Source organism: Ceratotherium simum, chromosome 33, assembly GCF_057802395.1.
Source record: "Ceratotherium simum simum isolate JZ-2026a chromosome 33, ASM5780239v1, whole genome shotgun sequence".
NCBI classification, from domain to species: domain Eukaryota; kingdom Metazoa; phylum Chordata; class Mammalia; order Perissodactyla; family Rhinocerotidae; genus Ceratotherium; species Ceratotherium simum.
Window position 1 is genome coordinate 953289 of NC_141932.1, and position 72089 is coordinate 1025377.

General features: G+C 43.1%; 2 protein-coding genes across 6 annotated transcripts; both read right to left on the bottom strand.

Moving 5' to 3' along the window:
- Positions 1 to 3827: 3827 nt before the first annotated feature.
- On the bottom strand, positions 3828 to 52836 carry LOC101393485 (uncharacterized). Of its 4 annotated transcripts, XM_087420919.1 has the most exons (4): positions 19450 to 19710; positions 16709 to 16835; positions 8119 to 8314; positions 3828 to 7299 (listed from the first exon to the last, which is right to left on the bottom strand). In XM_087420919.1, the coding sequence occupies exons 1-4, from the start codon at positions 19480 to 19482 to the stop codon at positions 5487 to 5489; spliced, it is 2169 nt and encodes a 722-aa protein (XP_087277045.1). In that variant the 5' UTR covers positions 19483 to 19710; the 3' UTR covers positions 3828 to 5486. The 4 variants fall into 4 exon arrangements, with proteins under 4 accessions (XP_087277045.1, XP_014649869.2, XP_087277043.1 ...); XM_014794383.2 differs by lacking the exon at positions 19450 to 19710 and adding an exon at positions 52717 to 52836 and having other exon boundaries at positions 3828 to 8314; XM_087420917.1 differs by having other exon boundaries at positions 3828 to 8314; positions 19450 to 19711.
- Positions 35185 to 56376, bottom strand: LOC101393242 (uncharacterized). 2 transcript variants are annotated; one of them, XM_087420922.1, is made up of 4 exons: positions 56228 to 56376; positions 52717 to 52843; positions 39731 to 39809; positions 38047 to 38341 (listed from the first exon to the last, which is right to left on the bottom strand). In XM_087420922.1, exons 1-4 carry the CDS (start codon positions 56258 to 56260, stop codon positions 38245 to 38247), a joined length of 336 nt encoding a protein of 111 aa, XP_087277048.1. In that variant the 5' UTR covers positions 56261 to 56376; the 3' UTR covers positions 38047 to 38244. The 2 variants fall into 2 exon arrangements, with proteins under 2 accessions (XP_087277047.1, XP_087277048.1); XM_087420921.1 differs by lacking the exon at positions 39731 to 39809 and having other exon boundaries at positions 35185 to 38184.
- Positions 56377 to 72089: the final 15713 nt, after the last annotated feature.

The window sequence follows — 72089 nt, forward strand, 5'->3', positions numbered from 1 at the left end:
AGTTTCCTTACCCACACTGACACCACGGTGTCACTCACTGTCAGAACCTTCGCAAAGAAGTGAGCACTCACTGACTTGCTCTAACTTTGTCTTTCTCATTTATTTCATTTGTTTCCATGTCTGTCCCTCTATTCATTATCCGTTGCCCCTGTAACAAATCACTGCAAACTCAGAGGCTTCAAACAGTGCAAATATATCATTGCAGTTTCTGTAGACAACCCATAGCAGGATCTTGGTTTTCAACTCACTGCGAAAATCACTTTGAATTGGTCTTTGAATTAGTCTTTTGCCATTCAAAGGAATTATTAATATAGTTGGAGTAATACTTACCATATTTGTTACTAATTTCCACTTTGTTCCAATTTTTGCCTTCTACTCTTTCTGGTTTTTTTTTGTGTTTTTAAATCAGCATTTTATATGATTCCATTTTTTCTCCTTCTTAGCATATCAGTTATACTACTTTTTTTTACTTTTTTAAGTTGTTGCCATAGAGTTTCCAATCAACAATGACAACCCATCCAAGTCCGCTTTCAAATAACACTATAGCATTTCCCAGGTAGTGTGTGGACCTTATACTAACAAAATTACCCCAATTCTTTCCTCCAGTCACTTGTATCATTGATGCCATTCATTTTACTTACAGAAAAGCATAATAAGCATATATATACACACACACATAGATAGGCATACATAATACATTGTTGGTATTACTATTTTGAACAAACTGCTCTCTGTTTGTCATTTAAGAATAAGAAAAATTATACTGGGGCCTGCCCCGTGGCTTGGCGGTTAAGTGTGCGTGCTGCGCTACTCGCGGCCCAGGTTCGGATCCCGGGCGCGCACTGATGCACCACTTCTCCGGCCACGCTGAGGCCGTGTCCCACATAACAGCAACTAGAAGGATGTGCAACTATGACATACAACTATCTACTGGGGGGCTTTGGGGAAAAAAAGGAGGAGGATTGGCAATGGATGTTAGCTCAGAGCCGGTCTTCCTCAGCAAAAAGAGGATTAGCACGGATGTTAGCTGAGGGCTGATCTTCCTCACACAAAAAAAAGAAAAATAATACTTTTTATTTTACCTTCATTCATTCCTTCTTCGACGCTCTTCCTTTCTTTATGTTGATCTCTGAGTTTCTGACCTACATCATTTTCCTTGTCTGGAAGGAAGTGCTTTTAACACTTCTTGCAAGGCAGGTGCTGTGGTCTCAATGTTTGTGTCCCCCCAAGATTTATATGTTGAAATCCTAACCCTTGAAGATGATAGTATTAGGGGGTGGGGTGGTTGGGAGGGGCTTAGGTCACGAGGTTGGAGCCCTGATGAACAGGATCAATGTCTTTATGAAAGAGGCTGGGGAGAGATCCCTAGCTCCTTCCACCACATGAGGACACAGCAAGAAGGGCTGTGAACCAGGAAGAGGGTCCTCACCAGAGAACTCATCCAGGCTGGCACCTTAACCTTGGACTTCCCAGCCTCCAGAACTGTGAGAAATAAACACTTATTTTTTATAAACTACCCAGTCTGTGGTATTTTGTTATAGCAACCGGAATGGACTAAGGCGGCAGGTTGACTGGCAACAAATCCTCTCACTTTTTGTTTGTCTGACAGAGGCTTCCTCTCCCCTGCACTAATGAAGGGTAATTTCATCAGGTACAGAATTCTAGGAAGGTGATGGTTTTCTCTCAACACTTTAAATATTTCATCCCTCTCTTGTTGCTTGCAGTTTCTGAGGAGAAGTTGGGTGTAATTCTTATCTTGTTCCCCTACAGGTAAGGTATTTGTCCCCTCTGGCTTCTTTCAGGATTACTTCCTCACTTTGATTTTCTGTAATTTGAAAATGACAAGCTACATGGAGCTTCTGGCATTCATCCTGCTGAGTGTTCTCTGCGCTTTCTGCCTCTGTGGTCCGCTGTCGGACATTCATTACTCCCTCGACAACACACCGCGGACAACCGAACCGCGGACTTGAGTCCCGACGGTCACGTGCGCCGCAAGGGGGCGCCCAAGTGGCGGGCCCGGCGGCTCCGAGCGTCCCCGGGCGGTGGGGCGGAGGGCGGGGCGCTGCCGCGGGCGGGAGCTGGGCCGGGACCGCGCCGCGTCCCTCGGGGCCGCCGGGCAGGAGCGCCGGGAGCGCTGGGCGCGGCGTCGCCTTAGAGGGAGAAGCGGGCCCGGTGCGGAGGCTCCTTCCTGAACCCCCTCCGCGAGGTGCGACCCCCCCGGGGGTCTCCCCCGGGCCGCCCGCCCCGGCACCGTGGGTCTGCGCTGCCCCGTGGGCCCCCAGCACCCCACCCTGCGCCCGACCTGGCACGCCCCCTCCCCCCGTCCCCTCCAGATGCGACCTCGGACCCCACGAGGCTCTGGTGACTGGAAGCACGTGGGGCCGCGGAGGACAAGACCTCCCCAGGGGCCCCGGGAAGCGGGAGCAGGGAGACCCCAGCGGGACCCGCCCGCGTGGGGCGCCCGGAGGCCCCTCGACCTGCCGCCCCCCACCCGGGAAGGCAGGAGTCCTCCCGGAGCTGTGGTGTCTGGAAAAGCAGCCCACAGCGGTGGGAAACGCACGGAAGGGGAACCCCGGTTGGAGACCAACAGGCAGTGAGCACCGAGGGAACCAGGAAAAGGGCGGGACGGAGAGCGTCCAGAGGGTGAGAAGCCCCTTACAAGGTCCCGGGTGGGGTCGGAGGAGGCAACTGAGAACCGAAGGTGTCTGCTCTGATACCTTGTCACTAAGGTCAGGCCACTCAGGGTCTCCAAGACCCCCCAGGATGTTCAGGGAGGTCCCTCCCCTCCAGCCCGTCAGGATTCTAATGTCTCCCGCCTGTGAGGCCTCCTCAACCTCCCACCTTCCCACAGCCCCCCAGCTGCCTGCCTGGCCTTGTCAAGTCTCCTGCACATGCCAAGTTTGGTTTTTCACCGAACACCTGGGGATCCAAGTGGAATTTTTCTGCTCCTTCTCTGTGCCCATCTCACTTCCATGGTGGGAGAAATTACAACGTGGAAATTGGCAAACACTATAAACCAGGGCTAGATTTACTATATTACTGAATGCCTGGAGTTAACTGATGGAGGTTATGGTAATAATGCAGACGAAACTTAACCGTGTATGGTATTCCTCACCATGACATTATGTGTGACACAAAAAGCTTGAGGAAAAACAATGAGGAAATAGCGTTCTAGTATTTAGAGACAATGACTGCATACAGAAAAATGTCACGCCATTTAAAATTCCAACATATGTCTGTGTTGTTTCAGTGTCTTATTTGAAAATGAAAAAGGAAATAGCCATAACTCATATGGAATAAAATAGGCAAATGGAATGAACAGAAATTATACAAAAGATAAACAATTGGCAAGTAAATACACGAAAAATGCTAAAAATCAAGAATCCTTTGGGCAATGCAATTAAAAGGCCACTGAGGGGCTGGCCCCATAGCTTAGCAGTTAAGTGTGCGCACTCCACTACTGGTGGCCTGGGTTCGGATCCCGGGCATGCACCGACGCACCCCTTGTCCGACCATGCTGAGGTGGCGTCCCACATAGAACTAGAAGGATGTGCAACTATGACGTACATCTACTGTGGCTTTGGAGAGAAAAATGGGAAAAAAAAAGGAGGAGGATTGGCAATAGATGTTAGCTCAGGGCTGGTCTTCCTCACACACACACAAAAAAAGACACTGAGATAGCACTAGACACTGGTGGGAGTTCAAAACCAAGCAATCATGTTAGATCAGGGTCTGGCAGTTTCTTCAAGAGTTAAACAAGCCATTTGCACTCTAAGTTATTGACAAAACATAATAGAAACATACATCGTATAAAGAACTGACACAAATGTTTGCAACCGCTTTATTTTCAATAGTCAAAATACAGAAATAACCTCAATGACCACAAAAAGATGAAGAGTGGTATATCCATAGATAAGAGTATTACTCAGAAAGAGATGAGCTACTCATATATCACTGATGAGTCTCAAATTATGAAACACAGAGGCAATCAGATAAAAACAGTAAACAGTTTATGACTCCAGTCATACAAATTCAAGAAAATGTAAAGGTATCTATTGTAAGGAAAGTAACTGAAATGTTAGCTGGAAAGGTAGGAATGGTGAGAAGAGATTATGATAAGATGTGAGGAAAATATACAGAGATAAGATCATTATCAGGGCTATGAGGATGGTTTCAGAAGTTCACACCTATGTCAAAACTTATCAAACTGTACACTTTAAATATATGCAGTTTAGTACAATTATACCTTAACAACGCTTTAAAAATTGGCTCAAGAGAAAAAAATCTGTATACCCCACTTTTCGGAAAATAGGTTTGACAACCCTGTACTGACTCCACCAACTGTCTCCTCGTGCCCTCTGGTGATCAGCCATCTCTCAGTGACAACAAATATGGTGAGGGATGAAGGACATTTCTACCTGAGTCTACAGGAATGTTGCCTGGGTCAGAAGAGCCAGGTCCGTGGACTATAAATCCCCATTTTCTTTTTCCTGCCTGTGTAGTAATGACCTTGAAGTAAACAGCATTGTGAGGTTATAGAAATCCACAAAATCTTTTATTTTTGATGACTTCAGCTACACAAGACAAACATGCCTGGAGGTCCTGAGATTTGTGTACAACCTGATCCTCACAGTTGCTGTCACAGAACCATTTCTGGATGCACTTCTAGAAAAGGCACATTCCATCTAGTTGGCTGCAGTCTCCTCCACTCCCTGGTAAGCCAATCTCTCTGTACCAATTATGGTTTTCCCTGGACCAAATGGTCTTACAACCAGTGACCCTCACCCAATGAACTGTGGACAACAGCACACATGGCTCTTCATAGATCTGGGGAAGATATCCCCTACGCAGTGCTGACATCCCGTGAGACCCCCTATGTACAAGAGGTAACTGCTCTCAGATGCACTTGAGGTTCTCACAGCAGCTCTCTACTCAGGGTCATCACTGAGATTCCTGAAACACGACAAAAGAATGTACAGCAGGCAGGCTGAGTTCATGATTTGGAAGCTGGAAAAATTCATCACAAGGATCATGTGAGACCACATGTCTCTGAAAAAGGCAGTCATTCTCTGCAAGCTGGCAGCCCAACTCATATTTTCTGGTCCAACACTGATTCAGGTCCACATCCAGTAGTCAAGGCAGACAGAAAGCTGACCCCCAAGGGCTCATGTTACTCCTAACTTGCTATAATACTTGGGAGAACAGAGGTCAGCTTCCTTGAGCACATGGGGGTGGTGACCGATGCACACCTGCCAGGTGGTAGAGGGGAAATGGCTTTGGCCACAGAAACTAGGAGTGACATCAATCTAGAAAGAGCTTCGGACAGCTTAGAAACGTCCACATATTTACAGAACCTTCCCACATAACTAAGAGGAAATCTCCTCACTGTTCACTCAGATGTATGAGAATCAGTTCAGACAAATGGCTCCTCACAGCTTCCTCTGGTGTCATTCCACTGAACAGGAAACTGCACATTCCCTGCATATCTAAGGCCTTTCTCTAGCATGAACTCTCTGATGTTGTGAGAGGGTAGATTTTCGCATAAAAAATTTCCCACATTCACTGCACTCATAAGGCCTTTCTCCAGTGTGTCCTCTCCGGTGTTGACTGAATTGGGAACTATCCCTAAAGGATTTTCCACATTCACTGCACTCATAAGGCCTTTCTCCAGTGTGAACTCTCTGATGATAACGGAGTTTGGAGCTAGAGATAAAAGATTTCCCACATTCACTGCACTCATAAGGCCTATCTCCCGTGTGAACTCTCTGATGGTAACGGAGGGTGGAACTAGAGGTAAAAGATTTTCCACACTCACTGCACTCATAAGGCCTTTTTCCTGCATGAACTCTCAGATGATAAGAGAGGGTGGCACTACTGGTAAAAGATTTCCCACACTCACTGCACACATAAGGCCTTTCTCCTGTGTGAACTCTCTGGTGTCGAATCAGTATTGAGCTATTAGTAAAAGATTTTCCACATTCACCGCACTGATAAGGCCTTTCTCCTGAGTGAACTCTCTGATGATAACCAAGCCCAGACACAGAGGTAAAAGATTTCCCACATTCACTGCACTCATAAGACCTTTCTCTATTATGAATTTTCAGGTGTATTGAGAGGGAAGATTTTTGGCTAAAGGATTTCCCACATTCATTACACTCATAAGGCCTTTCTCCAGTGTGAGCTCTCTGGTGTTTATTGAATTGTGATCTATCCTTAAAAGTTTTGCCACATTCACTACACTCATAAGGCCTTTCTCCAGTGTGAACTCTGTGATGATAACGGAGGCCTGAGCTAGAGGTGAAAGATTTCCCACATTCACTGCACTCATAAGGCCTATCTCCTGTGTGTACTCTCTGATGATAACGAAGGGTGGAGCTAGAAGTAAAAGATTTCCCACATTCACTGCATTTGTAAGGCCTTTTTCCCGCATGAGCTCTCTGATGATAACAGAGGGTAGAGCTACAGGTAAAAGATTTCCCACATTCACTGCACACATAAGGCTTTTCTCCTGTGTGAACTCTCTGGTGTTGAATGAGCGTCCACCTATTGTTAAAAGATTTTCCACAATCACTACACTTATAAGGCCTTTCTCCTGTGTGAACTCTCTGGTGTAAAGTGAGGTTATTTCTTCGGATAAAAGATTTCCCACATTCGCTACACTCATAAGGCCTTTCTCCAGAATGAACTCTCTGATGATAATGGAGGTCAGACTTAGAGATAAAAGATTTCCCACATTCATTGCACTCATAAGGCCTCTCTCCTGTGTGGGCTCTCTGATGATAATGGAGGGCAGAGCTAGTGGTAAAAGATTTCCCACATTCACTGCACTCATAAGGCCTTTCTCCCAGGTGACCTCGCTCATGATACTGCAGGGTGGAACTACAGGTAAAAGATTTCCCACATTTACTGCACACATAAGGCTTTTCTCCAGTGTGAATTCTCCGGTGTCGAATGAGTGTCCACCTATCGTTAAAAGATTTCCCACATTCACTGCACTCATAAGGCCTTTCTCCTGTGTGCACTCTGTGGTGATAACGAAGGCTGGAGCTAAAGGTAAAAGATTTTCCACATTCAGTGCACCCATAAGGCCTTTCTCCTGAGTGAACTCTCAGATGTATAATGAGGTTATTTCTTCGGGTAAAGGACTTCCCACATTCATTACACTCAAAAGGCCTTTCTCCAGTGTGAACTCTGTGATGATAACGGAGCGCAGTACGAGTGATAAAAGATTTCCCACATTCACTGCACTTGTGAGGCCTTTCTCCAGAATGAACTCTCTGATGATAACGGAGGTCAGACCTAGAAATAAAAGATTTCCCACAATCACTGCACTCATAAGGCCTATCTCCTGTGTGAGATCTCCGATGATAACTGAGGGCAGAGCTAGAGGTAAAGGATTTCGCACAGTCACTACATTTATAAGGCCTCTCTCCAATTTGAACTCTCCTGTGTTGAATGCACACCGAGCTATGGCTAAAACATTTTGTGCATTCACTGCACACATAACTCTTTTCCCCATTTTGCCATCTTTGGGGATGAATGAGGACAGATTGGTGGCTTAAGGATTTCCCACATTTGCTGCACTCATATGGCCTTGTCCCAGTATGAATTCTTCGATGTTGATTGAGGGTTGAACTTTGCCTAAAAGATTTGCCACATTCTCCACACACATGAAGCCTTTCTCCAGTGTGGACTCTCTGGTGCACAACAAATGAGGATTTGTACCTGAATGTTTTCCCACATTCATGGCATGTAAAACACTGTCTTTTAGCGTGGACACCCTGGTCCTGAACAAGTGTGCGTTTGGGGCTGAAGGCTTTCTTGCATTCTCCCCAGGTGTAATGACTTTTTCTGCCTGGTAAAGTGGCTCCACACTGTGTGATTTTGCTTGGCTTCTCCCTGGTATGAGTGGCTTGTTGCTGCTGATGTCCCAAGCTGCCCAGGAAGTCCTTCCCAACCTCCCCCCAAGGAAAGGGCTTCCCTGACACGTGGAATCTGCAGCTCTTCACAAACAAGGCCTTGTCTACACTGCTTCTGAGGGGTTTCTCTCCCATGTGCTGCTCCTGGTGCTGCTGAAAGTTTGCACTGAAATAAAACCGTTTTGTACAAGCCCCACACCTCAACAGTTTCAGGCTGTGTTGTGTTCCGTGCTGCTGAGCCCAGTGGAAAATCTCTCTCAAGACTGGACCACACATCTCCCAGGGGTGGGTCTTCTGGGAAGATGGAGCTCCCTTGGGAGTCCTGGCAGGTGAAACTTCTACAGAAATGCTCTGCTCACAAGGAGCCTCCACATCTTCTGCTCCACAGCAGCAACCTGAATGCAAAGAAACCTTGGTGAAGTACATGTTGACTACAGGGAGGGGCAACCCCATCACAAATGTGCATCTGTCTCATCTCACAATGAATCTATGGGATGCTTCTCAAGACAAGGGAGTTGGAATCCAGCTGAAGGGGCAGTTGGCTGCTCTACATTACTGGGCCCTTAAGGTCACAGATTGCTGGAGACCTCACCAGGGGAAGGATAGAAAGACACAGAGTGACATAAGGAAGAGAAGCAGAGTCTACACATTGTTCTCTGCCCACAACTTCCTGCAGGACTTTTTCTGTTGCTGATGTGAGGCTCAGTAGAAGATGTGTCCAAGCCCAGGAAAATCCAATCACAACAAATTAGCAGCTGCTCAAGGTCAATGTAAGGATATGTTTACACTTCACAGCCCAACATGTGAGGGCCAATGGTGGAGAGCACTGCAGAAGGAGTGTTAAGTGTTTACAGACATGGACCACAGGTGCCTGCCTTGCAGAAGACACTAGCAGCTTTCACACTAAGGTAACTAATAGTTATTGCCATGGGAAACCTGCCAGAGAAAAACTTGCTGAGTTGTGCCCCCTCACGAAAGAAGGAGCTATTGCTTCATCCCAGGACCAGGACTGCCACCTCTCTCAACTGTACACGCTGCAGACACCAGAGCCCCAAGTGCTCCATAGATGCTCATACTCCATAACCTGACTCCATGGCTATCACTCGAGCACCTGTACCTCAGGCACCAGAGCCATGGCTGCTGTGGGCAAGCCAGCTCCTCAGACCCCAGAGACACTGTCTCTCTGTGTTCACCCATGCTCTGGTCACACACTCCATTACTGCTCAGGGTGTGACTGCATCTTACACAGTGAAATCAATGCCACTGCAAGCTACTCAGAATCTGGGACCCTAGAACTGCTATTGCTCCACGTCTGTTCACACCCTAGAATCCAGATCCCTACCTGCACCACAGGTGCCTGCGCATCAGACACCAATATCACCACCATCAGGAAGGCACCCAAAAGCCAGACTTGCCATCAAGAGGGACCCCTCAGTCAAAAACTTTCTCATGGGAGAAAGAGATCATGAGTTCCCTAGCAGCATTCTCCACTGCTGTTGACACCCACAGCCCTAACTGTTGGGGACCCCTGCAATCTTCGCTGATGCTGACCTCAGGTGACAGAGCTATGCAGACATTAAGCTGCTGAGACGTTTTGTAGTAGCAACCACCACACCCCAACAAGATGGTAAACTTGCACCCTCACACAGGTGAAGAGCTCCTGCACCAAAACCTTTCCATAAAGTCTGGAAGAAGTGACTGCTTCATGAAATGTACAGACATCAACAAAAGGCTACAAGAAACACAGAAATCCAGAAAACATGACACCCCAAAGGAACACAATAACTTACCACTCACTTAAAAAATGCAAACCTATGAAGTGTCAAAGAATTCAAAATAACTGTTTTAAGGAAGCTCAGCAAGCTACAGGAAAACAGACATAGACAATTCAACAATATAAGGAAAACAATATGCAAACAAAATGAAACTTTCAACACAAAGACAGGAAATATAAAAAAGAACCAAACAGAAATGATGGTGCTGAAGACTATAATGAATGAAAAAATGCAATAGAGAGCATCAATAGCCAACTTGATCAATCAGAAGAATGAATCAGAAACTGAAGGTAGGTCTTTTGAAATCATCCAGTGAAAGAAGAAAAAAGACCAAAGAACTAGAATGAAGAGGGCCGGCCCCGTGGCTTAGCGGTTAAGTGCGCGCACTCCGATGCTGGCGGCCAGGGTTCAGATTCCGGGCGCGCACCGACGCACCGCTTCTCCGGCCATGCTGAGGCCGCGTCCCACGTACAGCAACTAGAATGATGTGCAACTATGACATACAACTATCTACTGGGGCTTTGAGGGAAATAAATAAATAAAAAAAAAAAAGAATGAAGAAAGCCTACATGAATTACAGGATATCATGAAACAAAACAATATTTGCATTATGGCAGCCCATAGGAGAAGAGAGAGAGAAAGGGGCCTAAATCTTATTGAAAGAAATAATGGCTGTAAACTTCCAAAAGAAGTGGACATCCAAGTACATGAGGCTTATAAGTCTCCTTACAGATTCAATCCAAAAAAGACTTCACCAAGACATATAATAAAACTTAAGTGATGACAAACAAAATTCTGAGAACTGCAAGAGAAAAGAAACTCAATGTATATAAGGGAACCCTCATAAGGATATGAGCAATTTTCTTTGCTGAAATACTGCATACCAGGAGAGAGTGGGATTATGTTCTAAATGCTGAAAGAAAAAAACTGCAAACCCATAATACTTTACCAGCAAAGCTGCCCTTCAGACATGGAGAAGAGAAAAAGACTCTTCCAGACAAACAGAAGCTGAGGAAGTTCATCACCACCTAACCTACCCTACAAGAAATGCTAAGGGGAGTTTCTCAAGGTGAAATGAAAGTACACTAATTAGTAACATGAAAATACAAAACACAGTGCTAAAGTATACAGTCACACTCAGAATATTCTAATGCTGTAATAGTGTGTTAATCACTCAACTGTAGTATAAAGGATAAAAAATAAATAGTATAAAAAATAACTATACCCACAATTGTTTGTTAATGGTTACACAATATCAAAAGATGTAAGTTGTGACATGAAAAACAAAATTTGTGTGTGAGGGAGTTAAACAGTAGAGTTTTTGTATGTCGTCAAACTTAAGTTATTATCAGTTTAAAATAGAATGCTATAACTATAAGATGTTTTATAGAAGCCTGACAGTAACCACAAAGCAAAAGCCTATAGCAGATACACAAAAGAGAAAGAGAAAGGAATGAAAGCATACCACCATGGGAAATCATAAAGGAAGACAGCAAGAGAGGAAGAAAGGAACCAAGGAACTACAAAACAGCCAGACAATATTTAACAAAATGGCAATAGTAGGTCCTAGTAAAACTGTCCAATCAAAAAACATACAGTGGCTAAACAGAAAAGAAAACAAGATCCAACTACATACTACCTACAATAGAGTAACTTGAGATTTCATGACACACACGGGCTGAAAGTGAAGAGATTGAAAGAGATATTCAAGGCAAATGGAAACCAGAGAGCAGGGGTAGCTATACTTATGAGATAAAATAGACTTTACGCAGCCGGCCTGGTGGCGTAGTAGTTAAGTTCGTGTGCTCCACTTCAGCGCCCCGGGGTTCACAGAATCAGATCCTGCGCGCAGACTTATGCACCACTTAGCAAGCCATGCTATGGCTGGCATCCCACATATAAAAATAGAAGGAGATGGGCACACCTGTTAGCTCAGGGCCAATCTTCCTCAGGAAAAAAGGATTGGCAACGGATGTTAGCTCAGGGCTAATCTTCCTCAATAACAAGAAAATAGACTTTAGGGGCCGGCCTGGTGGTGCAGCGGTTAAGTGCGCATGCTCAGCTGCGGCAGCCTGGGGTTCGCAGGTTCGGATGCCAGGTGCGCACCAACGCACCGCTTGTTAAGCCATGCTGTGGCGGCATCCCATACAAAGTAGAGGAAGATGGGCAGGGATGTTAGCCCAGGACTAGTTCTCCTCACAAAAAAAAAAAAAAAAAAAATAGACTTTATGTCAGAAACTGTCATAAGAGACAAGGAAGGTCATTATATAATGACAAAAGAGTCGATTCATCAAGAGGATGTAACAACTGTATATATATATGCACCACACATCAGAGCATCTAAATTAAGTATTAAGCAAATACAAACAGATCTGAAGGCAGAAAAGACAGCAATGGAATATTCAGAGGGAACTTCAATATCGCGCTTTCAATGATGGGTGGATATCCCGACAGAAAATTAATAAGGATATATAAATTGAATGACACTTTAGTTCAAATAGATCTAACAGACATATACAGAACATTCTACCCTACTACAGCAGAATACACATTCTTCTTAAGTCCATACAGAATATTCTCTAGGGCAGATCATATGTAATGTCAAACAAGTCTTAAGAAATTCTGAAGACAGAAATACTATCAAGTTTGTTTTCCTAACACAATAGATAAAACTGGAAATCAGTAAGAGGATGAAAGCTGAAAAATTCACAAATATCTGGATATTAAACAACACACTCTTAACCAATCAATTGGTCAAAGGAAAAATCAAAAGGAAACTCAAAAAACGTCTTGAGACAAACGAGAATAAAAACAAAACATATGGAATGGGAAAAAGCAGTTCTAAGAGCAAAGTTTAGAGTGATAAATGCCAGCATTAATAAAAAAGAAAGATCTCAAATAAACAACCTAACTTTACACTTCAATTAGAAAAAGAGAAAACTAAGACCAAAGTTAGCAGAACAAAGAACAAACCAAAGATCAAAGCAGAAATAAAAAAACTACAAAAACAATGGAAAGATGAACAATACTAAGAGCTAGTTTTTTGAGAAGACAAGCAAAACTGACAAACCTTTAGCCACACTAACTTAGAATAGAGAAAACTCAAATAAGTGACCTCAGAAATAAAAGAGGAATTACAACCGACAGTACAAGAACAGAAACGATCATAAGACTACTGTGGACTGCTATATGCCAACAAATTACATAACCTAGAAGAAATAGATAATTCCTAGAAACATACAACCTACCAACACTGAATCACAAAGAAACAGAAAATCTGAATAGAAAAATAACACAGAAGGAAATTGAATCAGTAATCAAAAATCTCCCAACAAAGAAAAGGCCACAAACAGATAGATTCACTGATGAATTCTATCAACGTTTTAAGAAAGATTAACATCAATTTTTCTCAAACTCTTCCAAAAATTTGAAGATGAAAGAACATTTCCAAGGTCATTTTAGGAGGCCAGCATTAACCTGATACCAAAGCCAGACAAGGAAACTACCAAAGATTACAGGCCAACATCCCTGATGATCACAGATGTGAAAAAACTCAACAAAATACTAGGAAATCAAATTCAACAGCACATGAAAAGAATCATAAACTGTGGGACTAAGTGGGACTTATCCATCCTTGGGATGCAAGGATGTTCATCAAAAGCAAATCAATAAATGTGCTACACCACATTAACAGAATGAGGCAAAATATCATATGATCATCTCAACAGATGCAGAAAAAGTATTTGACAAAATCCAGAATCTTTTCATGATAAAATCTCTCAAAAAATTAGGTATAGAAGGAATGTACCTCAATGTCAAAAAGTCTATATAAGATAAGCCCACAGCTACCAGCAGATTCAACAGTGAAAAGGTAAAAGCTCTCCTCTAAGATAAGGAACAAGACAAGGATACACACCCTCACCACTGCTATTTAAAATAGTACTTAGAGGGCCGGCCCTGTGGCTTGGTGGTTAAGTGTGCGCGCTGCGATGCTGGCGGCCCGGGTTCGGATCCCGGGTGCGCATCGAGGCACCACTTCTCCGTTCATCCTGAGGCCGAGTCCCACATGCAGCAACTAGAAGGATGTGCAGCTACGACACACAACTATCCACTGGGGCTTTGGGGGGAAAAAATAAAATAAATAAAATCTTTAAAATAGTACTTAGAAGTCCAAGCCAGAGCAATAAGGCAAGAAAAACAACTGAAAGGTATCCAAATCAGAAAAAAGAAAGTAAAACTGTTTTTGCAAATCACATGATCTTATATAAAGAAAACCATAAACACTCCACTAAAAAACTGTCAGAATGAATAAATGAACTCTGTAAATTTGTAGAACAAAATAAATGTACAAAAATCAGTTGTGTCTATATGCTAACAATAAAAGACTTCAATGAGAAATTAAGAAATCAATCTCATTTACAACAGCATTAAAGACAATAAAATACTTCGGAGTAAATTTAACCAAGGAAGTAAAAGATCTGTATGCTAAAGAAAATACTTCGGAGTAAATTTAACCAAGGAAGTAAAAGATCTGTATGCTAAAGACTATAAGACACTGATGAGAGAAACTGAAGACACAAATAAATGGAAGGATATTCCATGTTCTTGGATTGGAATAATTATGAATGTTAAAATATCTCTGCTACCCAAAGCAACCTACAGGTTCAATATAATCTTTACCAAAATTCCAAAGACATTTTTACCAGAAATAGAAAAAGCATCCTAAAATTCGACCATAAATGACCTCGAATAGCCAAAGCAATCTTGATCAAGAAGATGAGAGTTAGAGGAATCACACTTCGTGATTCTAAACTATAGTACAAAAGACCTGTAATCAAAACAGTATGGTACCGAAATAAAAAGACACACAGACCTATGAAAAGGAACAAAGAGCCCAGAAATAAGCCCATGCGTATATGACAACTACTCTTTGACAAGGGTGCCAAGAATACACAATGGGGAAAGGAAAGTCTGGATATGCACATTTAAAAAAAATGAAACCAGGACCCTACCTTACACCACTCACAAAAAATAACTCGAAATGGATTAAAGACTTAAATCTAAGATGTGAAAATGTAAAACTCTTTGGGAAAAAACAGAGAAAAAGCTCCCTGATACTGATTTTGGCAAGGATTTTTTCAATATGACACCAAAAGAACAGGCAGCAAAGGCAAAAATAAACAAGTCAGGCTACGTCAAACTAAAAAGCTTCTGAATAGCAACGGAAGTGATCAACACGATGAAAAGGGAGAAAATATTTGCAAATATTGTATCTCATAAGGGGTTAATATCTAAAATATACAAAGTACTCATAGAGCTCAATAGCAAAAGAACAATCCAATTAAAAAATGGGCAAAGGACCTGAACAGACACTGTATGAAAGAAGACCTACAGATGGCCAGCAGGTATATGAAAAAATACTCTTCCTCACTAATCATCAGGAAAATACAAATCAAAACCACAGTAAGATATCACCTCACACCTGATAAAATGGCTACCATCAAAAAGAGCAGAGATAAATGTTGGTGAGGGTGAGATGTAAGTAAGGGAACCGTCGTTCACTGTGGTTGGAACGTAAAAAAGAACCGAAATCATAGAAACACAGAGTAGAATGCCAGAAGCTAGGGCTGGGGGGAAATGGGGGAGATGTCGGTCAAAAGGTACAAACATTCAGTTTTAAGATGAATAAGTTCTGAATGTAACGTACAGCTTGGTGACTATAAACAAACACACAGAGACAGAGATTGGATTGGTGGTTACCAGAGGGGAAGGGGGAGGGAGGAGGGCGAAGGGGATAGTTCAGCACACGTGTGTGGTGATGGGTTGTAATTAGTATTTGAGTGGTGAGCATGACATAATCTATGCAAAAACAGAAGTATAACAACGTATGCCTGAAATTTATACAATGTTATAAACCAATGTTACTGGAATAAACAAAAAATTAAAAAAAAATGTACAGCATGGTAACTATAGTTAATAATACTGTATTGTATGCTTGAAATTTACTGAGTAGATCTTAAGCATTCTTAGCAAAAACATAATAATGATAATAAGGTACATTTAAGAGGTGATGGATGTTTAATTAACTTCATTGTAGCAATTATTTCACAATGTATACAGACATCAAACCATCACGTTGTACATTTTAACATACAGGCAGCCTCCATACCCCCGGGTTCCACACCTCTGGTTTTTCTACCAAGGACGGATCAAATATATTTGAAAAAAGAAAATTCCAGAAAGTTCCAAAAAGCTAACCGTGATTTGCCACACACTGAAAACTACCCTGAATCCACATGAATAAAGCGATGTGTGGGCAGCTAGTGACACAGCACTTACACCGTATTAGGTATTAAAAGTAAGCTAGGGAAAAAAAAAAAAAAGTAAGCTAGAGATGATTGACAGTACACTGGAGGATGTGCACAGACTATATACAAAAACTATGCCATTTTACTGAAAGGACTTGAGCATCCTCAGATTTTGGTATCCATGGGGGGGTCCTGGAACCAGTCAATCCTACTGTGGATACCAATGGCCGTGTATACAATTTTATATCCAGACAAGACTGGAAAAAAAAGAAAAGAACACATCTAAACACTATAAACCATGCAGGAGAGCAGTGAAAAGCAGCCCATGGTTCAGGTTAGTAGTGACCACGACAATGCCTATGTGCCTGGCACAAGCAAGCATGAGGAAATGTCAGGGAAAACAAGAGAGAAAACCTGGGATACAGAAGTGATATGGATGTGGACACAGTGACCTGGAGAGAGGACAAGCACGGTGGAATCCATTAAGCTCCTGGAATCCTTTCTAAGAAGGTCCACACAGCAGGTATTGGGGCTGCAGGAGAGAGAAGAGGGCAGTGCAAACACCCTAGCCCTAGCAACACAGCAACGACCCAGAAAACTGAGGAAGCAAGCAGCGTCCATGGTCTTCATGAAGAAGGATTGAGCAGGAGTGTGTAGTGGGGAACACAGCCTAGTCCAGGTCACTGTGAGGCTGTGAGAGTCTTACCTAGTGAGGATATGAGTGCAAAGTTCTCCAGCATCACATCCAGGTACAGGCGTCTCTGAGCCTCATCAAGGAGCCTCCATTCCTCCCAGGAGAAGTACACAGCAACGTCCTCAAAGGTCACACAGTCCTGTTATGATTGGGACAGATGAAATCATCAACATTCTCTCTCTCTGAGATCCCATAATCCATCTCCCCACACATCTACTCCACACTCATCCTCCTCCAGAGCTCCCCACCTCAGAAGAATTCCGGCCTAGGTGTCACTGATCCCCACCTTATCCCCAGGGTCCCTTTATTCACTGTGTTCAGCCCTCAGAAACATCAGACAGCAGGGCACAGAGACGACATCCAAGCTCTGGTCCTAGCCTGTAGGGTCCCACCCATCCTGTAAATCAATTCCCCTGGAGTCTCCAGATTTGGACTCCAGGACACAGCCAAACTTGGGCCCGTGCTTCACCCTTCAGTCTCCAACACCATGGCCCTAGGGCCATCAGCTCACATGTCCTCTCCACGTACACATCATTCTGTAGATTGTACCTCTCTCAATTCTTCAGTGCCCACAGTTGCACTGTCACAGCTCTGTATTTAAGGAAATCCCCAAATGCTGCTTTGAAGGCATCCTCTATACCTCTGATCCTTGCTTCAATATTAGCCACCCAGAAGCACGTGTGAACTACAGATGCCCATGACCTACTTCCACTTCTGTGCTGCACTTCCTGTCTCCTCAGAGACCACAACCCTCCTCTCTCCACTCAACCTTACTTAAAACTCCAGCCCTGATGGTCTCTGTGCCAGGCACAGTGACTCTCACAAATGACCACATTCGCCTCACACCTCATCCACCATCAACACTGAACACCCCAGACCCCACTGAAGCTCACCACAAAATTCTGGTGAAGCAGTACATTAGTGAATGAGCAGGAGCCCTGGCCTCAGTGTGATCTTGTCTCAGTTACTCCTCTGTCTCCATAGCCATCTCATGTCCACTCATCCCACGGAAGCCTTAGTCACCTGCCAAACCATGCTCTCTCCCACACGGTCACCATGACCACTTCTCCCCTTCACCTGGGTTTGTGTGCAGCTCTGTACCTCATTAGGTGCAGACCAAGAAAACCACTTTTCATTGTGTATCCCCCTCTTTCTGACCAGCTAATAGCATTGTCATGACAACCTGCATTCCTCCACCTAAATGGGATGCACAGCTCCTTCCTGGTCCACACAATAGACAACACTTTTTGATGTCTCCATCCTGAACCCCTCCTCAGATTTCCAGACCTGTGTGTCCAGCTGCCCACTTTACGCCTCCAGTCACTGTTCTCTGAAACATCTCAGACTCCCCACAGGGCCAAAAAAACCCTTCTTATATTCCCAAGGAAAATGAATCTGTCATGAACTGCCACATCCCAGTTGGATCTTCCATCCCTACAACTACTAAGACCAGTGACATGCAGTCATCCTTGGCTCTTTTCCTCCTCTCCCTCACCTATAACATCCAGAAGTCTACCTGACCCTTCTTAAAAAAACAGTTCAACTTTTTGCCCACTTCTATGGCCACCACTCTGCTCCATCAACACTCATCTAAGTTATAGTTGCCTCCTCCTGGGCTCCCTGTGTCCTCCTTTAACCTCATAGTCTAGACTCCACTGTGCAGCCAGATGGAGCCTGTTAAACCTGGATAAGACCAACTCCTTCCTCTTATCCAAACCTCCCATTACCTCCCAAACAAATGCCAACTTCCCAGGCAGTCACATTACTGGCCTTTTTCTTGACCCCCTGCTCCTTGTTCTTAACAGAAAGAATGGAGACTGAATGTCCCCTGTCTCCAGCTCAGTTACATCTCCAAGCATTTGCACACACTGGGGTCTGTTCCAGGGATAACCTTTCACACGTGTTTACACCGTTTGCCAGAAATGGAAACAGCTCCATGTCACCCTTGGCCTCACTCAGGACCCTGCCTGGGCTTAAGGGTATCCCCAGGGTGCCAACACCCAAAAGCAAGGAAAATAGCAAGAGAAGAGGCTCAAGTCACCGAAATCCCTGACACAGGTGGTGTCAGGTCCACTGAGCGTCTGAGACACCCTCTCCTTTCCTGTGTAGGTTCCCTAAGTGATTTTTCTAGTATCAGAACCTGTGGCAAGAGGCAGACAACCATGGCTGGGCTAAATGTGCACAGGCCTCCCCTGTATCCCCGCCCAGCCCTGGAACTTGGTCACCTCGGGTTCACTTACTAATCTCCGTGCCTCAGTCCTCACAGCTGCCACTCACCAGCTCTGTGACCTTGGACGAGGACTCAGCTCCCTGTGCCTCACTGTCCTCATCACCCCCATTCCACTCTGTTCTCTCTCTGAGCAGCTTTTAGAAAACTTTTTAAACCCTAACGCACAGTGTCCCTCTTCTGTTCACAACCCTCCATGGCTTCCAGGGCCCTCGGATTGAAGGAACAGCCCCTAAGCCTCCAGTCCAAGCGACACTCCTCCTCACACTCTTCACTCCACACAGAACACGGACCCCGGGTCCCCGACTCCTCCCGGCTCAGTCGCCCTGACGCCTCTCCCCCGCGGGCCCTCCCCTGGGACCCTCTCCCACACCCGCCACCCCGGCTCTCAGAAACAGGCCCCACGAGCGCCTCCCCGTCCCGGACACCGGGGCATGGGCTGCAGGCCCGTGAGCGGCGCCCGCACTCGGGGCTCTAGGGCTGGGCTGGGCTGAGGGCGGGGAGGGCGCGGAGCACAAGCACTGACCTGAGCCGGCTCCCTCCGCGCGGCCGCCGCCATGGGACTCTGGGGGCGGAGCGGGGCCGGGAGCGGCGGGAGAGGAGGGGACCCGGGCACGGCGGTCCCTGTCCCGGCCCTGGCGTGGGTCCCCCGGGCGGCGTCGCGGAGCCTCAGACCCACCCTCTGCTGCGCGTACAGCGCTTCCTTCTCGGTCCCGTCACCTCAGCCCCCGACCCAGCACTCAGCAGCCTCTGTTCGGGCGAATAGGCCCAGCAGCAGACAAAATGGTCGCCCCGGGAGGACGCCGGAAGTCCCGCCCCTGACTCATTGAATTCGCACGGAAATACTTTCACCCTGATCTTTCATTGGGTCAACTCTGCGCACGTTCTTTCGGGTAATGTAGTTCCCGGAGCTCTAGTGCCACAAGGAAGGCGGCCGTCCGAGGGATGCTTAAAAGTGGTGTTCCTGGCTAGAGGGGCCTTTGCTCCTTGTGAAATGCAGCGAAAAGACGTACTTTCATTCTCCGTGAAGCTTAGCCCGCTCCCAGAGCATAAAATTGTTAGAGATGCTCTCAAATCTACTGCTCTAAATGTCCATATCCTTCCATAGTCACTCAGACATAAAATGATTCCACGCATAGCTGGAGACATTATGTTATTCCTCTTCCAGTGCATCCAGCCTGGGGCATTAGCCAGTTTGTGAGTTTCACTATGGTTGGCTAGGAACAAGAGAGACCCTGAGGGCTATGAAGGGAAGGAAGAAGAGGGATGTTAGGCTGCCCTGAAACAGGTGGACAAGGAGGACCTCTGCCTCTGGTTCCCACAGAAAACTTCTGCCTTGCTTGTATAGTGATTGTGTTCTACCTATAGAGGAACAGTTTTGCCAACATAATATTTCTTACTCCATACCCTAAGACATACTCAATTCCATTTAGCAAACTGACTTCTATCTCAAACGGAGACCAACTTAGCTAATGCTGTTTTGGCTTGGGTCAGTGGTTGCAACTTGCAGTCGCAGTACGTCTGCAAAAGGAACATCTGAACCTCGAGATAAAAGGGACATCTGAACCCCATGATCTCTTCTCCTTGCTGATAAATGATGATCATTTTCCAGTGATTGCAGGTACAGTTCTGCATGGGGAATTGAGATTATCTCAGAAAAACTGTTTTGAAATGCAAATTTCAGAAAATTAGTAGTAATGTTTATGCAGTTTTATCACACAAAATTGGGGTTCTCTTGCCCGATGTGCATAAACAGCCAATTAATTACAGCATCAGCTTTTTGGGAGAAATCAGCTTTATTCTGTGAGCTCGATCTGCAGGGAGATGGGGCATGTGCCCTCAGTTCTGTCTCCTCAATTCAGGATTTGGGGTGAAATTTGAGAAGTTAGGGGGCCAGACAGGCTGGCATGCAGAAATGCTAGCGGGACAGGTTTTGACTGGTGGGATTCAAGCACTTATGGTAAGGTTTTAAACATTTATGACAGGGTTCTAAACATTTATGATGAGCTTCTGAACTTTTATGATAGGGTTCTAAACATTTTTGATGAGGTAGGGAAGGAATTTTAACACCGGATCTTCCTGAATGAGGGATCCCTCGCTTCTGATAAGAGTCCGACTTTCAAGTTCCAGTCCTGTCCTGGTCCTCGGGTTCCGTGGGGAGGAGGATCTTTGGTTCCTCAGTCATTTCAGGTCAAAATTTCTTCTTCTGCACATGCTCTGACTATGTGATTCTGCACATTATCTGAAAGACAATTCTTTTTTTTTTTTTTTTTTTTACTTCTTGTATTTATTTATTTTTTTAAAGATTTTATTTATTTATTTTTCCCCCCAAAGCCCTAGTAGATAGTTGTATGTCACAGTTGCACATCCATCTAGTTGCTGTATGTGGGACGCGGCCTCAGCGTGGCCGGAGAAGCAGTGTGTCGGTGCATGCCCGGGATGCCAACCCGGGCCACCAACAGCGGAGCGCGCGCACTTAACCGCTAAGCCACGGGGCTGGCCCTTTATTTTTTTTTTTTTTATTGATGTTTTAATGGTTTCTAACATTGTGAAATTTGGGGTTGTACATTTTTGTTTGTCCATCACCACATATATGACTCCCTTCACCCCTTGTGCCCACCCCCCACCCCCACTGCCCTGGTAACCACAGTCCAGTTTTCTCTGTCCATGTGTTGGTTTATATTCCACATATGAGTGAGATCATACAGTGTTTGTCTTTCTCTTTCTGGCTTATTTCACTTAACATAATATGCTCCAGGCCCATCCATGTTGTTGCAAATGGGACGATTTTGTCTTTTTTTATGGCTGAGTAGTATTCCATTGTATATATATACCACATTTTCTTAATCCAATTGTCAGTCGAGGGACACTTAGGTTGCTTCCACTTCTTGGCTATGGTGAATAATGCTGCAATGAACATAGGGGTGCATAAGCCTCTTTGGATTGTTTATTTCAGGTGCGTTGGATAGATTCCCAGTAGTGGGATGGCTGGATCATAGGGCATCTCTATTTTTAATTCTTTGAGGAATCTCCATACCGTTTTCCATAGAGGCTGCACCAATTTGCATTCCCACCAGCTGTGTATGAGGGTTCCTGTTTCTCCACATCCTCTCCAACATTTGTTGTTTTTTGTCTTGGTGATTATAGCCATTCTGAAAGACAATTCTTAATCACTCTGTTGGTAAGAGGTGGGGTCAGTTGAACTGGTCCTGGAGGGCCCATGGTTACAAGTTGTTCAAAGATAGGTCAGAAATAGCTCTGGGGAAATATCAGGGGATGCTGAAGAAAGTTAAGACCTTAGAGAATTTTTACCAGGATGATTATTTTTGAAAACATTAATCAATACCAGCTTGGAGGGAAGAGTTGAAGTGGACATTTATAGTAGCCAGATTAGTAAAAATGAACAAGAAACTGAGGTGTCCTGTTTATTCACAGCTCTACAAATGTTCATTGAGCAAATACTCAGTTGCAGGTGATACCGGCTCAACACAAGGTTCACATAAGGGAAGCCACATTGTAGAACAGAAACCATATTGTAACTTTGAATGACCTCTGACTAGCTAACCCACCTAGGTATGGACCCTACAGGAGATCTAACTGCTCTGTAGATTTTACAACCCCTGCTTGTGCATGTACCTCCTAGCTGTGATAAGATAATAACTTCATTCTTCTGAGTTTCTTAGGAATGTGATGACTGCCAGACAGAGAGTCTATCTGGTGTGGCCACTCCCTGTCAGTAACGCAAGAGGATCAACATTCCTAACCCTCTCACCTGTAACACACTGGCCTATATAACTGCTTCAAGATTCTGTGCCCCCCTTAAGATGGTTCATTTGGACATTAGTCGGCCATCTTCCCTCTTGCTAGCAAGCTGTAATAAAATGCCCTTTCTCTGCCACCATGTTGCCTCTTGACAATTGGCTTTTGTCTCACAGCGAGCAGATCGTGCCCTTTGTCCAGTAACACAGGCATTTATGTAGGTGGGTAGAAACATTAAGAAACTAGAGAGACCAAGACCCTGGTATTCACACAGCTTAAATTCTTCCAAGAACACAGGCACATAATAAGAAAGAAAATTACTAAATTATATAGCAAGTTAGAATGTGGTAATACAACTCTGCACCCAATTCCAAGGTGTAGAGTTTTTCCCTCCACACCAGCATTCTCCGACACCAGCGAGGCATCCTACAATTTACCTCAATTCTGAAACAACCTAGAGATAACATCAGATCCCATGGGTTAAGGGATCTGCCCCCCACTTCAGATGCCAATTGCAAGTCCAGGTTGTTACCTGTGCTTCTGTAACCTCAGGGCCAGGAACAGAATTTGCCACCTCAAAATATGCCTCTTTGGCATAAGGGCTATATTGAGCTGATGATTATTAAAAAACAGCTGATGTAGGAAAAGCTCTGAAAACCTAGTAGAAGTTACCCATTTGTAAGGGAAATTTACATTTATAAGAAAAATCTCCATTTGTAAGGGTGCCTCCTTCTTTGTGCCAGGAAGGGGAGGATGACTCTAAATCTCTAGAAACTCTTTTGACTTAAATTTGCATAACAACTTTACCCTTATTACTGTGCTTTTCCTGGTTACCTCCCATAACTGATTTCATCTTAAACTGATTTCATCTTAACAACAGGATGTTAAAGCTATTTTTCAAGGGCCACAAGCCAGTCAGGAGCATGTACAGAAGAGAACATTCTGATCTGCCAATCAAAACTCATTCTGCAGTGCTTCTGCGCACCAGCCTGCCCTCCCTGATCCCTTAAACCTTACCCCAGGGCCGGCCCCGTGGCTTAGCGGTTAAGTGCCCGCGCTCCACTGCTGGCGGCCCGGGTTCGGATCCCAGGCGTGCACGGACACACCGCTTCTCTGGCCTCGCTTCTCTGGCCATGCTGAGGCCACATCCCACATACAGCAACTGGAAGGATGTGCAGCTATGACATGCAGCTATCTACTGGGGCTTTGGGGGAAAATAAATAAATAAATAAAATCTTAAAAAAAAAAAAAAAAAAAAAAACCTTACCCCATACCCTGTATCAGGGAGACAGAGTTGAGAACCTGTCCTTCTGTCTCCTTACTGATTGACTGCTTCTTTTCTCAAAGACCTGTGTGCCACGGTATCAGCTTCTGTGGGCATCGGGTGGCGAGCCCTTGCTCAGTAACACTTTGGACCAACAGGCTATAATTCAGAGGTTCCCACAACCCCCTCCTTGGGCTGTATTAATTGGGTAGAGTGGCTCACAGAACTCATAGAAACCTTTTACTTACCACAGTACCAGTTGATTATAAAAGGATATAACTCAGGAACATCCAGATGGAAGAGATGTGGTGACAAAGACCCTATATATATATTTTTTTTATTATAAATCACAATATCACAGGTAGAAACCATGAAATGAAGGGAAGACGAGTGTGCCCAGAAGTGAGGAGATGAGATGTAGTATTACACATTGTAGTAAAGCAGTCCTGCTTGATAAGCAGGCAATTGAGCCATAGAGGTATATTTGGAATAAGTTTGGGGCAGAAGAAGCAGACGACTAGCTGGCTTTGACACGTGGAGCCCTCATAGGGTTCAAGAGTAGTGAGGGCCTGGGACACAAGCACAGTTGGCCATTGATCTGCTTTGCTCACTGCAGAGACACTCAGAGAATGTGGGTGAGAAAACCTGGATCCTTTCGTTGGAGCCAGCACATCTCCACCTTGGTGGACTTGGGCCTGGAACCAAGCAGCCAGGACTTCATAGAACGCTGGTTTTCATAGTCTGATCCTTCGACCTTTCACTATCAGTGTTACCTGGGGAGTCATTGGAAATGCACATTCTCAGTCCTGAACTCAGACCTATCGAATCAGGCACTTGAGGGCAGGCCCTAGAATCTGTGTCTTAAAAGCTTCCAGGTGATTTTGATGTACGTTGAAGAACATTCCATCTTTCTATTGTGATTCCTGTGTACAGGGTACCTGCGATTAAGTGGTGTGAAAATTAATAAACAGAAATCTCATTTAAAATGCAGTCATGAAACCAGAAGGGAGACTCTCATGTTCTACACCCATAGCAAAACCCAGTAGGAAGAAGAAAGACTTCCTCTTCTTGCCCAGCAACAGCTCAGCCAAAAGAAACTGTCACAACTCAGCCAATGAAAAGCCACTACATTTTGAACTCTCAATTCCTCCAGTGAGCTCTTTTCTTACAAGAGCCCTACCAACTTCCTCTTTGCCTCTATAAAAGAGTTTGTTTTTATTTTTTTCTCTTTTTTGTTTTCTGGTGAGGAAGATTAGCCCTGAGCTAACATCTCTTGCCAATCCTCCTCTTTTTGCTGAGGAAGATTGGCCCTGGGCTAACATCTCTGCCCATCTTCCTCTACTTGATATGCGGGACGCCTGCCATAACATGGCTTGATAAGAGGTGCGTAGGCCCACACTGGGGATCCAAACCTGTGCATCCCTGGACACTGAAGCAGAGCGTGCAAACTTAACTACTATGCCACCGGGCTGGCCCATAAAAGTTTGGGATTTTTTGTTTATTTATTTATTTATTTTTGTGAGGAAGATTGGCCCTGGGCTAACATCTGTGCCCATCTTCCTCCACTTTATATGGGACGCTGCCACAGCATGGCTTGAGAAGTGGTGCGTCAGTGCAAGCCCGGGATCCGAACCTGTGAACCTTCAGGCCACTGAAGCAGAGCACGTGCACTTAACTGCTACGCCACTGGGCCGGCCCCAAGGAGTTTGTTTTCATAGAGCCCTTATTGCTGGGGACTTGCACATGGCTTTCCATGGTTGCAGACCTCAAATTGCAATTCTTTGCTGATCCCAAATACACATTTTTGCTGGAGACATAACTGGCTATTTGTTTAAGGTAAACAGTGAAATCCCTTATACAGCTACAAAATTTTTGCACTGAGGGTGCATAAAGGCTTCGGTGTACATTTGTATCCTAACATTTAAAAAAACATACAAAATGTCAAATTTTTTATTAAAGGGGTACTTTCCACCCAAGGAAAAAATTGTGCAGGGACAACAGAAAGTACCTCTAAGACCTCTGGTCACCAAGAAGGTAGTAAACATGGAGTGTGTTTGGGTTGATGTAGGACCCACAGCTCGCTGTGGAACAATCACAGATGGCTGTACGTGATCCTGACACACAGGAGGTTACTCCCAGGGAACAGCCAGCCTGGTGGATTGGATAAAGGCCACTGTAAGGTCTGTTTACCCTGAAAAGGGGGACTGTCCGTCTCCCCTGTGAATGCAAAGTGGAGCGCCCAGACGAAGCAGCTGATAGGCTTCGTATGCAAGCCATGGGGGACTGGCTTCAGGATCACTGGGACATTCATTTGTCGATTATGCCCTTACCTTGGTCATGGTAAATGCTGTGGTTGAGGGGGCCCCTTTCACATGGGCACCCCATATAACCTTGTTTTTGCAAAACCAAAGAAACCTTATGGATATGCTGTCTCAGCTTCCCCTCAAGGGTCTTACAGATAATAATAAAAGTATTAGGTTAATTAACAAGACAATGGGGAAAGGCAGAAGAAAGGGTCAAGAGACTCATTTTAGCAGGGTGGAAATTTTTAAACGGTTATTAAGACATAAGATGAATAAAACAAATATTGATTGGAGTGAAACAAACAGGATGGTTATTAAGAAATTGGAGGAATAAAGCAAATACGGATGGGGTTGAAACAAAGGTTTTAATACACCACCACCAAAGGTTGGGCAGGCCAAAGGGACTCCTTGCTGGTCCCAACATTAAAGGGCCCCAAACAAATCCATATATTTATCGCAGTTTAGAAAAATTTAAAAAGCCAGAAGACAAAGATTACAATGAGAAACCTGACCAGCAATTGCTTGGGACAGTCGTTAGGCAGATTATCAAGTTAAAGATTGACAGAGGGCCAGGGTCCCTTGGCTCCACTCCTTGCTGGGGACCCAAAGCCTTTTGCACAGGAGTGGATAAAACAGTCAGGCGGTGGAGAAGAAAAGTTCCCAGGACTCCCTTGATTCATGAGCACCATGAACTGTGGTACCAAAACCTATCGGTGAAGTGCTGATGCAGGCTACAGTTAGATTGAGAGAACATAAAAATGTAAGCGCTGATAAGATTATAAAGGTTGAAATGTTTAAATAAGCTTTATGTAAAGAGGTTGTGTCAACATTACCTGAATGTCTGATGGGAATGGATATTATGTCTGCCTGGGAAAGACTTCCCCTACCTAGTGCTGTGAAACCAAACCCTGTGGATGACATCCTAATGGAGGCTACAGTTAGGAATGTGAGGGTTGATGGAATTAAGGTAAAAGTTTGTGGGAGAATTGGTATGTGTGAACAGGCTTCGTGTGAGATGGATTCATCTGATTGTACTATGAGAATGGAAATCGTATCTGACTGGGGGATGTTTCCACTTCTGAGTATTGTAAACAGAAGGCAGGTAAATCTACCCTTCAAGCAATGTTAATTGGACCTGCTAGATGGGAACCAGTAAGACTGCCTGAGCCCACACAGTGTGGAATAGAAGCAGGAGGGCTGGTAGGGACAAATTCTCTGTGACATAGATCTGTGGAGCCTATACAAGGCTTATGGCAAAAGCCTGTGAGCACCTCCCTGTGAAGACTACTGGGAATTTGGACTAGAGAACTGAAACACTCTAATGGGGATGGCAGTGCCCAGCAGAGTCCCATCATAAAATGGAAATGGTTTATACAGGATCATGCTGCCTGGGAAATGCAAGGAGGAGTTACGAGCAAGGAGCCACTTTTCCTCTGGGACAGACTCTGGAAATGTGTGAGGAGCTGCTGGATTCATTGTCATTGAGGCAGTGTTCTACAAAGAGCTGCTTGGTTTATGGTTGGCAGTTCCAAGCTGAGTGGACAACACCCCATTTGGAAGGACACCACTCTGATTGAAGAAGATAAAAACAAATCAGCTCGCTGGGCTGACCTGCATGCTTTTTTCCCCCAGCAGTGATGGAAGAATTAACAGTGGTAAAAGTCCCTATATTTCAGGTTCTACTGACTCATGGGTAATGAACAATGGCCCGGCGTTATGGTCAGGCAAGAGGACAATGGAGACCTGGCCTATTAAAGGAAAGCCAGGGGGCTGGCTCGGTGGCCTAGTGGTTAAGTTTGGCGTGCTCTACTTTGGTGGCCTGTGTTCGGGGGTTCGGTTCATGGGCACAGACCTACACCACTCATCAGCCATGCTGTGGTGGCGACCTACATACAAAATAGAGGAAGACTGGCCATGGGTGTTAGCTCAGGGTGAATATTCCTCAAGCAAAAAAAGGGAGATTGGCGACAGATGTTAGCTCAGGGTGAATCTTCCTCAGCAAAAAAAAAATAAAAAAAATTTTAAAAATAAAGGAAAGCTCATATGGGGCACAGCCCTAAGGAAATCACTATGGGAATTGGAGGGTGCATTAAAGTAGCATGCGTCCAGGCCCCTCAGGGGAACTCCCTTCTGGGTTTGGAAGGTGACTGAAATCAACAAGCAGATATTTCAGTGTGCCTCCTAGAGGTGACCACCTGGGTCCATGACATGAGGGGACACGGGTGTACTGCAGCAATGCAGAGATGGGCTGAATCTAGACATAGTCCTCTTACATGCTCTAAGGCACAAAATGCCAAAAAGAGCAGTTGTGTGCCAATAAGAGCAAATCTGCAATAAAAGAACCAGAACAGAAGATATTTTACCAATATGGATGGCTAACCGTCACTTCTTCAGACCAGAGAACACACTTTACAGCCCACAATGTCCAACAATGGGCAGAGAGAGATCCTCCTCAGAGTACTAGTTGGATAGAGAATTGAAACAGGCAATTAAAATACTGGTTGTCTAGGGGCTGGCCCGGTGGTGTAGTGGTTGAGTTCATGCACACCGCTTTGGCGGCCTGGGGTTTGCAGCTTCAGATCCCGGGTGCAGACATACACACCACTTATCAGGCTATGCTGCGGTGGCTACCCACATACAAAATAGCAGAAGATTGGCACAGACGTTAGCTCAGGTACAACCTTCCTCAAGCAAAAAGAAGAGGATTGGCACAGACGTTAGCTCAGGGCCAATCTTCCTCACCAAAATCAATCAATCAATCAATCAACATAGGTTGTCTAAAATGGGGGAAATAAAGTCATGAAGGGCTGGCTTACACGCCTTCAGGAGCATGTGCTCACCCTCACCATGAACATGAGTGGGGCTAAAGGAGTGGCCCCATGGGATAGATTTGTTTTTCTGGTGAATCTGGGGAAGAGGGGTAGGGAAGGCGCTGGTATGACTCTCTAATTCTGTCCAAGGGAGGAAACTGGTGTAAATGACTATCCTTTTTACTCTTTCTCTTTCTTCCTCACATCACCTTAACTTTTCCCCCTCTACTTGATGCAGTGGTCACAGGACCAGGGCTGCAACTCTAAGGGCTGGAAGCAAGGATGACTCCCAAGCAAGAAATTAATTGTGCTTTTAACCTTAATGTCAGAATTCCTAAGGGCTGGATGGGGCAGGATGTGCCTTCACTTCTCTGGCAAGATTGAGGTTAACAGTGAATGCAGCTCTAGTGCCTGGTGGTAAAGACAGCCCACCAGTTCTGCACCTGTGTGATTTTAAACCAAATGAATAAATGAGTTACATAATGAGAGAAATCCAAGATTTCATTAACACCTCGAAAGAGGCTCAGAGCAACAGATGAAGCACAGGTTGGCAAGAAGCACAGCTGACAACCTGGACTGGCAAGTGGTGTCTGAAGTGGAGAGAAGGCAGTCTTGTAGGACTGAGCTCTTAACCTGTGGGATCTGATGCTATCTTCAGGTAGGTAGTGTCAGAAATGAGTTAAATTGTAGGACACCCAGCTGGCATTGCAGAATTGCTTGGTGGTGTGTGGAAAACCAACCCCCCCAACATTGGGATTGGGTTCAGAATCTTTAGGCAGTAAGCAGAAACCATTGTGTTCTAAGATGTAAAAGAATTAAGTTAAGCCCATGCCTAAGCTGGAAACTTGGCTACTGAGAATCTCTTGTTTCTACAAAATTTGGATTTCTTTTCACCCATGAGAACTCTGAGGAAATTTAAACTTAAAGGGAAAGAAATAATCAAGTGAGAGTAGAAAGAGGTGGAAGAGTGGAAGGAAGCTACAGCCTTGTGCTGTTTCATTGTTTCAAAAACATTAAACATCTCATCTGCTTCAGAGGTTCGTCTAGATATGTTATAAACCAGTGAAGAAAGAAATGCGTCCTCATGCAGCCTTCATTCACAGCCTTTAGTTAGGGGAGCAGCCAATAAGTAATGAAGAAAATATTCTATATTATAGTAAATTATAAGGTGACAGGTGCTGTGGAAGCATAAAAGAGCAGCACCGAGTAACGGCAGCATGTGGAGTCAGAAGGATTTCACTAGGAAAGAGAGGAGTCAGAGTTGTTCTCGCAGGGAGATGACACTGGAGCACAATTAAAGGGGGGGAAAGGAGAGATTTGGATACATGGGAAAGATGCTCCATGAGGAGAAATAGCCAGTACAATGTCCAAGTGCCAGGAGTCTGCCTGAAGTGCCAGAAAATCGATGTCATCATTGTTTGACATGGTTGGTGATATATTACGGTGAACTGTAATAAGCCAGAAACCTTCCTACTGTGCACACATTCCCACATCCATATACCTCTACTGCAGACCTCCTTGTCAACTGTCTTCTTAACTTTTCCTTCCTCACCAGGGCAGATCATTGGCTGCTACCCTGGAGTCTATATATATTGTCACCTTTGGATAATGATTCTTCCACACAAAATGGATGGTCAGATCATAGCATAACCCATTGGAAAAATGTTGCTTCTTCATTATCTTTCAGGGATATCCTAAATGTGACTGTGATGCAGCCACCATGCATTTTACTGGCAGTCATAAACCAAAATGACCCAAGCAGAACCCAAGCTCAGGCTTTCTCCTGCCCTCAGCTGGTTGTGCAGAACACCCAGGATACCCACTGCAGTGAGCTGTTACTACCGTGCTGCAGTCTCACCTACCTGCTCACACAGCCTACTTGTGTTCTCTGGACCTGATGTGGCTCCATCCTGGCTGTACATCTCTACCTTACAATGGAATACAGCAGTGCCCTTCTGACCTTATGACTTGGTTGGTCCAAGAGAACTCTCCTCACAGTGGGTCGTTCTGGATGCATGGGGACTTGATACCCCATATTCAAGTGTTCTGTTATGTGCGCAAAATGACACAACAGTTGTTGTTTCACAATGATTTATAATTCTGTACTGCAGATGGCATGGACTTCCTCTAGAGCCTCAGCAGCCTGCACTGTGATTCCCTGGATGGGACTTGCTAACACTCCACACTGCATGCTTCCTGGCCACTGACGCCATCCACACCAAGAAGTCTGCCAAATCATATGGCCCCAGTGGCAGGACTGCTTGTGCCACAGCCCAAACCTGTGCCAACTTCTTCCTGCTCTAGGACCCCCACAAGCTGGCCCTTCTTCCATGAACACTGGTGGATGAGTTGGATTTCTGTTGTGGAAAACTTGCCTCTTGAAGTCAAAGGAGCCTACCAGACACTGTGCTTCCTTTTATTTATTTATTTAGCAAGAATAATCAAGAAACACACATTAGAATGGCTAGTATTAGAAAGACTGATTACACAAAGTGTTGGTGAGGATCTTGAAAACTCAAATTCTTATACACTACTGGTGGGAAAATAACATTGTATAACCACTTTGGAACACTTTGGCAGTTTCTTTTTTTTTTTCTTTCCCTTTTTCTTCCCAGAGCCCCAGTAGATAGTTGTATGTCACAGTTGCACATCCTTCTAGTTGCTGTATGTGGGATGCCACCTCAACAAGGCCAGACAAGTGGTGCATCGGTGCACGCCCGGGATCTGAACCCGGGCCGCCAGTAGTGGAGCGCATGCACTTAACCGCTAAGCCACGGGGCCAGCCCCTGGCAGTTTCTTAAAGACAAAAATTTTGGGGGCCGCGGCCTGGTGGTGAAGTTCAGCATGCTCTGCTTCAGTGGCCTGGGTTCAGTTCCCGAGTGTGGACCTACACCACTTGTTGGTGCCCACGCTGTGGAGGTGATCCACATACAAAACTGAGGAAGATTGGCAACAGATGTTAGCTCAGGGAGACTCTTCCACAGCAAAGAAAAAAAAAGTTAATTATCATCTGCACTAGCTATTATACTCCTCAATATTAACCACAAAAATAAAACACATTTTCATATGAAGTCTTGATATAAATGTCTGTGGTAGCTTTATCTATAACAACGAAGAGTGGAAACAACATAAATTTAAAAAAACAGATGAATGGATAAAACACTGTGTTCTATCTGTACAATATTCAACAATAAAAATAAACTAGTCATATACACAATGATAAAACTCAAAATAATTATGCAGTAGGAAAAAAGCCACAAAAAAGGAATAAAGATTTGCTTTATTTAAAATTCTAGAAAAGGAAAATTAATCTATACATGAATAAAGTAAACAAATGGTTGTCTAGGGAATGAAGACCATGGAAGGCAGGGAGAGAGAGATTCTCTAGGGGCAGGAAGTAATGTTGAGAGATATATTTATGTTCATTAATTTCTTCATGATGATGGATTCACGTGTGTGTAGGCGTGTGCTTGTGTGCCTCTCTGTGTGGGGAGGGTGGGAAAAGAATGTCCTATACATATGTATATAATTTATTTTACATATATACTTGACATAAATATGTCAAACCTTACCGATTAAATATGTGCCATTTATTACATATAAATTATATATCATTAAGGTGTGGAGAATTGGTTCTACATAAAATTCTGCCTTTCTCACCTGTCTTGAAAACCCAGGAGGGGCCGGCCCCGTGGCATAGTGGTTAAATTTGTGTGCTCTGCTTCGGCAGCCCAGGGTTCATGAGTTTGGATTCTGGGCGCGGACCTACACATCATTCATCAAGTCATGCTGAGGCAGTGTCCCACATAAAACAACTAGAAGGATGTACAACTATGACATATAACTATCCACTGGGGCTTTGGGGAAAAAAAAGGAGAAAAACAGGAAGATTGGCAATAGATGTTAGCTCAGGGCCACTCTTCCTCAAAAAGGAAAAAAAAAAGAAAAAAAAAAGAAAACCCAAATTTGAAATTGCTACATTTTTACCACATCTCTCTTCATATCTTTGGAGGAGTAACTCTGCCTCAATGGCAGAGAGAACTGGTGAGTAATAAAGGCTTTTTTCCCCAGAGCCACCAGCAACCAGAATTTGGTCATATAAGACCTATCTATGACCTACAGGCCCCCTCTTCTCTCAATTCCTGTTTTCTTGACTGTGCAGCAATGCCCTCCAGGAATAGCTATGGGCACCTGCAGAATCTTTAGATTGATTGTATGGCCAGTGACCTGGGTCATGAAAGACACAGCACCAGCCGTACTGAGAATTTCTATACACCCACATGGTGTACCTCCACATTCTTGGGAATATTTGTGGAGGCCACCTCAAAAGGGGCATGTCTTCTCTACTCAGCTGCAGTCTTCCCAACTCCCTATTCACCTCGCCTGATTCTGTGCCAACTATGGTTCCCACGTCATCCCCACAGCCAGTAACAACTGTCCATCAGATTCTGGATTTCAGGGCACATGGATGATGGGCAGGTCCCAGGAACAGGTTTCCTCCGTCAGCGCTGGGGAAAAATGGAACATACGCTGGAAAGAAGTGGCCCAATTCATGCTGCTCCCACCTGCACTGGATGTTATCACAGCAACTGCCCCTCTCCAGTGACCTCAAGGACGTTTTTACTGAGATTGTGTTGTTAGGAAGATACCTGGGGAGCATTCATGGCAAATGTCTTCCCATGGGTGCTGCATGACTCACTCTCTGAGAACAGCCCCTCATCCATGACTCTGCTACCGGGCTGTGGGAACACTTCTCCCAACCAGGCTGGGCTAGACAGCTTCCTTCCTGTGGAATCTGGAATAACAACCTCATATTGAGGCCCACATGTGCTAGGCACTGGGGTGAGGGTTTGTGTCTAGAAAGTTGACGTTGCTACACAAAGATCCCTGGTACAGACACAGGGAGGCTGGAAAAGAGGAGATGGGTCTAGAACATGGTGAGAGCTAGAAGTAGGAGAAAAGATGAGCTCCATTGCTCTTCTCAACCAGCCACAGGCCTGGACGGAGAAGGCAGAATCAAAGAGGCTGCAGATCCCCTGCATGGAGAGGGGAGCCTTTACCCAGTGAGACCAGGAGCCCACAGGCCTCTAGCGTCACCTGAAAATACAAAATGTGTCAGCTCTGGGCTGGGCTCAAAAAGGGAGGAGCACTCAGTCTTTGGACTTGACATAATTATGGCTGAGAGAAAAGCCTCCCATGGGTGAAGGCACTGGAGAGAACACCATCAGTGGCATTCCCTTGAGAACTTGGGGGCAGACCATAAGTGCTCTGGGACATCAAAGGAATAGGGTGAAATGATCACGACAATAATTCCAACAATGAAAACAGCAGCAGCAACAGCTGAGCCTCACTGGTCCTCACTGTGTGTCTTCCCTGGGCTGAGAGCTTCACATGCTGAGGTAAAGGGATTAAATTTCTCAAGCTCTGGAGCTAGACTCAGTGGTATGAATCCAGCCTCTTTAATCTGACACTTGTCCACTGTGTGAACCAGGAGAACTCACTTCATTTCTCTGATCCTGAATTTCCACAGCAATACAGTAATAGTCCCCACTTCCTCATGTTGTGAGAATTAAAAAGAAAACAACTCAAAAAACAAGTAAGAACTCAATGTGGTTTGTTACTTTTATAAATCCTCACAGAAACCAAGGTAAATGCTATCATCACCTGCTGACATCACAGTCAACTGAGCCTTCAGGAGCTCTAGTGACTCAAGACATTCCCTGGTGGGCAACCCATGCTGAGACTTCAGTACCCCACAGCCCCCTCCTGCCTGCAAGGATGGAGGGGTGCCTTGCCTCGGAATCATCATTGCACACAGGTGGAGACAGGTGTAGCCGGTGCAAAGTGAATGGGCACCTTGGCTATTCACCTCTTCTAATGGCCCAGGTGCAAGGTCATCCCTAACCTCCATTTTATACAGGAGTAAACTGAGGCTTAGAAGAGGGTCATTGTCAATAAGCTCCAGTGATGGATAGGGATTCGAGATTCAAACTCTGGTCACATGGGGTGTCTGATCAATGTCCTTGTTCCCTCCCCACAGGCCTTTGAACACCCAATCCATCTTGATGCCATCTGGTCCATCTGCTCCAACCCACCAATGACAGGTCAGGAAAATGAACAAATACTACAAGGCAAGACATTATTTTATTATTGAATGTCTAGACTTAAGAAACAGATAGAGAATATGTTAACAATGCAGATTAATGTAAAAAATATGGTGTATATGTCCATTACATTGTGCATAGCACAAAAAATATTTTTAAAAGTTAGAATATATTTTTCCAGTATTGAAAACTATTCCATTAAAAGAGGAAGTCATGCATGTATTTGAGAATGAGTGAAATTCCAACATACATCTTTGTTGCTTCACTGTCCTATTCATCAAACAAAAGGAAAATAACCAAAGTTCATAAAAGAACAGACAAAAAATATCGGCAGACATTTTACCAAAAACACAGAGAGCCAATAAACATCTGAAAACCTGCTTATCAAAAATCCTTAGGAAAATGCAATAAAAAAAAAAAAACACTGAAATAGCACAACAAAGTTATTAAAAGGGCTAAATTTAAAATGATTTACGACATTTGGTACAGCATAAGGACTTCCTACATTGTGAATTTTCCTGTGTTCGATGAGACTGGAGTTTTTGGAAAACATATTCCACATTCATTGCACACAGTGCACTGTGAACTATTGATTTAGAAGGAACATAATACTTTAGCTAAAGAATTTCCCACATTTGCTTCACTCTTAAGGCCTTTACCCAATGTGGACTCGCTGGTGTTTACTGAATTGGGAACTGTACCTAAATGACTTCCCACATTCAGTGCACTCAAAAGGCCTCTCTGCAGTGTGAACTCTCTGGTGTCGACTGTAATGTGAACTACTCATGAATGATTTCCCACATTCACTGCACTTATAAGGCCTTTCTCCTGTGTGAACTCTCAGGTGTCGATTGTAATGTGAACTACTCATGAATGATTTCCCACATTCACTGCACTTATAAGGCCTTTCTCCTGTGTGAACTCTCTGGTGTTGATTGTAATGTGAACTACTCATGAAGGATTTCCCACATTCCCTGCACTCATAAGGCCTTTCTCCTGTGTGAATTCTCCGGTGTTGAGTAAGTGTTGAGCTATTGGTATAAGACTTCCCACATTCACTACACTCAAAAGGCCTTTCTCCAGTGTGAATTCTTTGGTGTTTTTTGAGTTGGGAAACATCCCTAAACAATTTTCCACATTCAGTGCACTCATAATCTCTTTCTCCAGTATGAACTCTCTGGTGTTCATTGAAATGTGAACTACGCCTGAAAGATTTCCCACATTCACCGCACTTATAAGGCCTTTCTCCTGTGTGAATTGTCCGGTGTCGAATAAGTGTTGAGCTATTAGCATATGACTTCCCACAGTCGATACACTCATAAGGCCTTGACCCGGTGTGAATACTCTGATGACAACGAAGGCTCGAGGGAGACGAGAAAGATTTCCCACAGTCATTACATCTATAAGGCTTTTCTCCAGTGTGAAATCTCCAATGTTGAATGAGATGAGAATTTACTCTAAAGGATTTCCCACATTCACTGCACTCATAAGGCTTTTCTCCAGTGTGAACTCTCTGATGATCACGAAGGGTGCTCCTAATGCTAAAAGATTTCCCACATTCACTGCACACATATGGCCTCTCTCCTGTGTGAACTCTCTGGTGTACAACAAGATTGAATCTTATGATAAAGGATTTCCCACAATCACTGCACTCATAAGGCCTTTCTCCAGTGTGAACTCTCTGATGATCACGAAGGGTGCTCCTAAGGGTGAAAGATTTCCCACATTCACTGCACACATAAGGCCTCTCTCCTCTGTGAACTCGCTGGTGTATAAGAAGTTTGGATCTTCGGATAAAGGATTTTCCACATTCACTGCACTCATAAGGCCTATCTCCTGTGTGAACGCGCTGATGTCTAACAAGATGGCATCTTTGGATAAAGGATTTCCCACAATCACTGCACTCATAACGTCTTTCACCTGTGTGAACTCTCTGATGATTACTGAGTTTGGAACCAGATGAAAAAGACTTCCCACATTCACTGCACTGATGAGCCCTTTCTCCAGTGTGAAACTTCTGATGATAATGGAGTCGGGAGGTAGAAATAAAACATTCTCCACATTCACTACACTGATAAGGCCTTTCTCCAGTGTGAACTCTCTGATGATAACGGAGGCCAGGACGAGTGATAAAAGATTTCCCACATTGACAACACTCAAAAGACCCTTTTTCACTATGAACTCTCTGGTGTTGAGTTAGGTAAAATGGATGGCTAAAAGATTTCCAACAGTCACTACACTCATAAGGCCTTTTTCCTGTGTGTACTCTACGGTGTAGAATGAGTATTGAGCTACTGTTAAATGATTTCCCACATTTACTGCACTGAAAAGGCCTTTCTCCTGTATGTACTCTCTGGTGGAGAACAAGTACCAAGCTGTTGGTAAAAAATTTCCCACATTTGCTGCATTCATAAGGGCTTTCTCCAGTGTGAACTCGCCAGTGTACAATAAGGTAAAATTTTCTTCTAAATGATTTCCAACACTGAGTACACTCATAACGCCTTTCTCCAGTGTTAACTGTTCGTTGTCGAATAAGGATGGATTTACGGCGAAAAGACCGTGTACATTCACAGCACAAATGACAATTTTCTCCAGTGTGACTTCTCCACGGATAAATGAGGACAGATTTTTGGTTAAAGGATTTCCCACATTTGCTGCACTTGCACTGTCTTGCACCAGAATGAATTCTTCGATGCTGACTGAGGGTTGAGCTCCGCCTAAAAGACTTGCCACATTCTCCACATACATGAAGCTTTCCTCCAGCGTGGAGTCTCTGGTGCACAACAAATGAGGATTTGTACCTGAATGCTTTTCCACATTCACAGCACACAAAACACTGTCTTCCAGTGTGGACACCCTGGTCCTGAACAAGTGTGTGTTTCAGGCTGAAGGCTTTGTTGCATTCTTCCCAGGTGAAATAACTTTTTTTCAGACCTGCCTTGGGAGTCCTGGTCTGTGACACACCTACAGAAATGCTGTGTTCAAAGGGAGCCTCTGCATCCTCTGCTCCACTCCAGCAGCCTGAATGCAAAGATACCCTGGTGAAGTACATGTTGACTTAAGACAGAGGAGGAAACCCCATCACAAATGTGCATCTGTAACGTTTAGGAAGTGGTCTTCTCCAGAGAAGGGAGTTGGAATCCGGTCGGGGAAGTGGCTACTGGGCATCACTGGGCCCCTAAGGCAAAAGAATGGCGGATACCTCACCAGTGATGAACGTAAGAATAAATGAACAGAATAAAAGGTGAACATCAGAATAGGAAGAACTTAAGAAGAGAGGCATATTTTAAAATTTTCTCTGCAAAAGGACTCCTGCAGGACCTTTACTGCTGGTGACATGAGGTTATGTAAAAGCACGTGTCCAAACCCAAGAAAAAACAACTGCAATAGAGTGGCTGCTGTTGAAAGCCAATGTAAAATACGTGCACACTTCACAGCACACGTAGACAAATGTTGCAGAGCAGTAGAGGAAGGGGTATGAAAGAAATGGGTGAGATATGAAGTACACAGAGGTCGAGATTCTCCCTGGGTTAAAAACTCAGAGTAGAAAAATGTAGTAAAACTGACTAGAAGACAAAGTACCAACCATGGAGAAGGAAAAGTAGAAATGCGGTGTGGCACTGGCAATGACAAAAAAACACTGATTAAATGAGAAACGTTCCTGGTATGATCTGAACACAGACCTGGAGACATCACACCCTCCCCAGCCTCACAAGGTCCAGGTACCTGTGAGTTCACCTTGCAGCCTTGGCTACTGAGAATCCCTACAATCTTTGTCACCCCAGATCTCAGCTGATGGAGCTGCACAGTGATTATGTGGCTGCTTCCTCCCTAGAGCCAAAAGCATCACAACCCACCAGGCTGGTGACTTTGCAACTAACACAAGGTAAAGGTCTTTCCCCACCAAAACCAGCCACTAAAGGTTGGAAGAGATGACTGATTTACCAAATATAGAGCTATCAACAAAACGCTATAAAGAACATGAGAAATGAAGAAAATATGACATCCCCAATGGGGCACAATAAGTTTCCAGCAAGGGAAACCAAAGAAACACAGATCCACAAACTGCTGGACAAAGAATTCAAAAAAATTGTTTTAAGGAAGCTCCCCTAGATCCAATAAAACACAGACAAATCAGTGAAATCAGGAAAACATATATGAACAAGTGAAGGAGTTCAGAGAGAGAGAGAAAAAAAAGACAAAAGAAATTCTGCAACTGAAAAATACAATAAATGAAATGAAAAATACAATAAGGAGTATCAACAGCAATCTTGATCAAACAGGTGAAATATGTGTGACCTCAAATCAGGTAATTTCAAATCATCCGATCAGAGAAGAAAAAAGACAAAAGAAAGACTATGTAAATTATGGGATGCCATTAAGGGAAATAACATTTGCATTACGAGAGTGCTGAAAGGACAAATGAGGCAGAAAGGGGCAGAAAGCTTATTTAAAGAAATAACGGCTAGAGCTGGCCTGGCGGCATAGCGGTTAAGTTCGTGCACTCCGCTTTGGCAGCCCAGGGTTCACAGGTTCGTATTCGGGTGTGGACCAACACACCACTTACCAAGCCATGCTGTGGCAGCATCCCATATAAAGTAGAGGAAGATGGGCACGGATGTTACGCCAGGGCCAATCTTGCTCAGCTAAAAAAAAGAGGAGGATTGGCAATAGATGTTAGCTCAGGGCTAATCTTCCTCAAAAAATAAATAAATAAATAAATAATGGCTGAAAACTTCCAAAATCAGAAGGATGTGGAAATCCAGGTACATGATGCTCACAGGTGCCCATACAGATTCAATCCAAAGAGATCTTCACCAAAACACATTATAATAAAACTTCCAAAAATCAAAGACAAAAAGAATTTTGAAAACAGAGAAAAGAAACTCATCGTATACATGGGAACCCCCATAAGGCCGCAAGCAGATACAACACCAGAAACTGGGCTGGCCAAAAGAGAGTGAAATAAATTGAAAATGCCGATGGAAAAAAACTGCCAAACACGAATGCTTTATCCACCAAAGCTGTCCTTCAGAAATGAAGGAGAGACAAAGACATTCCTAGACAAACAAACTGAGGGAGTTCATCACCACTCAACCTGCCTTACCAGAAATGCTAAGTTCTTCAAGCTGAAATGAAAAGACATTAATCAGAAAACATATGAAAATACAAAGCACACTTATAAAAGGAAGTATATAAGATATTTCATCCTTTAAGATAAAATATCCTTTTATCTTAAAGGATAAAAGACGAGAGTATTAAAAACAACCATAGCCACAATAACTTCTTAATGGTTACACAATATAAAAAGATATAAAATGTGACATCAAAAACATAAAATGCAGGCAGTGGCATACTAAAAGGGTACTTTTTATGTGATTGATGTTAAGTTGCTATCAGCTCAAAACAGGCTGTTTTAAGATGCTTTACGAAAACCTTATGGTAACCACAAAGCAAAAACCTACAATAGATAAAAGAAAAAGGAATCAGAGCACACCACTATAGAGAACCATCAAATCACAGTGGAAGAGAGCGAGAGAGGAAAAAGAGACTATAAAAGAGCCAGAAAACAATTAACAAGATGGCCACTGACAAGTCCTTACAAAATTCTCCAAACAAGACACACACCAGATGAGCAGATAAACAAAACAAGACCCCATTACATGGTGCCTATAACAAATACAGTTTAGTTCTAAGGACAAAAATAAGCTGAAAGTGAGGGAATCCAAAAAATTATTCCACGCAAATGGAAAATAAGGGAGAGTAGCTTATAAGACTTTAACTCAAAACCTGTCACAGAAAACAAAGAATGTCACTATATAATGATAAACGAGTCAATCCATCTAGAGAATACAACAATTATAAGTATACATACACCCAACATCAGAGCACCTAAACCTATTAAGTATTAACATATGGAAGGTAGAAAAGACAGCAACAAAATACTAATAGTAGACTCAACATACACCTTTCTAGAATGGCTAGATCATCCAGACAGAAAATCAATAAGAGTGAGAGAGGGGTCAAGATGGCGGTGCAAGCAGACTCTGAACTCACCTCCTCCCGAGGACACAGCCAATTTACAAATACTCGTGGAAAAATTACCCCTGAGAGAGAACTGAAAACTGGATAAGAGGAACTCCTGCAACAAAGGACAATCCTAATTGAGGTGGAAGAAGCAGAAACTCCCTTCTGGAAAGGAAAAACGCCACCTTCACAAGCCGTCAGCTTCACAGCCACCCAGGGGCAGCCCAAAGGTACGCAGCCCTCCCTGGAGGACTGGGGCCCTGAGCCGGGGAGCGCTCCTGCTGTGGGCATTCTGTGGACCCAGCACAATTGAGACAAGTAACATAATATCTGACTCTCCCTGCTATTAAAATATTGGGGAGTACCCCCAGAAAAGGTGGTTCACAAAGAAATTAAAACCGGCTCTTAAAGGGCCCACGTGCAAACTCACTGTTTCAGAAAGCAACCTAGAATGACCAGAAAGAAAGGTGCCCAGTGCTTTGGTGAAGAGACTCACCTGATAGGCTCTGAGTGCATTGCAGTGAGAGGTGAGACCTCTCCAGGGACTGGGACATTGGCAGCGGCCATTGTTGTGGCCTGGTGTGGGCTTGCTGATACAGACGCCATTGGAGTTCTCCCTGAGGCCTGCTAGCCCAGGGTCTGCCCCACCCACTAGAACAGTGATTTAATCCAGCTCAGCCAGGGCAGGCAGCCCGCCCTAGAGACTGGCCACACTCAACAAGCCCTCAGGCAACTTGTGGGCCTGCATAGATTGGTGACTGGATTCTCTGCAGCCTGGCAACTGAGCCCACTTCAGTGGGGCAGGGCGTGCACAATGAGCAGGTGGAGAGTATGGGACGGTGGTGGAGTGTGTGGGGCTCCCGCCGTGGAGAGACTGGGTCCACTTCAGGAGGTCGGGGAGCGCACCTGGGGCAGGACTGTGTTGACTGTGTGTGTGGACCTGTGGGCAGCAGGACTTGTCAGCTGCAGAAGACTTGTGCTTCTCAAAGACCCACATAGGGGGTTTGCCCCACCTTCCGAAGCCTGAAACAATGGGGTGCTCCCGTGCCTGAGGCCAGCCCCACCCAGCTGCAATCCTCAGAGAGCTGACAAGGGACCTAAAGGCTGCAGGCTTATAGCAATTGTAAGCCCCTGAGCCTAACAACCTGCCACGCTGGGGGCCTACTCACTTAAAAGAAATACTGCAACACAAATGTGGTATTAGAACTTGCAGCCAACTGTGCTGGGGCTCCCCACACCTGATAAAGAGACTGAAGGGCCCACAACAACTACAAGCAGCTGAGCATTACAACAGCTGGCCAGGAGCATAACTCAGGCTCCCTGGGCGCCTACAGGGAGAGCAAACAGGCCACAACAGAAGGACACACGTAGCCAACATAGGGGTCACCCCTGGAACATTGAGAACTGAGGGAAGCACACTGCAGGCCTCCTAAGCCATCACTTACATAAGATCACCTATCTAAGAGCAGGACATGTAGCTGACCTACCTAATACGTAGACACAAGCACAGGGAAAGAGGCAAAATGAGGAAGCAAAGGAATACATTCCAAGTAAGGGAACAGGACAAAACCCCAGAAAAGGAACTAAGTGAAACAGAAATGAGCAACCTACCTGACAGAGAGTTCAAACTAAGAGTGTTAAGGATGCTCACTGATCTGGGGAGAAGAATAGATGAACTCAGTGAGAATGTCAACAAACAAATGGAACATATAAAAAAGAACCAATCAGAAATGAAGAATACAATACTGGAAATGAAAAATTCACTAGAGGGACTCAAAAGCAGAGTAGAGGATACAGAAGAACGGATCTGTGAGCTGGACGAAAGACTAGAAGAAATTATCCAAGGGGAACAGGTAAAAGAGAAAAGAATTAAAAAGAGTGAGGACAGTCTAAGGGACCTCTGGGACAACATCAAGCACACTAACATCTGTGTTATAGGTGTCCTGGAAGGAGGAGAGCGAGACAAAGGGGCAGAGAATCTATTTCAAAAAATAATAGATGAAAACCTCCCTAACCTAAGGAAAGAAACAGACATCCAGGTACAGGAAGCACAGAGAGCCCCAAACAAGATAAACCCAAAAAGGCCCACACCAAGATGCATCATAATCAAAATGCCCAGAATTAAAGATAAAGAAAGAATCCTAAAAGCCGCCAAGAGAAAGTCAAGTTACATACAAAGGAAACCCCATAAGGCTATCAGCTGACTTCTCAGCAGAAACCTTACAGGCTAGAAGAGAGTGACACAATATATTTAAAGTGCTTAAAGGAAAACACTTACAGCCAAGAATACTCTACCCAGCAAGGTTATAATTCAAAATGGAAGGAGAGATCAAAAATTTCCCAGACAAACAAAAATTAAAGGAGTTTGTCACCAAGAAACCAGTGCTATAAGAAATGTTAAAAGGACTGATTTAAGGGGAAAAGAGAAGACCACAAATAGGAAAAATTATCTATTTCCATGATAAGAGAGCAATGGATACAAATGCACAAAAAAGACGTTAGATATGATATCAAAAACATAAAAAGAGGGAGGAGGGGAGTTAAAGAGTACAGCTTTCAGACAGAGGTCAAACTAAAGAGCCCATCAATTCTGCATAGAAGAAGAAAGGAACAGAGAAGGACTACTAAAACACTGAGAAAAAAAAAAGTTAAAAAATGGCAGTAAGTACATACTTATCAATAGCTACTTTAAACGTCAATGGACTAAATGCTCCAATTAAAAAAGGCATAGGGTGGCTGACTGGATAAAAAAACAAGACCCATATATATGCTGCATACAAGAGACACACTTCAGACCTAAAGACACTCACAAACTGAAAGTGAAGGGAAGGAAAAAGATACTCCATGAAAATGGCAATGAAAAGAAAACTGGGGTAGCAGTACTCATATCAGACAAAAGAGACTTTAAAACAAAAACTGTAAAAAAAGACAAAGAAGGGCATTACATAATGATCAAAGGAACAATCCAACAAGAGGATATGACACTTGTAAATACCTACGCCCCCAATGTAGGTGCACCTAAATATATAAAGCAATTATTAACAGACATAAAAACAGAAATAGTAACACAATAATAATAGGGGACTTTAACACTCCACTTACACCAACGGATAGATCATCCAAACAGAAGATCAATAGCGAAACAGTGGCCTTAAATGACACCCTACAACAGATGGACCTAGTAGATATATACAGATCATTCCATCTAAAAACCGAAGAATACACGTTCTTTTCAAAGGTACATGGAACATTCTCCAGGACTGATCACATATTAGGCCACAAAACAAGTTTCCATAAATTTAAGAAGATTGAAATAATACCAAGCATCTTTTCTGACCACAATGGTATGAAACTAGAAATCAACTATAGGAAGAAAATCAGAAAACCCACAAATATGTGGAGATTAAACAAAATGCTACTGAACAACGACTGGGTCAACGAAAAAATCAAAGAAGAAATCAAAAAAAATACCTGGAGACAAATGAAAATGAAAATACGACATGCCAGAATTTATGGGATACAGCAAAAGCGCTTCTAAGAGGGAAGTTTATAGCAATACAGGCCTATCTCAACAAACAAGTAAAATCTCAATTAAACAATCTAATAATGCACCTAAAGGAACTGGAAAAAGAAGAACAAACAAAGCCCCAAATCAGCAGAAGAAAGGAAATAATAAAAATCAGAGCAGAAATAAATGAAATAGAGACTTAAAAAAATAGAAAAAATTAATAAAACCAAAAGCTGGTTCTTTGAAAAGATAAACAAAATTGACAAACCTTTAACTAAACTCACCAAGAAAAAAAGAGAAAAGGCACAAATAAGTAAAATCAGAAATGAAAAAGGAGAAATTACAACAGACACCTCAGAAATACAAAAGATTATAAGAGACTACAATGAAAAGCTATATGCCAACCAATTTGACAATCTGGAAGAAATGGATAAATTCTTAGAACCATACAACCTTCCAAAACTGGATCAAGAAGTAGAGAATTTGAATAGACCAATCACCAGTAAGGAGATTGAAACAGTAATCAAAAACCTCTCGAAAAATAAAAGTCCAGGACCAGACGGCTTCCCCGGTGAATTCTACCAAACATTCAAAGAAGACTTAATACCTATCCTTCTCAAACTCTTCCAAAAAATTGAGGAGGGAGGGAAGCTCCCTAACTCACTCTAGGAAGCCGACATTACCCTGATACCAAAACCAGACAAAGACAACACAAAAAAAGAAAATTACAGGCCAATATCACTGATGAACATCGATGCAAAAATCCTCAACAAAATACTAGCAAATCGCATACAACAATATGTTAAAAAGATTATACACCACGATCAAGTGGGATTTATTCCAGGTATGCAGGGATGGTTTAACATTCGCAAATCAATCAACGTGATACACCACATTAATAAAATGAAGAATAAAAATCACATGATCATCTCAATAGATGCAGAGAAAGCATTTGACAAGATACAGCATCCATTTATGATAAAAACTCTGAAAAAAATGGGTATAGAAGGAAAGTACCTCAACATAATAAAGATCATATATGAGAAACCCACAGCTAATATCATCCTCAATGGTGAAAAACTGAAAGCTATCCCTCTAAGAACAGGAACCAGACAAGGATGCCCACTGTCACCACTCCTATTTAACATAGTACTGGAAGTCCTAGCCAGAGCAATCAGGCAAGAGAAAGAAATAAAAGGGATCCAAATTGGAAAGGAAGAAGTGAAACTGTCACTATTTGCAGATGACATGATTTTATATATAGAAAACCCTAAAGAATCCACCAGAAAACTTTTAGAAGTAATAAACGAATATGGTAAAGTTGCAGCGTACAAAATCAACATACAAAAATCAGTTGCATTTCTATACACTAACAACGAAGTAGCAGAAAGAGAAATTAAGAATACCATCCCATTTACAATTGCAACAAAAAGAATAAAATACCTAGGAATAAACTTAACCAAAGAGGTGAAAGAGCTGTACACTGAAAACTATAAAACATTGCTGAAAGAAATTGAAGAAGACACAAAGAAATGGAAAGATATTCTGTGCTCTTGGATTGGAAGAATTAACATAGTTAAGATGTCCATACTTCCTAAAGCAATCTATAGATTCAATGCAATCCCTATCAAAGTTCCAACAACATTTTTCACAGAAATAGAACAAAGAATCCTAAAATTTATATGGAACAACAAAAGACCTCGAATAGCTAAAGGAATCCTGAGAAAAAAGAACAAAACTGGAGGTATCACACTCCCTGATTTCAAAATATACTACAAAGCTACAGTAACCAAAACAGCATGGTACTGGCACAAAAACAGACACACAGATCAATGGAATAGAATCGAAAGCCCAGAAATAAATCCACACATCTATGGACAGCTAATCTTTGACAAAGGAGCCAAGAACATACAATGGAGAAAACAAAGTCTCTTCAACAAATGGTGTTGGGAAAACTGGACAGCCACATGCAAAAAAAGTGAAAGTAGACCCTTACCTTACACCATACACAAAAATTAACTCCAAATGGATTAAAGACGTGAATGTAAGACCTGAAACTATGAAACTTCTAGAAGAAAACATAGGCAGTACGCTCTTTGACATTGGTCTTAGCAACATATTTTCAAGCACCATGTCTGACCAGGCAAGAGAAACAACAGAAAAAATAAACAAATGGGACTACATCAGACTAAAAAGCTTCTGCACAGCAAAGAAAACCATCAACAAAATGAAAAGACAACCTAACAATTGGGAGAAGATATTTGCAAACCATACATCTGATAAGAGGTTAATCTCCAAAATATATAAAGAACTCATGCATCTCAACAACAAAAAAACTACCAACCCAATTAAAAAATGGGCAAAAGACCTGAACAGACATTTCTCCAAAGAAGATATACAGATGGCCAACAGACACATGAAAAGATGTTCAAAATCATTAACTATCAGGGAAATGCAAATCAAAACTACAATGAGATATCACCTCACGCCCATCAGAATGGCTATAATTAACAAGACAGGAAACAACAAGTGTTGGAGAGGATGTGGAGAGAAGGGAACTCTCATACACTGCTGGTGGGAGTGTAAACTGGTGCAGCCACTATGGAAAACAGTATGGAGATTCCTCAAAAAATCAAGGCTAGAACTACCATATGATCCAGCTATTCCACTGCTGGGTATTTATCCAAAGAACTTGAACACACCAATGCGTAAAGATACATGCACCCCTGTGTTCATTGCAGTGTTATTCACAATAGCCAAGACTTGGAAGCAACCTAAGTGCCCATCAAGGGACGAATGGATAAAGAAGATGTGGTATATATACACAACGGAATACTACTCAGCCATAAGAAACGATGAAATCCAGCCATTTGTGACAACATGAATGGACATTGAGGGTATTATGCAAAGTGAAATAAGTCAGAGGGAGAAGGTCAAATACCGTATGATTTCCTTCGTTAACTAGTACATAATAACAACAATAAACAAACACATAGAGACAGAGATTGGATTGGTGGTTACCAGAGGGGAAGGGAGGAGGGAGGAGGGCGAAAGGGATAATTCAGCACGTGTGTGGTGATGGGTTGTAATTAGTATTTGGGTGGTGAACATGATGTAATCTATGCAAAAATAGAAGTATAATGATGTACACCTGAAATTTATACAATGTTATAAACCAATGTTACTGCAATAAACAAAAAATTTTAAAAAATTAAAAATAAAAGAAAATCAAGTAAAAAAGAAAAGAAAAAGAAAATCAGTAAGGAAATATTTGACTCGAACTACACTTCAGACCAAATGGACCTAACAAACATATACAGAACATTCTATCCAACTACAGCAGAATACACCTTCTTCTCAAGTGGACACAGAGCGTTCTCTAGAACAGATCATGTTAGGTGACAAAATAAGTCTGAACAGATTAAACAAGACTGAAATCATGTCAAGAATCTTATCCAGCTACAAAGGTGTGAAACTAGAAATCAGGAACAGAATGAAAGCTATAAAGTTCACGAATATGTGGACGTTAAAAAAAACACTCCTGAACAATCAGTGGGATAAAGAAAAAACCAAAATTTAAAATAAAATTATCTTGGGCTGGCCTGGTGGCTTAGCGGTTAAGTGTGCGCGCTCCGCTGCTGGCGGCCCAGGTTCAGATCCTGGGCACGCACCGACGCACCGCTTCTCTGGCCATGCTGAGGCCGCGTCCCATATACAGCAACTAGAAGGATGTGCAGCTATGACATACAACTATCTACTGGGGTTTGGGGGGAAAATAAATAAATAAATAAAATCTTAAAAAAAAAAATTATCTTGAAACAAACGAAAATGGAAAGAAAACAGGCTAAAACTTATGAAAAGCAGCAAAAGCAGTTTTAACAGTAAAGTTTTTGGCAATCAATACCTACTTCAAGCAAAAAGAAAAATCTCAAATAAACAACCTAACTTTACACCACAAGGAATCAGAAGAACAAACTACACCCAAATTTGGGGGAAGAAAGGAAAAGAACAAAGATCAATCAGAGCAGAGACAAAAGAAATACAGGTTAGTAAAACAATAGAAAACAGCAACAAAGCTAAGAGTTGTTTTTCGAAAAGAAACAAAATCGAAAAACGTTTAGCTAGACTAACTTAGAAGAGAGAGAAGATTCAAATAAATAAAATCAGAACTGAAACAGGAGACAAAAACTGATACTGCAGAAACACAAACATCTTAAGAGAATACGATGAACTCAATTAACTAGAAGAAGTGGAAAAATTCCTAGAAAAATACAATCTATCAAGACTAAATCATAAAGAAACAGTAAATCTGAATAGACCAATAATGAGTAACTGAGTCACTAATCAAAAATCTCCCAACAAAGAAAAGCCCAGGACCAGATAGATTCACTGGTCAATATTACCCAAGATTTTAAGGAGAATTAACGTCAATCCTTCCTAAACTCTTCCAAAACAATGAAGAGGAAGGAAAATGTCCAAACTGAATTTACAAGGCCAGCATTACCCTGATACCCAGCAAGATATGGACTACAAGAAAATTAACTTACAGGCCAATATCCTTGAAGAACATAGAAGGAAAAATCCTCAACAAAATACTAGCAAACCAAATTCAACAGCATGTTCGAAGAAGCTTACACTATGATCAAGTGGGATTTATCCCTGGGATGCAAGGATGGTCCATCACACGCAAATCAATAAACGGGATACACCATGTTAACAGAATGAAGGATAAAAATCATATGAAAATTCAATAGATGCAGAAAAAGCATTTAACAAAACAGCATACTTTCATGTTAAAAACTCTCAAGAAAATAGATACAGGAGGAAGGTACCTCAATATAACAAAGGCTATATACGATGTGCTCACAATAACATCAAACTCAACTGTTAAAATCTAAAAGCTTTTCCTCTAAAAGCAGGAACAAGACAAGGATGCCCACTCTCCTCACTTCTACTCAACACACTTCTGGAAGGCCTAGCCAGAACACTTGGGCAAAAAAAAAGAAACAAAAGGCAGAATCACAAAAGAGGAAGTAAAACTGTGTTTGCACAAGACATGATCTTATAGATAGAAAACTCTAGAAGCCACCGAAAAACTCTCACAGTTTTCCTGAAACAATTTCTGTAAAGTTGCAGGATACACAATCAATATACCAAAATCAGTTGTGTTTCTATACACTCACAGTGAAATATCTGAATAAGAAATTGAGAGCAATCGCCCTGACAATATCATCTAAAAGAAATACGTACGAATAAATTTAACCAAGGAGGTGAAAGATCTGGACTCTGAAAAAAATAAGACACTGACGAAAGTGAAGACACAAACAGAAAGACATCCCATGTTCTTGGAAGAATTAATATTGTGAAAATGCCCATATCCCCCAATGTGACGTACAGAATCACTGGAATTTTTCACAAAAATAGCAAAGCAATCCGAAAATGCATATGGAACCACTAATGACATCAAATAGCCAAAGCCATCTTGAGTAAGAAGGTCAAAGCTGGAGGTATCACACTTCTTGATTTCAAACTTCATTAGGAAGCTATAGTAATCAAAACAGTGTGGTACTGGCATAAAAACATGCACACAGAGGAATGTAACAGAATAACCCAGAAAAAGTCCTATCCATATATGGTGAACTAATCTTTGACAAGGGCGCCAAGACCACACAATGGGGAAATGATGGTCTCTTCAATAAATGGTGTTGGGAAACCTGGTCATTCACATGCAAAAAGATGAAATTGGAGCCCTATCTTCCACCACTAACAACAATGAACTCGAAGTGGATTAAAGAGTTAAATATAAAACATGAAAATGTAAAATCTCTTGAGAAAACAGAGAATAAGGCACTGGACAGTGGTCTTGACAATGATATTTTGGATATGACACCAAAAGTCCAGGGAAAAAACATCAAAAATTAACAAGTGGAACTACATCAAACTAAAAAGCTTCTGCACAGCAAAAGAAACAATCAACAAAATCAAAAGCCAACCTACAGAATGGGAGAAAATATTTACAAGCCATGGATCTCACAAGGGGATAATATTTTAAAAATATAAGGTGCTCATACAACTCAAGAGCAAGGAACAATCTGATTAAAATACGGACAAAAAATTTGATTAGACATGTTTCCAAATTTGATACACAAATGGCTAATGGGTATATAAAAAATTGCTCTTCCTCACTAATCATCAAGAAAATGTAAATCCAAAGCACAATGAGATATTACCTCATACCTCAGGATGGCTATCATCAAAAACAGGAGGGATAAGTGTTGACAAGGGTGTGGAGAGAAGGGAGCCCTTGCTCACTGTTGGTTACAATGGAAATTGGTAGAGCCATTATGAAAAAGAGTATGGAAGTTCCTCAAAAACTTCAAAGTAGAACTACCATATGATCCAGCAATCCCATTTCTTGGTATAAATCCAAAGGAAATGAAATCAGAATGTGGAAGAGATAATCTGCCCTCTCATGTTCACTGCAGTGTTATTCACAACACACAAGATATGGAAACAACTTCGGTGTCCATTAAAGGAATGCGTGGAAGAAAAAAAGTGTGATGTACACACACAACTGGAATATTATTCAGCCTTGAAAAAAAAAGGACATCCTGGGGCTGGCCCCGTGGCCTAATGGTTAAGTTTGGCACACTCTTCTTTGGCGGCTGGGTTCGGTTCCTTGGCCCGGACCTACACCACTCGTCAGTGGCCACGCTGTGGCCATACAAAAGAGAGGAAGACTGGCACAGATGTTAGCTTAGGGTGAATCTTCTTCAGCAAAAAAAAAAAAGAAAGAAAAAAGAAAAGGAAATCCTGCCATGTGACCATATGGATGAATCTGGAAGGCATCATGCTAAGAGAAATATGCCAGTTAGAGAAAGACAAGCACTATATGATATCATTTATATGAGGAATCTAAAACAAACAAAAAATGTTGAACTCATAGACAGTAGCATGCCAGGGGCTGGGAAGTGGGCAAAATAGGGAATTGTTGTTCAAAGGTACAAACCGGGCTGGTCCAGTGGCGCAAGCAGTTAAGTGCGTGCACTCCACTGCGGTGGCCCGGGGTTCGCGGGTTTGGATCCTAGATGCACACTGACGCACCACTTGTCAAGCCATGCTGTGGCAGCATCCCATATAAAGTAGAGGAAGATGGGCATGGATGTTAGCTCAGGGCCAATCTTCTTCAGCAAAAACAACAAGAGGAGGATTGGCATCAGATGTTAGCTCAGGGCTGATCTTCCTCACAAAAAGAAAGGTACAAACCTTCAGTTATAAGATGACTAAGTTGTGAGGATCTAAATTACAACATGGTGACTACACTTAATAATACTGTATTTTACACTTGAAATTTACTAGGAGAGTATATGTTCAGCGTTCTTACCAAAAAAAAAATTACTATTTGAGGTGGTGGAAGTGTTCATTAATTTGATTATGCACTTATTTCATAATGTATACATATATGAAATTATGACGTACCCTTTAAATATATACCATTTACTAGAACGACAATGCTAGAACAAAACAAAGAAAAAAAACAAAAGAAAAGAGATCTAAACTAAACAGTACAAACCCTGCAAGAGGGTCTTGAAAAGCAGCCCATGGCCCAGGTAACTAGTGACCATGACAATACCTCCAATTCCAACCACAGGCAGGCACAAGGAAATGTCAGCTAACTGAAGCCACCAAACCCCCAGGACACAGAAGTCCCATGGAGCTGGACACGTTCACTAGCCAGGGAGAGGGCAGGCAAGGTGCCATCCATTAGTCCCACTGCAAGACTATTGACCTGGAATCCTTCCCTATGAGGGTTCAGTACAGAGGGACTGGGGCTGCAGGGGAGAGAAGAGGGCAGTGCAAACGCCCCAGCCCTAGTAACACAGCAAGGACCAAGAAAGCTGGGGAAGCAAGCAGTGCCCACATTCCCCAGTAAGAAGGACAGAGCACCCCTTGGGGAAAGGGGGGTGAGGCAGGATACAGAGCCTAGTCCAGGTCACGGGGGGAGAGGAGGGCCTTACCCAGCGAGGATATGAGTGCAAAGTTCTCCAGCATCACATCCTGGTACAAGTGCCTCTGAGCTTCATCAAGGAGCCTCCATTCCTCCCAGGAGAAGTACACAGCAACGTCTTCAAAGGTCATACTGTCCTGTCAAGATGGGGACAGATGAAACCATGAACTTTCTCTCTCTCAGAACCCACAATCCACCACTTCACACATCTACTCCACACTCTTCCTCCTCCAGAGCTCCCCACCTCAGAGCAGATATCAGGCCCTGCTGCCACTGATAACCTCTCTCTTCTCACTGTGTTCAGCCTGCAGCAACAACAGGCAGGGGGACACACAGATGTTATCCAAGCTCTGGGCCTGGCAGGCAGGGCTCCATCCCTTCTGCCTGGCAATTCCCCTGCATCTCCCAGATTGTACCTACAAGACACAGCTAAACATGGGCTCATGCTTCACCCCTGAGTCCCCACTACCAGGGCCTTGGAGTCCTCAGCTCACACTACCTATGTAAACGCAAATCATTCTGGAGATACCATCTCTCTCACATCTTCAGTCCCCACAGCTCTGCCACCTCCCTGCCTTACAATACAGGCGTCTCCCTGCCCTCACCCATGGACGTGGCACACGGCATCCAGAGGGTTCTGACAAACTCAAACACAGTCCAGTACCTTCCCAGTTTTGATGGATCCCACAGCCGGGGAAAGCCCCAAATGCTGCTTTGAAGGGCTCCCCACCTCCCTCTGATCCTTGATCAAGATCAGCCACCCAGAACCACATGGGAATTTCAGATCCCCAGGACCCTCTTCCACTTCAGTGATGCACTTTCTGTCCCCTTTGCAGCCACAATCCTCCCCTCTCCGTTCAATCTTCCTTAAAACCCCAGCCCTTGCAGTCTCCCTGCCAGGCACAGTGACTCTCACAAATGACTACATTCACCCCACATCTTACCCACCAGCAAGACTGAAACACCCCAGACCCCATCAAGGCTCACCACACAATTCCGGTGAATGTGAACAGTAGGGAATTAGCAGAAGCCCCAGTCTCACTGTCAATTTGTCTCAATTACTCCTCTGCCTGTGAAGTCATCTCACACCCACTCATCCTATGGAAGCCTTGGCCACCTGCCAGACCATCCTCTCTCCCACACCATTCCATGGCCACTTCTCTCCCTCACCTGTGTTTCTCATACTCAGGAACCTCCACTAGGTGCAAAGCAAGAGAACCATTCCTTAGCATGCACCCTAGTCTTTCTGACTTGCTAACAGCATTATCACCATATCCTGCATTATACTTCGTAAATGTGATCCACAACTCCACCCTGGTCCTTTTCTTTTACTTTGTAAAAGTAAGTAAAAACTCCACCACTTTTTCTTTTACTTTGTGAGGAAGATTGGTCCTGAGCTAACATCTGTGCCAATCTTCCTCTATTTTGTATGTGGGATGCTGCCACCACATGGCTTAATGAGGAGTGTCTAGGTCCATGTCTGGGGTCCAAAACTGCGAACCCCAGGCCACCAAAGCTGAGTGGACGAACCCAACCACTATGCCACCAGGCCAGCCCTCCAGCCACCACTTTTGAAAGCTTCCATGCCAAACCCCTCCCCAGATTTCCAGACCTGTGTCTCCAGCTGCCCACTTGATGCCTCCACTCAGTTCTCTGAAACATCTCAGACTCTTAACGAGGCCAAAACAAAACTTCTGATATTCCCAAAGAAAATAAACCTACCGACAACTCCCACATCCCTCTGGATGGAATTCCCATCCCTTCAGTGGCTACAACCCAAAACCCTGGAGTCTTCTCTAACCTCTCTCTCAACTTTGTTGCTGTTAGTGCCATCCAGTGGATTCAGACTCCTAGATACCCTGTCTACAGCAGAGCAGAACCCTGCCCAGTCTTGTCTGTGGCATCCTCTCATCTTCCAGAGCTGTATCAGACAATGCTCTATTGTCATTCATAGGGTTTTCACAGTCAATTCTTTTGGAAATCGGTGGCCAGGTTCTTCTTCCTCATCTGTCTTAATCTGGAAGCTCTGCAGAAACCTGTCCACCATGAATGACCCTGCTGGTATTGAAGTACTGGTGGCATAGCTTTAAGCATTACACCAATAACCAGCTGCCACAGTATGACATCTGACAAAAAAGTGGTGTGGTTCCCTGACCGGGAAACAAACCTGGGCAGTGGCAATAAGAGTGCCAAATCTTAACTAATGGACCAGCAGGGCTGGCCCTCCCTCAACTACAACATCCCAAAATCAACTTGGCCCTTCTTCAAAAATGGACCCAAAATCCAAACATTCCTCCCACCTCCATGGCCACCACTCTGGTCCATCAACACGCATCCGGCTTATAGCAGTAACCTCCTCCTGGGCTCCCTGCCTCCTCCCTTAACCCCACAGTCTGTGCACTTCTCTGCAGCCAGATGGAGCCTATTAAGACCTGGGTAAGATCACCGATTTCCTCTTATCCAAACCTCTCATTATCTCCATAAACAGACACCCAACTTCTCAGGCAGCCACATCAAGGCCTCATTACTGACCGCCCCACGCCCACCTCTGTTCTTCACCAAAGAATGGAGACCTGTGTACGCTGTTCCCAGCTGAGTCACACCTCCAAGCATTTATTTGTACATGCTGTTACCTGTTCCTGAGATCAACTTTCACATCTGTTTATACTGACGACCAGAAATTCGAACACCTCTATGACCCTTGGCCTGCACTCAGAACACAGGGCTTGGGGGTATCCTCAGGGTCCCCGCACTCAAGAGCTGGGATTACAGCAAGTATTCCTGCTGAGTCTCAAGACACCACAATCCCAGACACCACACGGGTCGTGTCCTAACCAATGAGGGAGTGGGGCACTCTCTCCTTCCTTATATAGGTTCCATAAATGCTTTTTCTAGTATTAGATCCTGTGGGAAGAGGCAGGCAACCATGGCTGGGTTCCATGTGCGCAAGCCTCCCGTGTATCCCTGTCCAACCCTGGAACTTGGTCACCTCGGGTTCACTTACTAACCTCTGTTTCAGTTCTCAGAGCTGCCTCCTACCAGCCCTGTGACCTTGGACGAGGACTCAAATCCCTGTGCCTCACTGTCCTCATCACCCTCATTCTCCTCTATTCTCTCTCTGAGCAGCTTTTGGAAAACTTTTTAAACCCTAACGCACGCTGTGTCCCTCTTCCGTTCACATCCCTCCACGGCTCCCAGGACTCTCGGATTGAAGGAACAGCCCCTCAGCCTCCAGTCCAGGCGACACTCCGCCTCACACTCTGTTCACTGTAGACAGAACACGGAGCCCAGGTCCCCGACTCCTCCCGGCTCAGTCGCCTCCACGCCTCTCCCCCGCCGGGCCCGCCACCTGGGACCCTCTCCCACACCCGTCACCCCGGCTCTCAGAAACAGGCCCCACGAGCGCCTCCGCGTCCCGGACACCGGGGCCTGGGCTGCAGGCCCGTGAGCGGCGCCCGCACTCGGGGCTCTAGGGCTGGGCTGGGCTGAGGGCGGGGAGGGCGCGGAGCACGAGCACTGACCTGAGCCGGCTCCCTCCGCGCGGCCGCCGCCATCGGACTCCGGGGCGGAGCGGGGCCGGGAGCGGCGGGAGAGGAGGGGACCCGGGCACGGCGGTCCTGTCCCGGCCCTGGCGCGGGCCCCCCGGGCGGCGTCGCCGAGACTCAGACCCGCCCTGTGCAGCGGGGACGGCGCCTCCCCTCGCGCCTCCTTGGTCCCGTCACCTCACCCTCAACCCAGCAGTCTGGAACCAGAACACACCCACAGCACCCAAAATGGCCCCCTCGAGGAGGACGCCGGAAGTCCCGCGCCGACTCGTTGAAGTCGCACGGAAATGCTTTCACCCTGCTCTTTCATTGGCTCATCTCGGCGCAGGTTCTTCCGGGTAATGTAGTTCCTAGAGCTCTAGACACCGCAGGGAAGGTGTTCTCCATCCTAACCAACCAGTGAATTGGCCGCACTGAACCATGAGGAATGCTGCATATCCGTCCTCCTACCCACAGAAACGGGCTCTGCTCTTTGGTATAGGCAGCGAATACATGTAATTCAGACTTCAGCAGGTGAAAGTCCGCCTGCTGCTACAGGATAAAACGATTATTTAAAATGCTCCCAAATCTACTGATCTACATGGCCATGTCGTTCCATACAGTCTGACATAAAATGAATCCACGCGTTGTTGGACACATTATGTTACTGCTCTTCAAATGCGTGTAGCCTGAGGCAATAGTTTTGTGAGTTCTACTAAGATGGTGTCTTGACATGAGTACAGCCATGTTTGGCCGCTCCATTGACCTACAGCCACCAGCACAAAAAAGAAATATAAAAGCTGCTTTCTGCGTGGTGGGAACTGACCCTTCTCCCATGGAGATAGTTGCAATGTGTAAAAATTTCAAGGCCCTTTGGGTGCCGCAGCCTGGGACAGACTGGCCATCTGTGCCAGGCTGGGACGATAAGCAGTGTAAACAATGCACGTTCACAACTACTGGGCTGGGACGATAGCCAGGGGGCTCAGTGCACTTTTGCTACTGATAACCATTTGTGCATGGGAACACTAAATGCTTGCTCTGTAAACTCTGTAACTGCTTATATAAAATGCCGAAAACCAAGGCCTGGTGAGAGTTCCACCTGTGGAAGGGACTCCTTGCCCAGGACGTGTGATCCTTGCCCAGCTGTGTGGATTGACAGGACTCTCCTGGCAGGGGGGCGTGGATATTGTGAATAATTGATTTATTGTGGAGTAATTGATTTATTGTGAAGTAATTGATCTGATGTGTTCTCTTTTCCGTCAACTTGGTGTTTCTCTTTCCGGTTGATTTGTGTCATTTCCCTTCAGTCGATCTGGTGTTTCCCTTTCCAATTGATCTGATGTTTTTCCCTCTTATTATATGACCTATTCAAATCTGCTGCTATCTCAGCCGATGTGGATGTTTTCCTTTTCCAGTTGAGCTGGTGTTTTTTTCCTCTTATTATTTGACCTATTCGGATCTGTTTGTGGACTATCACCTTTACTATCCTTTATATAATAAAATATACCTTCAGACCATTTGTTTGGAGTGGAAAGTTTCTTTTACATCTCTGATCGAATCCTCGAACCTCTCATAACAGATGGGCTAGGAACAAGAGAAGAGACTCCATACAGGGCCATGACTGGGAAGAAAGAAGAGAGATATTCCAAATTAGGTAGACAAGCAGGAGTTCTACCTCTGGTTCCAATAGAAAACCTCTCTCTTGCCTGTAGAGTCAGTGACTGTGTCCTACCCCTTGAGGAACATTTTTATCCACATAATGTATCTTACTGCATATCCTAAGGTATGCTCAATTTCTTTTAGTGACAAGAGATCTACCTCAAGCGGAGAGCTCCTTAACTAAATCTGTTTTGGTATGGACCATTGGTTGCCACTCATAATCACAGCACGTGTGCAAATGAAGTATCTGAACACTGAGATGAAGGGGTCATCTTGACCCCATGATCTCATGTCCTTGCTAAGTAATTATCATTTTCCAGTGATTATAGGTAAAGTTCTTCATAGAGAATTGAGATTATCTCAGAAAAACTTTTGAAATGCAAGTTTCAGAAAGTTATTCATAGTGTTTATGTAGTTATTCAAAGATAGTGGCAGTGGGCCGGCCCCATGGCTTAGCGGTTAAGTGCGCACGCTCCGCTGCTGGCGGCCCAGGTTTGGATCCCGGGCGTGCACCGACGCACCGCTTCTCTGGCCATGCTGAGGCTGCGTCCCACGTGCAGCAACTGGAAGGATGTGCAACTATGACATACAACTATCTACTGGGGCTTTGGGGGGAAAAATAAATAAATAAATAAAATTTAAAAAAAAACAAAGATAGTGGCAGAAATGGCTCTAGGGAAATATCAGAGGATGTTGGAGAAAATTAACACTTCAGAGAAGTTTTGGTAGGGCTTTTATTCTCGAAAACATTAAGCAATATCCGCTAGGAGAAAGAATTGAAATGAACGTTGTGAGTAGCCGAATTAGTAAAAATGAACAAGAATTTGAGGTGTCAGTGTTTATTCATGGCTGTAACAAATGTCTATTGAGCAAATAGTATCAGATGCGGTTGTTGTAGGTGCTTGAGAGACATGACAAAGACCCCTGTGCTGGTGCAGCTTACATTTGGTAAAAGATAATAATAATAATAATAATAATAATAATAGTAATAATAAGGTGTTTTCACATATTGAGATATATGTGGAAGCCATTCTGGTTTAAATCTGATTTGGCCTAAAAGTTGTTCTTCAGCCAAAACGTGGAAGCAACTTGGGTGCCCATCAACAGATGAATGGATAAAGAAGATGTGTTATATAGATACAATGGAATACTACTCAGCCATAAAAAAAGACAATATCGTGCCATTTGCAACAACAGGGATGGACCTTGAGGGTATTATGCTAAGAAAAGTAAGCCAGACAGAGAAAGACAACCACCATATGATTTCACTCATATGTGGAAGATAAACAAACACATGGATAAGGAGAACAGATCAGTGGTTACCAGAAGGGCAGGGTGTGGGAGGGAGGGAGAAAGGGGTAAAGGAACACATATGTATGGTGACTAGACTAGACTATTGGTGGTGAACACAAGGCAATCTATATAGAAACTGATATATAATAATGTACACCTGAAATTGCACAATGTTATAAGCCAATATGACCTTAATAAAATAAATAAAAAAAGAAGTTAGCCAAAAAGTCAGTTTATGAATATTATTAGAAATTTGAATATATGGATTTTTATTACCTTACATTTTATTTAAATGTGGAATATAAAAAAGCCTAACTCATAGGAACAGAGTAGAATGGTGGTTGCCAGGGGCTGAGGGTGGGTGGGTGGTTGGGTAATGAAGAGATGTTGGACAAAGGGTACAAACTTTCCATTAGAAGATGAATAAATTCTGGGGACCCAATGTACGGATGGTCACTATAGTTAACAATACTGTATGACATACTTGAAAGTTGCTAAGAGAGTAGATCTGAAATATTCTCACCACACACAAAAAAATAGTAATTATGTGAGGCGGTGGAGGTGTTAATCAATTTTATTGTGGTAATCATTTCACCATATATACATGTATCAAAATATCACTTTGTAATCCTTAAACTTACACAATGTTATATGTGCATTATATCCCAATAAAACTTGGGAAGAAAACTTCAAGACGGCAAAAGAAAGAAACTGTTGTTTTTCCCGGAGCAGCCTGAGTTATGGCCCACCAAACATGTGTTGTACATCTGCTTCAAACATTTTCCCAAAGCAAAGAATGCACTCTTTAAAAATAGGGATGAATGTCTCCCTTTCTCTGACAGCAACACCAGAATTTCTTTGAAGATGAGCTTTTCTTCTCAGAGAACCTAGGTCAAGTTGACCTGTTGTATATGTGCTAAACTACAGCAAAACATCTCCTTGTGATTTTGGGGGAAAAAATTGTATTCCTGTCATGCTTGATGTATGTTCTTTGTTCTGAAACAATATATAACCATGCTGTAAACCACCCTTCTCCAAATGCTTTAAACACAGTTTCATTTACCCAGTGCACAGGAAAGCCAATAACCAAAATGTCAGACTTGTGGCAAGGAAAGAGGTTTATTATTGAGAGGCAGCCAGATGAGGCGATTGGAGGCAAAACTCAAATCCACCTCCCTGAAGGGAAAAAGGTAGGGATTTTTACTTGGGGTTTTAGGTAGAGTGGGGGAGCATGTGGTCTTGCTGGCTGGCATCTTCAGCCTGTGTTTGGTCTTGAAGATTGAATCTCTTTTTTTCCTTGACTGGGCTTTTCTGGTTAAATTTCATCGTTGGCATGCATTTGGCCTTTGAGGCTAAGTCTTTTTTCAAGTCTGGGCCTTGACTTTCTGGGAAAAACAGCTCGCCCATATAGTAAGGAGGGACAGAAAGACCTGGTTAATTTTAAAGATTTTATTTATTTATTTTTCCCCCAAAAGCCCTAGTAGATAGTTGTATGTCATAGTTGCACATCCTTCTAGTTGCTGTATGTGGGACGTGACCTCAGCATGGCCGGAGAAGCGGTGCTCGCCCGGGATCTGAACCCGGGCTGCCAGCAGCGGAGCACGCGCACTTAACCGCTAAGCCACAGGGCCGGCCCGACCTGGTTAATTTTAAACATCTGTTGATTATGATGAGTAGGCACAGCTGTGATTAGCAAAGCTTATCTCGAATTTTTGCTCTAGGGAAGATTTTAACTCCTTTGTTCTTGGTTTCACTTTCTTTCCTGGGGAAGATAACACTTCTGGGCTAGTCCTTAGCATGGCTCAATAAATATCAAAAAATATCACTGTCTTTTTTTATCTATAGATTGGTTATTGATTATTTGCATTGACATTTCTTGGAGTAGTCAGCAGGATTTTAGAGAAACCCACCTAAGACCACCTGGCATTTTTTTTGAACTGGTGCTTGGTAGCACCACGGGTCCACTGAGCCCCTCCAGCTTCACTGCACTCTTCAGGTGCCTCAATGAGTTGTCCTGAAATCCGGACCTTCTTGCTTAAGTTTACAGTCCTGATATATACTTGAGCTGTTTCAGGTCTTAAGACGTGGTGTCTTAAGGGAATACCGGTACATTTCCTAGGTAAGAGGAACCTAGGGGGAAATTTCCTAGGCAAGGAGGGGCATAAGGGGAACTTTAGAGTGAACTGGGTTGGCTGTCCTTTTAACATGGCTTTAATTGGAAAGGAATTATGCTTATAAAGTCTGAACAAACTGTTTGAGAGTAAAATGAGAGACTCAGCTCCATAGAGAAGGGACACCAGCTCCTTCCAGCCATGAGGCATTCTCAGGTGACTGAGAACCTACTGGAAGTGTCTGAGGGTGATCCTTGTGATGTACAGCAGTCCCATAGAGAATTCCATCATGATAGTTCACTTTAAATAATTAAAGGCTGCTCTGGGGATGTGCACATAGGGATTGATCATCCAGCACTCCGAGCCCCCATGGTAGTTTTGGACAGCTGGTGGGAGAAACTGAGACATATAAGAGAGTGTTCACAGCGTTTTGGGAAGTGGCACTCACAAGGAGCACACTTGTGACCCACTACGCTAAATTGTTCAGACTTTATAGTAAAATGAAACTAGAATAAAATGGGAAATCATGCTTCTAAATCCAGCCAGCTCCTGGGCAGAGAGCCACCCACTGGAACTCTGGCTGGCTTCACGTACAATATGTATGGAGCCAATACTTGCAAGCAGTTGACAAAATAGGAAGGTTTAACTAAAGATGACTTGAGTCTTAAATGGCCAAGATGGGAAACATTTGACCTATCAAAAGTAGTTTGTTCTCATGCACAATTGGAAAAAGCCAGCTATAAAATTAATAAAATAGAATGGGAAGCATATTATAATTGGTATTTAGAAGCTTCAAAGCATGGTAATGACAAAATGACATCTTTACAGGAAACTAACCAAAAATTGGCAGAGACTGTGACTAAATTAGAGAAAGAGAAAAGTTCAGAGGCTGTCTTGCCTCCTTTGCCTCCTCTACCACCTCCGCCACTGCTTTTGGCACCTCATAGCTCACCACCTCCTCCCCACCTTTTTCTTCTCCTTTGGCACCTCCTTTTTTGGTAACTCTATCTCCTCTCTTTTTTGAACTTCCACGTCCCGGCTTGTCTACTTTACCACCTCCCCCTCCTCCTCTACTCCTAGAGGAAGCAACAAGTAAATCCCAGGGAACTGAAATACTGAAAGCAAATCTCAGGAAATAAATACAGCAAGTCCTAAGGTCACTGTGGCTCCCTTTAAAGAGAAACCTAGTGGGAGAGGTAACCCTGCACTTGTGTATACCCCCTGCACTAGAACTTAACAATTTAACTAAAGATCTCGGAGACCCTTTAAAGGATCCTTTAGGGTTTGCTCCGGAATTTGACCTAAATGTTAAAACATATGAGTCAGAATACTCAGATTTATATCTGCTTGTGCATTTGCTAATATCTGAAAATAAAGCTAAGGATTGGCTAAAGGAGACAAATTGGAAAGCACCAATGGAAGATTTTCATGTACATGAATTTCCTGACCTTTAGAAGTGCAGGGAAACTGTTCTTAACTTGATTCAAGCCACTCCCAGGATTTTTCCTAAGAAAATAGATTGGACCAACATCCAGCAATGTAAACAGAGGCTTGTGGAAGCTATTTTTTTATTATTTTAAAAGATTTTATCAAACATTACCCTGGGATGGCTCTTGAGAGTTTTCTGCATCATTGAAATGATCCAATTTTATTTTATTTATTTTTTTGTGTGAGGAAGACCAGCCCCGAGCTAGCATCTGATGCCAATCCTCCTCTTTTTTGCTGAGGAAGACTGGCCCTGGGCTAAAATCCGGGCCCATCTTCCTCTACTTTATATGTGACACCGCCACAGCATGGCCCAACAACAGTGCGTCAGTGCGGTCCCGGGATCCCAACTGGCAGACCCCGGGCCACTGCAGCAGATTGCGCGCACTTAACCACTTGCACCACCGGGCCGGCCCCAAAATGATCCAGTTTTAAATTCCATATTTTTGGACGGATTAGATGAGGAATTAGCGAGGCCAATCAAAAGACATGGATTGAGCCGCATTACACACTACTGCACTTGTCAATATTGCAGATAAACTCTCTAAAACTTTACAAAAGAAAGAAAAAGAGAAAGCCACTGAGGTTATGAGTGTACAACTGCAACAGCTTAGTGGCCTAATTAAGATATCTTTTTCAAACCCTGACCAGAAGCGAAATGACTGCTCTTGTTTCAATTGCAAAAAGCCTGGTCATTTCAAGTGTGATTGCTGCAAGCTTAAATGGGATTTAGAATGTGGTAAAGTTAAAAAGGAATAGGGATGCTCCTAGGATTATGAGAGGGCATTTCCCCTCCTCCTCACTAACACCTTGGGGAAAATTGAAATAACTATCAGAGGGGAAATTTCAAAGGCCCTTGTAGATACCGGGGCTACATTATATATTCTTATCCTACCCTTGTTTGTTGCCCTCTCCCTTGGAGTAAACAATCAATTCAAACGGTAGGGGGTTCAAATTTACCAATGCAAGTCTTTAAATCAGAGCTGATAACCTTTCAATTAGGAACCATCACAGGGAGACGTGTTTCTCCTGGTAAAATGTGCTCCAACTCATTTTATTTGATGAGACCTCCTGGTGGCATACAGCAGTCATATTACCTTTTCACAAAAGGGTGAAATGCTTCCAGATTTAGAAAATTTGGTTGTTGACAAAAATTTAGTTACTGAGAAACTGATGGTTATAAAATCAGTGAGTCGAATAGACCAAGAAAAAATCGATGACCTGTTATTGCAAGTGCCTAAGAAGTACGGTCATCACCTTCTTCAGGTATTGGAAAGATTAAATCAGTTACTCCTATTAAGGTGACTGTTGACAACTCTAAGCCTCTACCTAATATTCAGCAATATCTACTTAAGCCAGGGGCATTAAATGGAATGAGGAATTTCTTGAGAAGGGACTTATAATTCCTTGTACCAATTCTTGTAATATACATATTTTACCAGTAAGAAAACCAAATGGAGAAGGCTGGAGATTTGGTCAAGATCTGAGAGCTATGAATAGCACCGTGCTTCCTCAACATCCTGTGGTCCCAAATCCACACACTCTGCTCTCAGCCATTCCAACTAACAGCATCTGTTTTTCAGTAATTGATTTATGCAGGGCCTTTTTTAGCAAGCTAGTAGAAAAAGACAGTCAATATCTCTTTGCCTTTACATGGGAAGATTGCCGGTATGCCTGGACAGTTATGCCACAGGGCTATACTGAAAGTCTCACTTACTTTTCTCAAATACTCAAGGTTGATTTGGCTAATGTAGATTTTCCTAATGACTCTACCTTAGTTCAATATGTAGATCACTTGCTCTTATGCTCGAAAACTCAGTTAAACTCTCAAAAGGACACTGTCAGCTACAACAACTAGCATCTAAGGGACATAGCGTCCAAAGATAAATTACAATTTTGTTTGCCTGTTGTGAAATATCTAGGCACCTAATATCTAAAGATGGACTAGTGATTGATTCTGAAAGGATTAGAGGAATTTTGTCTCTGTCTCTCCCTAAAACAACAACAAAAACCAATTGAGGGGATTTCTAGGATTAACTGGCTATTGCAGGAACTGGGTGCTTACTTTTTCACTTATTACTCAACCTGTATATGCATTACTTAAGTCCAACCAGCCTGACCTGATTGAATGGACGCCAAAAGGAGAGAAAGCAGTAAATACCTTAAAGTCCATCTTGGCTCAGACACCAGCTTTAGGACACCCTAATTACAGCTTCCCATTATTCCTCTTTGTGCACAAAGATAAAGGAAATGCTTTTGGTGTTTTAACTTAAAAACATGGTGATCAACACTGACCTATAGGATATTATAGTCAGCAATTAGATTCAGTAGTAAAGGACTTCCGCCTTGTATGAGAGCTATTTCAGCAATAGCTCTCTTATGCAAGGCTACTGAAGAAATGGTGATGGGGTCTCCTTTAACTATTTATGTCCCACACTCGGTTGAATCTCTTCTAAATTCTCATCACACTCAGTATAGTCTGTAAGCTGATTAGCCACTTATGAAGTACTGTTGCTTTCTCCACCTAATATTACCTTAGCCTGAGGTAATAATCTTAACCCTGAAACTTTGCTTCCAGCACCACAGGAAGAAAATGACCACAATTGCATTTTAATAACAGATTAACTTCTCGCTCCTAAGAATGACCTACAAGGAAATTCTACTGATAATAGTGATATAATTTGGCTTACCGATGGGTTTTACTTAAAAGATGAGCAGGGACATTACCAGGCTGGATATGCAATAACATCGTCAGTGGACATAATTGAGAGTCCTTATTTACCAGAAATAAAGTCGGCACAGCAAGCAGAATTAATTGCTTTAACTCGAGCTTGTCAATTGGCTAAAGGCCAGTGGCAATTATTTATACTGACAGCCATTATGCTTTTGGAGTGGCACATGACATTGGAATGCTGTGGAAACATTGGAGCTGGGGCTGGGGTTGGGGGGTGGGGGCGTGTTTAACATCTTCAGGGCAACCAATAAAAAATGGAAAACAGGTTGCAGAATTATTAAATGCTACACCACTACAAAAAAACTCTGGCAATTATTAAAATACCAGGGCATTCCAAATCTGACACTTGGGAAGCTAAAGGAAATCAACTTGCTATTGCAGTTGCTAAGCAGGCAGCTTTAAAAACTTATTCTGTCCAGCCTCGAGAATGCCCACTGCTCTCTGTTAACTCTGCTAACCTGGTGAAAGATTTCCTTCTACAGGCTCAAGAAATTGCCATGGAAAAAGAGAAACAAATATGGCAACAAAAAGGGGGAATTTTTGACCCCAACACACAAATGTGGTTTGAGCCCAATAAAAAAGCCATAGCACCTGTTGAAGCACAATTGCCACCATTCCAGTGTATATATCAAGTAATCCATTGGGCACCTGAAAAGATAATTTTGTGAGGAAAACAATATTTTTGTAAACTGTCTCCCATAGTGGCTCAGAAAGCCCATGCTCGTTATACTATATGTCCTAAATACAATCCTGGGAAACCAGTTCATGGGTCACAAGGCCACTTTCCCCTTCCTAAGGGACGCTTTGAGGTATGGGAATTGGATTTTTTTCAAATACCACCATCTCAAGGATATAAATATATCTTGGTAATGGTCTGTATGTTTTTGCCTTGGGTTGAGGCTTTGCCTTGCAGAAGAGTAACAGCTTTAACAGTAAGTAAATTATTACTAGAAAGAATAATTCCTGCTTGGGGAATTCCTATGAGTTACACAGTGACCAGGGAACTCATTTCACCAGACAAATAATTAAATCTATCTGTGACATTTGGCCAGTAATGCAGCACTTTCACCATGCTTATTATCCCCAATCCTCAAGATTGGTAGAAGGAACTAAGGGGCACAATTAAAACTCAATTGGCAAAACTTTCAGAAGCATTTAATCTCTCATGGCCAAAAGCTCTTCCGCTAGTGCTCCTCAATCTTAGATCTATATCCTTTGGTAAACATCTGCTGTCTCCTTTTGAAATAATAACAAGATGGCCTGTGCAATTAGACGGAAGAATGTATGAACCAACTTTGCTCAAAGGAGGTATCTTGCACTATTGTCAAGGTCTTATAAAGAAACTAACAAGAAATGAAAAATTGGTAGCAAATTCGTTTCACAGTGAGCTCCCAGGAGATGAAAACCTTAAGGATCATGGACTTAAACTTGGAGATTTTGTTTATTGGAAGACACCTAATTAAAGACTATTTGCAGCCCCATTGGAGAGGACCATACCAGGTGCTTTTAAGCAATCCATGTGCTGCAAAATTAAAAGGCATAAACTCATGGGTTCACATTTCTCATTAAAAAAGGCCCCTCCTCCTGAGTGGACTTCAACTCCTGTTACTGACACCCAGCCTTGACTGACTAAGACAAATACTACCAAACCAGAATGAGAAGAAGCCAACATCTGTTGTAGACAGCTGCCACAAGATCCCAGACCAGGCCTGAATTCCCAACCTTACATCTCCTCATTTAAACCCCTGTCATGCTTAAGCCATATATCCATTTATAATTGCTATAATAATCATATTCTTGAGTATACTAGCAATTTTAATACTTTTACATGATGCTAGTCACCTTCCTTGTGTTTTAGATTGCCTTTTTGGCACCTTTTAATTATTGTTCTTATAACTCTAATACTTTTTTCTAACCCTCTAGACAAAAACAGAGCAGAGCTTAAGTACAAAATCTTTTAATTAACTACCAGAAAGTCATTTTAGATTTTTCTGATACTATGATTATTTATTCAATCCACATCTGAATGGGCCTCTAATGACAATGTCTTCTTACAATGGGCTCATTCCTTTGCTTCACATAATAATCAGTCCAATTGTTGGATAGGTGGCCAAATTCTCCTTTCTAGTACATCTGGGTTACCTTGGTGGGTTTCTTCCTTTCAAGGTACAGATTAGAAAGCTCTAAAACAGTTTGTTATGGTAGAGAGGTCTAGTTCCTAGGTTCACTGTTCATCTGATATTACTAATTCTGATCCTAAAACCCAACCAGTAGCCAATACTATTAATGATACAGGACATGGTTATTCCTTTTCTATGCTCAAACTATTCAATTATCCCAACAATTTGCCCTAAACAAAAGAAATTCGATTCTACAACAAGAACTATGGGAAGTTTCACACAAATCTGGGATGGATTTGTTTGGCTAACTTCTAGTTATGGGTCTTTAAGTACATCAGCACTTTTATGCTGGAAACAGAGAAACCATTCCAAACAAAACTTACCTAAATGTACCCAAAACATGGGATAGATTCCCCTAGAGTCATGTTAAAATACTATCATTCTTAAAGAAAGTATTTGTTTGGAACAGACTGGTCTCAAAGGCCAGGCATTTATTGGGTGGCTCCTAATGGAACTCAGTGGTCATGTGGAAGAAACCTTTGGCTTCAGCTACGCCTCAAATGGCTAGGATGCTGCACCCTGGGCTTCCCTTGGATGCAGGGAAGGATTCACTCTGAGTAACAACTGTTGCCAATCTTCCTTTCCTTAAGGCCAGATGGATTCATTCAGTGTTCCACCGGTATGACCACCTAGCCGCTATATTTATTCCTCCTTTAGGGCTAGAAGATGTCATATCATATGTAGAAGCCCTGACTAAATTTACTCAACAAGGCCTTAACAATAGTCGAGCAGAAATATCCTTGTTAAATACTGAAATGTTTTTAACAAGAAAGGCTGTCCTTCAAAATAGAATGGGCTTAGACATTCTAACTGCATCCCAATGTGGTACATGTGCAATCATTCGAACTGAATGCTGTGTTTTTACACCTTATGAATCTTCCAATATGTCATCTCTGCTAAAGCACATGAAAAAGCAGATGAATGCCCCAAGTGATCCTACACCTAGTCTTGATTTGTTTAGTTGTTTCCCTTTAGGTACTGGCTCCCTTTTATGATCCAGATTGCAATTCCTATTTCTGTTACTTCTTGGAATTCTTGTATTTATCATAGTGTTCAAACTCAATGTGGTAAGACTGGCATGCAGGACAGTGTAACGATTGCTCAATGACTTGAGATGGCTGATCAACCTTATAACTCTGGTTGAATCTCTTTTCCTGATAAAAACTGTATCTAAAAATCATTCTTCTAAATTAATCATTTCAAGTATGAAATTTATGACCATTGTTATTATATCTGTCCTATAATTGTTACAAACAATCTAATCATAAGAAGTCATGTAAAACACATGTACAATGCTTGTGTGACAATCTAAAAATAATTGACAAATTACAGAACTGTGAAATGCTTCCCCTGTCGTTATATACTTCTCTGCATGTCCACTATATCTGACTTTTTCCCCCTAGTGTGGATAACTGGGCAAATCAATGGAATAAAAGCCTAGCACCAAGGCACATGGTGGACCAGGGCAGGCAGCAACCACCCCAACACCGAGGGACAATATCTTGATCATCAATGTTTTCTATCAAAAGATTATTGATCAAAAATGGTAAATGATAAGAAATTTTCACATATTGAGGTATATACAGTAGCTATTCTGGTTTAAACCTGATTCAGCCTGAAGTAAAGAAGCCTGACTTATCACCTGTCAAACATACATTGTTCATCTGCATTAACCATTAAAGCAAAGGATACATTAAATATTATCTCAAAGTAAAAGAATGCACTCTTTGAAGATAAGGATGCATACTTACTTTCCTACAACACCAGTATCAGCACATCTTTTTTATTTATTTATTTATTTATTTTCCCCCAAAGCCCCGGTAGATAGTTGTATGTCATAGCTGCACATCCTTCTAGTTGCTGCATGTGGGACATGGCCTCAGCATGGCCGGAGAAGCAGTGCATCGGTGCGCGCCTGGGACCCGAACCCGGGCCGCTAGCAGCGGAGCGCATGCACTTAACTGCTAAGCCACGGGGCCAGCCCATTATCAGCACATCTTTGATGACAAGTTTCCTTTCCCAAACATCAAAGTCATGTTGACCTGCTAATCTGTAACTAAGTGTCTATTTGAAACTTTAAGGAAAACTGATGTATGTTCTTTGTTCTAAAAAGGTATAAAATTGTAATGAAAACCATGCATCTACAGAATACTTTCTTCCCTTGTGAAGACTACATTCCGAGTTGGTTCTCAGCTTGGATCAAGAAAAACTTACCTTATATGTCTTATCTATAGGTTGGTAATTGGTTATTTGTGTTGACAAAGAAACAAGACTCCATAAAGGGCCATAAGGGGAAGGAAGAAGAAGGATATTAGGCCTCCCTGAAGCAGATGGACAAGCAGGAGCTCTGCTTCCGGTTCCCACAGAAAACTTCTCCTTCGTCTGTATCAACAGCAATTGTGTTCTACCCATTGAGAAATACTGTTTTATCCATATAATAATTCTTAGCTCATATCCTCAGATCTACTCAATAACTTTAAGGAATCTTACATATATCTCAACCAGAGGACAACTTAACTAATTCTATTTTTTTCTAATAGACTGTATTTCGTAGAGCAGTTTTACAATCAGAGCAAAATTGAGCAGGAGGTACAGAGAATTCCCATATACCTCCAGGCCCCCAACATGCAATGTGTTCACATTAGAGTGAGAACTCACAGGTGTGATGAATGTGGAAAATTACATTTCAGCAAGTACAGCCTCATTAAACACGGGAGAGTTCACACTGGAGAAAGACCATATTAGCACAGTGAATGTGGAAAATCATTTAGTCAATCTGCCACACTCATTGAGCACCTGAGAGTTCATTTTGGATAAAGGCCTTATTAATGCACCAAAAGTGGGAAATTCTTTTCCAAAACATTTCCACTACTTCAACATCAGAGAGTTCACACTAGGGTAAGGACTTATGAGGGCATTGAATGTGGGAGATCCTTTTTGTGTGTGTGTGTGAGGAAGATCAGCCCTGAGCTAACATCCAATGCCAATCCTCCTCTTTTTTTGCTGAGGAAGATTGGCCCTGGGCTAACATCCGTGCCCATCTTCCCCTACTTTATATGGGACATCGCCACAGCATGGCTTCACAAGCAGTGCGTTGGCGCACGCCCGGGATCTGAACCTGCGAACCCCAGGCTGCCAAAGCGGAGCGTGTGCACTTAACCGCTGCACCACCTGGCTGGCCAGGGAGATCCTTTACCTTCAACTCCAATCTCCTAACACAACACAATGTTCAAATGAGGTGAAGGCCTTAATATAACACAGTTACTACTGTGTTATTCCCCTCGCCTCGTTTTTGTAGAAGCCCTACAACCCCATTTGTCTGTATTAAGGAGGTAATTAAAGTTAAATACAGGCTGATCTGACAGGACTGGCGGTTTTATAAGAATAGAGACATCAGAGGGCTCTCTCTACTCATGCACAGACAGAGACAGAGTGTGAAAAATGTAGAAAAGAAAAAAAGCCATCAGTAAATAGTATTTAGTAAGTGTTCATTGTGCAAAAAGAAACAGTTCGAAAACTTGGAGTCTTCAAATCCAAAACTGATATGGAGCTGAGAGGCATGACGTTGTAGGATGGCTTATAAAGTGCAAATGAGGACATTGTTTAACCTTTACAATGATGGGTTATTACAACGAGGGTTTCCAAATGGCAAGTGATTGGTTAAAAGTGATTATCTTATACCTTTTTAGGGACGTGTCAAACTTCTTTTATGATTATCAGAGTCATTTACAATAAGTAAGTTAAGTTTTGATAATGTTCATGAAATGAGCTAGATTTAGTTTTGCTTATGTGGTTTAAATGGTTTTGTCAGCTTGGGGGATTTTCTAGCCTGGTCCCTATTTTGTTTATTTTAACAGCAAGAACGGCCATCTACAAGCCTGGAACAGAGTTATCACTAGAAGTCATCCTGACAGAACCCTGATCTTGAACTTCTAGACTCCAGAACAGTGAGAAAATAAGTTTCTGTTGTTTAAGCCACCCATTCTATGGTACTTTGTAATGTTAATCTGAGCGGACTAATGCACATTATAGTAGCAGGAGTTGGGTGCTGCTGTAACAAATACCCAAAAATGTGGAAGTGTCTTTGGAACTGCATAATTGGTAGAGCCTGGAAGAGTTTTGAGGTGCAGGATATACAAAGAAAAGATTGCCTTCAAGGGACTGTTTGTAGAAATATAAACATTAATGGTGATTCTGCTGAGGTCTCAGATGGAAACTGAGGAGAAATGTGACTAGAAACTGGAGCAAAGGCAATCCTTGTTATAATCTGGTAAGAACATGGCCAAATCGTGTTAGAGTGTTTGGGGAAAGTAGATGTGGTTTGTGATGCACTTGCATATTTAGCTGAGGATACTTCTAAGCACAATGTTGAAAGTGCAGGTTGGGTTTTCTTTATT

Bases quoted from the DNA above. Each gene is read 5' to 3' on its own strand.
- LOC101393485 (XM_087420917.1), bottom strand. From the start codon at position 19,482: ATGGCGGCGGCCGCGCGGAGGGAGCCGGCTCAG. The intron at 16,836-19,449 runs GTCAGTGCTTGT...CAATCATAACAG, and splicing joins CGCGGAGGGAGCCGGCTCAG to GACTGTGTGACCTTTGAGGA. The intron at 8,315-16,708 runs GTAAGACTCTCA...CTTTGCATTCAG, and splicing joins TGCACTCATATCCTCACTAG to GTTGCTGCTGTGGAGCAGAA.
- LOC101393242 (XM_087420921.1), bottom strand. From the start codon at position 56,260: ATGGCGGCGGCCGCGCGGAGGGAGCCGGCTCAG. The intron at 52,844-56,227 runs GTCAGTGCTCGT...CCATCTTGACAG, and splicing joins CGCGGAGGGAGCCGGCTCAG to GACAGTATGACCTTTGAAGA. The intron at 38,185-52,716 runs GTAAGGCCCTCC...CTTTGCATTCAG, and splicing joins TGCACTCATATCCTCGCTGG to GCTGCTGGAGTGGAGCAGAG.